This window comes from Hyalella azteca, unplaced genomic scaffold (assembly GCF_000764305.2).
Source record: "Hyalella azteca isolate HAZT.00-mixed unplaced genomic scaffold, Hazt_2.0.2 contig4636, whole genome shotgun sequence".
Classification (NCBI taxonomy): Eukaryota; Metazoa; Arthropoda; class Malacostraca; order Amphipoda; family Hyalellidae; genus Hyalella; species Hyalella azteca.
The window spans coordinates 1-72,089 of NW_025934849.1; the positions used below are offsets into that span (position 1 = coordinate 1).

Sequence of the window (72,089 nt, forward strand, 5' to 3'; positions counted from 1 at the left end):
AAACAAAACAAAGAACCACCTCGTATCAATTAAAACTTCATCAAAAATTTAGTTTAAAAAAAGTGGGGGGCGCGCTGCCCCACGTTACCCTATAGCTAAGGAACTTTGAACATATATTTTATAACCCTTTTACTTTGTCGAGGGAATTGTATGCACGCTCACGGAAAATGGAACTAAAAACTAACTTCAGACTGTTCGTTATTATTGAACGTCGAAAATAACATACAATTGATTGTAATTTTATAATTTATAGCCGTGCCAATAGAGAATAGAGAGTAGCACTCTAGATGTCCATACGCTTGAAAAAATTATTCTTGCATCGGTGCATGCATTGAAGAGGAGGCAAATATATTTCCAAAATACACTCAAGCCATTGTACCCATGGGAATTAGGCACGAAGGAATTTAGATCAAAGAGATTCAGAAACACGGTATAGGATCAATGTGGAAATGAAGGCAAAGAAAAGAGCGGTTTCCATGAAACGCGTATAGTATCATAGTATCAGCCAGAAACCACACGCTCGTCTGCGTTGAGTCAATGTTTTCGTTGCTTATATCAACACAGAAGACAAAGGTGCATCGAGACTTGGATCCGAGAATAATCTAGATCTAGAGTTATATTCCGTGAAATTTTTTTAGACGTCCGCAAATGATGATTTTTAAATTCTTAAATTAATCCTGTGCTTAAATCGCTTTGAAATTGAACTAAACATTTTTACACTTAAAATTTTTAATAAAAATACAAAAATAATTTACCTCACTTCAAATCAATTTTCCCCTGCTGAATTATTCATGAGCATTTAATTCATACAAAACTCAACACAAATAAAAAACCATTAATGGCATTTAAACTTAGTTGTATTTTTTCAGCTAAAAGAATATTTCTCATTAAAAACCGAAACACTTGAATGTTTCAGTGATATTTTTACTTATATTCTTGATAGAATCCTGCAGTGAACATGGAAGGGTTATGAGTAATAACTGTATGCACATATTTGAGTGCAAATTTGCTTCTGACACATGAATTTTGCTTACAATTAAATTTAGATACAACCAAGTAAAGGTTGAAATGACTCGGAATGTAAAGATTTGTCGGAATTGATACATTTCTTTGAGATTGCATTTACAGGCACATTGATACAACAAGCTCAAAAAACGGAAAAGGGGTCGTAAAATGAGCTACAAAAACTATACATATTATAAGCTTCACAATATTTCCGCAGCTGCACGATTTTCGCCTAGGAGAAAATGTAGCGCTTCTTGGAACGTTAGCGTCACGGAATTTTTTCAGCCCTTAGGTGCTCACCTGAAGGGGAAGTGACACGCCGCTCCTTGGAACGTCAGCGTCACGGATTTCAGTCCTGAAAAAAGAAGATTGGGTGTAAAAGCAAGTAATTATGTTTTATGTCACTCAAATCATCAAACGAATTTCAGTTTGCACAAGTCACACAATTAATTAATAATTCACAGTGGATGATATATCACGTAGAAGGGTATGGAAAACCTTAAAATTGCTAATTATAAAAAATTAATCAACTATCGATTAACTTTACTCCATGATGGTTCGTTGAATAGGGACTTAATAGTCATAAATCTGCAGTTATGAAAGCAAAAACAAAGCAGCCGAGTCAGCGGTGAATTTCAAGGCTATTTACTTTTATAGTATCCTGAGGGCACGTAACACCATAACACCAGCATGCAAGAAGATCTAGCACGAACGCTGCAACCAACTCCTCAATCTTCACAAGTTTTGGCATATTTCATATTTTATTGTTCGCCAATCTTAATGCCAAACTTCAGCTTGCCATTTGATTGGAGATTTTTTCGAGGATTCATGATACATTTACAGGAGAGCTCTTTGATAAATAATAATAATAATATCATATGATATTTGAATTCGAATATTTGAATTTAATGAATAATTTATATTACTTTAATAATATACATTTTTGTTGTTGTGGCTCCGTGGTTTTTCGGAATCTACGTTCACGATGGATAACTCTTCGTAACATGGAAGTAACATTTATGCCAGACCACTCACTGTGTCATGGGACTGACGGTGACGACAAACTACTCACCGTAGGAGAGGTCACAAAAGTCCCATCGAGTGGCTGTACCGTCGTCGCTGACTTCGGTTGCACACCAAGCGGCCTGGCGACCAGCATAGTGTCATCTGTGTTTTGCCTTCAGCATATAGTGTCATCTGAGTTTTGCCTTCAGCATATAGTGTCATCTGTGTTTTGCCTTCAGCATATAGTGTCATCTGCGTGTTGCCTTCAGCATATTGCGTCCTAAGCTTATTGTTCCTTCAGCATATCGTTTCTTTATAAAGTTACGTGTATCTGCAGTTCCGTGTGCCTATTATTCGTAGTTATCTGTTCATGTTATAAACTGTTAATTAGTTAGCTGTTCCGTTAGTCATTATTGTTGTAGTTGTCTCTGGTTAATAGATACTTGTTTATCCGGCTTTCATTTCTCCTTTGAGGTTCGGCGGTAGTCGTGGGCGGAAATTGATCGAATCTAATTCGAGTCGTCCTGATTGAAACTTTACACTCGCCCATAGAGGTAATTTCAAAGTAATATACATTATTAGGCCTCGCTGTTCAAGTAAACATTGTTATTTCTAAGGATGCATATCAGATGAATTTAAAATAAACATTTTGCGTAAGCTAGCACGATAACGATTAAAACAGCGGAAATGAATTCAACCTGAATATAAGTACAAAATGTGCCGTGAAACAGATTGGATGCAAGCATAACTGAAAATTCTTTGAAAGTATGTGTTCAATCAGAATATCTACCGGAAGCAAACAAGCGTTAAAGCCCGCCGAATTTCCGGTAGCATTGATTCTCGATGGCGGATTTGTAGCGCGGTAGGAAGGCCATTTGTTATCCGAATCAGCCGGATCATGAAAAACGCGAAGTCATCGTAATGCGGCTCGCCGATAACAGTCTCGTCTAAACCAAAGATGCCGGCGATTGGGCCAGTTAATGGTGCACAAATGTCCCATAAAAAGGACTTAAGCGATCCAGGAGCCTAGGATGCCATACGTATAACTGAAACTGGCAGCTACGGTCAGTAGGTGCGAATGAGAACACGGATGTAGTATCTTGCGGCATTTACAGAAAACAGGAACGCGAGTATAGAATATGAGAAGTATATTCATAAATTTTTTCGTTTTATGAAAATTTTGGTGGGAAAAGGGATCTTGAATAATTAACAATCGAGTACAAAGACCACGCAGATAATTAGGATTTTTGCGAAATAAATAATATGTCTATAATAGCTTGCCGGAAGATTATATACGCAGCTAAATTAATTATCTGTAGTGATATCGAAACAACCTTCCATGATCTCAGCCGGAAACATTCCAACACTTTTTTTGAGATCACAAACTACTCTGAATCAACGAATCATTCCTTGAATGAATAATTCATTCCTTATACAATCATAATATAGAAGCCATTGAATGAATTTAGTCATTGGATGAATTAGTCATTGAATTAATTAGTCAAAGAATGAATTATTAATTGAAATTATTATTGAATAAATTATTCATTGAATGGATTCTTCATTGAATGAATTATTCATTAAATGCATCATTCTTCAGTGACTTTAATTAAAAAAATCACTCATTACATAGTTTCATACTTATTAATAAGCCCGTAATTTCCTGTACAGTCATGCAGGACAAATCAGAATGGCATAAAAAAACATTTCTCCTTTTAACCGCATTTTGTAATTTTTCTGATTTTCTTACTTATGATTTTTTTCACAATCGTTGCGAACGAAATAAGCGTCACAATGTTTTTATTAAATATGTTGAGTTGGCTCTGCCTACACTGTAAATGAATTCCATTCAAAACTGTGGTACTTATCTATCTTGCATACAATAGTTTGTCAAAAGGAAAAATAGAAAAACAAATTCGTTTTAGGAAAATCTATTTTTTGGTGATATTCATATGCATTACGATTTTTGAAAAAATAATTTCATTTTTAATATTATTGTTTTGTGTACGCATACTGGGCAAAAGTCAATGAAGCGAGTTTGAAAGAATTAGTCACAACTAAAATCCATCAGCCAAGTTTAGTAAATGAAGCGATGAAATGATGGGAGTGAAGTCTTTATACTTTGTCGGGATCATGCACGACTTCGACATGTGAAGTCATGTAAAGTATAGAATCATCATGAAAATGTTTTAAATCATCTATTTTTATATCAAAAACGCTCTCCGATACAAAAAGCCAATAATACTACACCAATTTTTCATGTAGATGACAAACTTCTCTAGATGAATGAATAATTGAACAAAACCAGTACATGATTGCTTTCTCCATTACTTCCTTAACAAACGATGACTCACCTACATCCCCAGCACAAGTTGAAGACTCACCTACAACCCCAGCGCAAGTCTCCCACTGCAGGGGCCTCCTGAAGACGTCGACGGTGGTGGCGCACCATGGGCCCGCCCCTCCAGCTGGAGGACGCGACAGTGTCTCATTGTCTGCTGAGAAAACATTGTAGAAGTGTGAAGCCGTCGGAATAATTTAAACTGCACTCTTACATGTTAACTACAACAATGTTAGACATGATATGAGTCATTTTCAACTGCGGATCAAACGAGGTGTGAAATATGCCGGCTTGCTAAAGTAAATAGAGTTCGTCATCTATCAAATGGAATAAAAATATTGTTTAAGTTTTTTACCGCACGAGGCTAAACCACTTTTCAGAATAATTGTGTTGTGAAAGTCGTTTAAAAATAAAATATTTATTTCGGTCTTAATTCGAATTATTTTCACCTGAACAAATCAGAGTAAATCACGTTATTAAAGAAAGCAACCTTCATCTAATGTATGCGATACAGGTTGCGATCGAGTACAAATGACGCAGAGATGACACAGAATGTCATGTTCAAATGACAAAAATTACATGGAATGTCGTTTTCAGATGTTACAGAAATGACATGAAAGGTTGTTTCCAGATGTTACAGAAATTACATGAAATGTTATTTCTAAATGTTACAGAAATGACATGGAATGTCGTTTCCAAATGTTACAGAAATGACATGATATGTCGTTTCCAAATGTTACAGAAATGACATGAAATGTTATTTCTAAATGTTACAGAAATGACATGACATGTCGTTTCCAAATAATACAGAAATGACATGGAATGTCGTGTCCAAATGATACAGAAATGCATGCTGCGTTTCCCTCACCGGTCAACAAACCGTCATCAATGTGCAGGAGTGCTTGACTGTCTTCGGTCTCGGGAGCAGCATCAGGACCGTAGACCAGCTCTCCGATGCAGTTGTGGTGGAGGCGGCCACGGTAGTAGAATGGGAACACGCAGCGGGTGCCTCCGATACTCAGTGAATACCCTTCATGGGGTGAATTGAAAAAAAATGATTTCTAATAGTAAGCAAATAATTATGGAAGAAAACATAAAGCACCAATGATACATAATTATTAGTCTGCTTACATCACATGTTCGCCATAAATTTAAAAGCGAAAAAGAGGCCAAACATATGCACTATTAAATCTAGAATAATATATATAATAATGCACTATAATATAATAACTTAAAAAATAAATAATTAAACAAATATAATAATAATATAATAATGCAATAATATATAATATACTAAATCAAGAAATAGGAATCTAGGCGATCATGGAATGAAATTTTTATTAGAATCAATGTCGTAAATGATACATTACTGCAAGGGTTTGAATTACTGTACTCGAATTTAATAATCATCACTAGCAATATATAAATCTGGGCATCGTTGATATGTTTATTCTTTTTATAGAAGAAGCATTTGTAAGTATCATCTTAATTATTTGCTAGTAGTATCTTGGGCTTGGAGTTGTGAAGCCATACCTCACCCCAAACAAACAGAGTTCTGCATGTGAATTGTAAAAAATATCAAAACCTCTAGTTCTCGAAGTCGTTATTTAACAAACCTAATTGTTCTGCTCATCCTGTCTTACGAAAATTCCTTTGTGCCCAAGCAGAAAAATAAACGAGTATTTTGCCTGTTGAATTAAGATGTTCTTAAGTATAATAAATGCAAGCAAGAAAAGATCTGATTGCCAGCCAAACAATCCGGTCGGCACAGCGCGTGCAATCTAAGCGTTTTCTCAGAGCACAACAAACCCTTTAATCGTCCAGCTTCCGAACACTTTGGCCATTCAAAAACAACAGCCGCAAAACTTGAAAGAAAAAATTCATGGCATTCATATCCAATAAATAAATAGTAATTGCGACATAACCAATTTAAACAAACTTACGACCTATTCACTCTTTCTAGACGGAAGTTAAATTTTCTAAGTGGTATTCCCATTCAAACTCAAGTTTTGTACCGAGGATTTCGCTCAAGCTGGTCAATTCCATGAGAAGCAAAGAAACTGTCCCTAGTTAGTCGAAACAAAGAGCTTTTTAAACTTCGTTTCGGAAGCATAATTTCGAAACCAACAGAGAAAGGTAAAATTTAGAAGCTTGAATCTTTATCATTGCAGTAAAATGGGATGCCGGCGCACACCTCCGTAGAGTTATTGCATCCATTACGGCCGGCGCCTTCTGTTCCACCGATATTAAAAAGGATGGCTGGAACAAACCACGCAAGTGGGGGCCCCTACATTGGATAAATTATCTATCCTAAGTTTAGCAATTTTCTTGGGCACTGTTATTGTGCGTGATCGATGGAAAGATTCTCTGGTCAGTCAAGAGCAAGCACAGTAAATTGCAAGCGAAAAATTATTGACGCGTTGCGACGTGAAAACAATGGCCATTATATTCTCATAAATAAAGAATATCGATCTTCGTGCATGCTCTTGATTTGTCTCCGAAAGTTTCGACATAATACTTGTTGGATAATTACCCCTTCTTAATTACTTGACTTGACTATAATGGAAATAAGTAGTATTTTTTTGGAAAATAGAATTAATACTTTGAAGGATTTTGAATGTATGCCACACATTGTGAGCACTACTACCAACATAGTCACCGTACATGTGCTCTGTGCATCATATTTTAAATGCTCAAAACATTCCGGCCTACATTACATCTATTTAGCCCAGTCCTGGATTGAATTCGAGGCCATCGTAAATTTTCTCAATGAGAAATCGAAGATTTTTCTATGCTGCCCGTGTGTTTTCCGCTACTTGGCTACGTTGAGAAGATTTAATAGGCTTTAATTCAGTCAATGACAGGCCCACTTGTAGCCCACCTACCGCCCACTCTCAGGGTACTTACGCTTGCTGCAGGTGGGTCCGGTGAAGCCCTCTGGACAGACACATGTCCCGGGGCCTGCACACCTACCGCCGTTCAGGCAGGGTGGGTAGCAAACATTTATCATGGGTATACACAATGCACATGTAGTAGTGTCTGATCTTATGGCCGACGGAACTCATATCGTGATTTATTCTTTAATGAACTACAAACTTGTGGCTTGCAACTCAGATAGTCATAATTTAATTATGGATAAAGAATGTGACATCTCCTATATATGGCAGTCGAAATTTATTCATAAAAAGTCATGAAGCTCATGGCTGTAGTTGCCTAGTATCAGTATTGAAATGCCCCAACTGACATACTGCGAGCATGTGAATAGTCCAATAGCGACAAGCAGCTGCCGACTCTGGAAATATCATACCTGGCATAACAACCTATAGTCGGAAGTTGATCCTTTTCAACGTTTATAGCAAATAAAAAAATTCGGAAAACTATGTCAATTCAAATTCTTAGTTTCTGGAATTTTATCCTTATTTATTTTGCTGTGTAAGCATTCTAATTGTTTCAGAGGGAATTTAGCGCGGTGGGCTATCGTTCAAGCCATGACCAGTATATCGAGGTGGTTTGGTGTTGAAACTCTTTACATTTGTTGACACTGATCGAATTATTTCTGAAATAATTCTAGCCCTGTTTTAATTATCAACTAGAATCAAGAAAATCTTTTAAAAAAAGAATGTTTCGGAAACGTTGCAATTTAGGTTAGCGAGAAAAAATTTCGCTTAATAATGAAATCTATAGGCTTCAAAGAAATTTTTGAAGAAATTCAAAACCCTTGTTTCAATTCAAGAATTTTTACTGACTTGCCAACAAATAAATTTGTAGATAAATACTTAAGACGCTAAAAATTTCCTCTCTAAAATGTTCATGACTTTCAACCGAGGAAGTGCAATGCCCGACGACGCCTTGCAAGCAAAGTGTAAGCTTGACTTGTCGGCCTTAAAAAATTATCATTTACGCAACTTTCCCGATTTGTCTAAAGCTATTTAACACTGTTTTTAGTGCCGCTAGTCTTTTTAAAATAATTATTTGGTCTTTCTTTTGTATTTTTCGTTTCCTACATATAATTAACTAAGCACTAATAAGTGATACAGAGATAGTCTGATAATTTCGAATTTTACTACATTTATCATGGGTATACACAATGCACATGTAGTAGAGTCTGATCTTATTGCCGACGGAACGAGAACAAGTTCTTTCGCTTAATAATGAAATCTATAGGCTTCAAAGATTTTTTTGAAGAAATTCAAAACCCTTGTTTCAATTCAAGAATTTTTACTGACTTGCCAACGTGCCGCTGAAAATCTAGTATATTTTTGGACGCAACCAATATAAATAACTTTTAACTGGACAGTAATCGCGTTAGGGAGCGGAGCTGCAATCGAGTACGGTTTTGTAGCTCAATCAATAATCCTATAAAATAAATATTGAACAATGGCTTTTACTAGCCAATAACAATTCTCGCGCGCATGTTCATCCGGATATAAAAAATTGCAGCCACTATAGGTTCTGAAACTTGATGCAAATATTTTTTTTCTGCAACGGCAGCTATGTTTCAGAATAAATGAATACGGGAAAATATTTCAATGCAAGAAAAATACAGGATTGTACATCAAATATATGTAATTTTTTGACAAAAATTAAGATCTATGATTCAACTCTTTGTCAAAATAATTTTTCGTGAAAAACTGTTAGATTTGATAATTTTTCAAAATTCAACCTTGAAAAGTAAATCGGGAGCAACATAAATGAAAATCCCTATGTTGCTGCTTGGTCATTTATACTCACATTGTCTAAATTTCTAAATTGTAGCAAATTTTATTTTGAGATCAGGACTCACTGTATTTTCCCCTGAAGAACTCATCCAGTTGCCATCCTGACAGAGCAGGATAACTGAAATGTTTCCTGATGGCAGTCGATATCCTTCCTTGCACTGAACCTCCAAAACTCCAGATGCAGATCTTAAGATTTGAGATACGATGTGTGTATATTTATTCATATTATTAAAATTCAGCGTAATTTAGCTGACGTAAAATAACGATAAATCTCATCATGACCGAAAGTGCCTTGGTATAGTATTGTTCAATTTATAATCGATCTCCAAAATGTAAGGGATCAAAAGATCAAATAACTCTACTCTCACTATCATTCCCCCTTGCTGCAGGCACCGAATGAATATTAGTGTGGTTGACCACAACTAATATTCATTAGTTGAATATTAGTTCAAACTAACAAACACTGTTAGTTATGGGCATGACTCCTGTAAAATATAATCAATCTTTACTAAAACATGTTTGTTAATCTCCACTCACTCATAATTGAAAATGGAGTTATTTCTCAAAGAATCTGGTGGCACGCAGATCTTGACCGAGCATCGCGGTCCGGCGAAGGCGCCCGTGCATTTGCACTGCCCTGGAGACACGCAGGTTCCTCCGTTCCTACAGCCGCCGCTGCACACTGGGCTGCACTGCAGCTCCTTTGCCGTGAACGTGCGGCCCATGACCGTTGACATCCACTCGCTATCGTTGCAGCTGTTATGAAAGTGAAAATCAAATAAATATTTAATCTATTAAATGAAAACCAGCGATTTTTTAAACAAAGTTTTACATAGTTGGCCCTATGTGGAAAAAAGAGTTCCCTCAAGACACCTATGGAAATAAAATGATTTGAGTTGAATTCGTACAAGATGTCAAGGCATGACAGACAGGCTTGACGCTTCGACTAAACAAAGCGGCAATCGAATGATTACTGATAAAGATTTCACAAATCTCAAAAATTCATGAAATATATTACAGCTATGTACATCCAAACATTAATAGAACTGATAGTAATAATAAAAACAGTACAATGTTTTGTGTTGTTAAGGCCCGCATTTCTCACGTGAGTACAGCGCTGGTGATGCCACCGTGGAGGCTGTAGCCCGCATGACATGAGATGCTCATGATGTCGCTGCCATCTCTGCCAACACGTCACGGGAACAAGGTGTGAGAAATGAAGGTTTACTTATGAACTGCCTTTTTTGCGCATTTTCTCATTTATGAAACAAATGAACTATTGTGCTCGCCATGACCGTCTGTCCGTCCGTCTGTCTGTCTGTCCGTCTGTCTGTCCGTCTGTCTGTCCGTCCGTGACTTCATGTTTTCGTCGATGAGAAAATGCGCTCTCTGTCACTCACTGCAGTGAGTAATGAGTTATATTTTTTATTCTTTTGCAATCTTTGGTATGAGTTTTGGAGGTAACAGTCCCAGGCAGCGCTTGAAGCTCCGTCTCAGTATTTACTCGCCTATCTTACAGCATCACATCAGCACCACAACACATCAGCACCACAACACATCAGCACCACAACACATCAGCAGCACAACACATCAGCACCACAACACATCAGCACCACAACACATCAGCACCACAACACATCAGCACCNGCGGCACGTGTTGGGCGCCACGCACTCGCCGCCGTTCACGCACGCGGGCACGCATGTGGGCACGCACGTTTCCTCTGCTGCATGCGCATGCGATGGAAATTTGTCATTATGTTTCGCTAAAAAAATTGTTGCAGTTTTATTTCTCATGTTACGAGATAAAGAAAAACAAATGAATTGAATAATAGATAGCGATTGAAAGGCACAAATGTGGTATACGTAACCAATTTAAGAATTGATATAATAAATTACACGACTAAGGAAAAATAAATTTCGATTGTAGAAAATATTGCATAAAACTAGGATCTTTGCTTTACATTTTGCAGCGTAAAATCATCTTGTCATTGTCTACTGCTGCGATCAAGCAGTCTCTTTTGTGCGCATGCATAAATTAATGCTAATAACACTGAAATAAATAATTAACATTTGCTGGTATTTTGAACATTTCAAGCTTGGTTAGGAGTAGAAAAATATTTATTTATACATCAAGTGTCACAGCACGTAATCACCTTCAATTTTCAAGAGCGGTTAAACTTTATTTTTCTATTCTTAGTCGCTATTATTGTGTGGCCATTGTGTCTATTGACTCACAAGAGGAATCATTTGCTGTTCATAGTCGCTTTTACTGCGAGGCTGTTATGTCTATTGAGGACTCATTTGCTGCTCATAGTTACTATTACTGTGAAGCTTTACTGTTTATTAACTCACAAGGAGCCGCTGATTCCGAGGTAGGTTGCCAGACTCGTGCCCTGCACGTGAGCTCTACAAGCCGGGCCCCGGATCGCATCTCGTATCCCTCCTCGCACATCAGGCTGCCCTTGTTCGCGCTTACGACGCATTTTTTGGTAGAAATTATTGTCAAGAAATTATTATTCACTCTGTTTATTTCTATAAAAAAATCAATTAAAAATAATGATAACATACTAAAAAAAACATGACAATGATGGAATTACTAACTTGCGCAGAGAATTAACAAACAAATCTAGGGTTTTAGTGTTATTTTGATGACATTTACGAGTTGATGGAATGAGGTACCTTCAGTATATGAAGTAGCGGATGTACCAGTCGGTCTTATATAGACTTAACTTTTTAGAATCGTCGTGATCTTGTTATTCAAGAAATATAGAATATGTTGACTAGATTCAAAGATGTCATGCTGAAGCTTTTATTCATAAAACAAAATTCCTCAATGTAGACTATATATTTTGGTGGAAACTCACCTGAACATAATTGAAGCGTTACCAATGACCGGAGGAGGGGACCAGCACAGTTCAGGATCGAGCGTCTCACAGCGGGGCCCTACAAAAGGCGCGGGACACTCGCACACCTGCGGCCTAACGCAAAGCCCGCGGTTGAGGCACTGAGGCTTGCACACGGGCTTGCAGGGCGAGAACCTCCACGAGGAGAGCTTGCCCACCCCCAAACTGGACAATGCGGGGGAGCCAATTTTGGGTAAATTATTATTGCGTGATGCAGGTGATTATTGAGAAAAAATATCATATATTGCTGTTATAAATTGAATAAATGACAAGAAAATAGGTATGATAATGATATCGCTTTGATTTTTTGCATAGTGATTTAACTGTGGGAAGAAGAATATGATACATTGTTTTGAGTGTAATGAAATACTGCTAGTAGAACGGCGGAAAAGTGACTTCTGCTCGTTACTTTAACATTGGTCAAATATTTTTATACGGAATTAACAGAATGGCCAATATTTTCGAATGTAGAGGCATAGTGTTTGCCCAGTGCACGGAACCTAAAACTTTCGTCAAAGCGGCCACATATAGCATGAGTATACCTAAATCTTATACGCGCTACACGTAGACTGCATAAAAAACACATTTACATAATTTAACAATAATTCTTTAAACGTGTGAAATAGATGGATGCTTGTATAATTAATTTGGGTATTTTTAATCCTCTGTATTAAAAATAATAGAAAAAATCATATAAAACACGAATTTGTTCTGAAAACGCCAGCAGCTTTTAGTGTAACGTAACATAAAGATAGTGAGATGCTTCGAGATCAAAAACCTCTAAGGAATAAAATTTTCAGCAAATTTCTCAGTTGACTTGAAGCGTAGAAGTTATCACTCCAACTGAATCAAATGCATCAGAAACTTTTGAAATGTAGCGGCCATTTCGTGTTTGATTTTGCTAGTGCCAGTGGAGGTTCGGAAGATTCATTCAGTAGTCGGCGACGCTCCAGGCGGCTGGAGAGCTCATATAGAGTCCAGTGCGCATTATTTATTCAAGGCATATCCAGTCCATTACATCTGGAAATCTGAAAGATTTTCAGCTGCTCCTCGATGCGCTCTTGCGTAGAGTACCCGAGGGAAGACCCACTCTCCTCCTTGACACCACATCAGCGCCTCCTGCAGTCCCCCCTCCAACTCGTAGCCCTCCGAGCACCGCAGTCTACGTCCTGATGCCCTGGGGTATTGAGTATAGATAAATTAACTTATATTCGCTTCTCAATAATATATTAGGAAATGAAAACTTTAAGAACAAAAAAGTATCACCATAGGTTAGGAAATAAAATTTTCTGAAGAAAAAGTATCACCTTAAATTTATAATTAAAATTTAACTAGAAAGTATGCCTAGTTGCAATGAAAATTGTTTATATTACCGGTTTTCTAGAAAATAATATTTTAGTATTAATTTCAATTTACTTATTGAGTAGGTATATGGAAAGCATTCATTTACTTCTATTTAATGCCCATTAATACCGAGTCTCCTGAATACATCATAATTTTCTTCAAAACTTTCTACATATGCTCGACAACATATGAATGCTTCGTTGATTACTTAAGCCAATGCTTTTTTACGTGTAAATGGGCAGTAAAAAATAACGCAAAGGGCTGAAAGTAGGGAACTATAGCCTAAATATAGTAAGCTTTCTGGTATTCAGTTTTTATTACACTGTTTCATGAAGTAATGGCCGAGGGAATGGAGCTCTCAGTAAGAAGAAAATTTCTAGATTCATTGAATGCTCAAGTTTGTGTGAAATAAATAGTAAAATTCATGTATCTAAACTTTTACAGCTGATGCTAACGACATCTGATGTCAGGCTCAGCTTAGCACAGAATGATGGCTGAAATTCACATCAGGATAGACTCCCGGTCTCCAGCTATAATTAGCTTGCTTCAAATAAACGCTGCTAAACTAACACAACTAACACGCTCATCAAGCCCGTCCAACTCATTTCAAAGTGACAAGCGTGCTTTGAATATTTTATAGAATCATTTATTCTGACTATGATTGCAAGGTCATCATTACTTTTACCAAAAGATTTAATTCCAATGTACACAAATTTTAGAGAAAGTTCCCACTTACGAGACATGAATATAGCCATTTGGGACAGGATCAGGGTCAGAGGGACACTCCGGCTGCTTTGGGACCTGGCAGTTTAGGCCCCGGAAGTTTTTGGGACATCGGCAGACGTTGGGACCGACACAAGCCCCACCGTTTAAGCACGGAAGTTGACAGACTGGATCGCAGCTGGGCAGCTTCTAGTGCCAGAAGCAACCATAAATATTTCAATATTAAAAAAATTTCACTTCCATAAATGTCCTAATATCACATCCATTATATCCTAATATACCTTGGTTTCCGATAAACGAGCAATTTAAAAATCAGTTTATATAATTACATTCAAAATATAATATAAATAAACAATATATTGTTATTTCTAAAAACAGTAGCCTTTATATAGGCAGAAATTAGACCTCGGTGTAGATGCCTCCATGCAAGTTTGTAGGCGTCCAGACGTCGTTGTGGCAGCGGAGGTGGTAGTGAGAGAGCCCTGTGTGCAGCTCGTAGCCTGCGTGGCATTCCACCACCGCAACCGAACCACTGGTTATCATCAGAATTGTGTAAATCAACAAAACTTTTCCTTTTTAAATGGAGAATAATTATTGTAGGGTTGCTATCTTATGCAAGAATAATAATATTACCTTGCGAGCGGCACAAAAATTATTCAAAATATCTGATGATAAATTTCGTGTAGAATACGTACCTATTCAATATGAGTGCTGATACAGTCAGAATCAGATAATTTTGCGTTTCTATCTATAGTTTTAGTGATTTCAAACATTCATGGACAAAGTGTTGCTTAACGTGTGAGTTGATATAAGAGCCTTTTTCTAACTAAAGTTTTTCATTTATGTTTAAATCTTGAGTACTGTACCTGAAAACAAACACAGATCAATTATAAAGATTGAGTTTACAAATGTTTTCATCCGCCATGAATAGTTTTATTTAAATTTCGTCTAATCACACAATGAAGATATAAACCACAACTCACTTGTAGTAAATATCAGCGTTGACAACAACAGCAGGCGACGTGGAGCACTGGGAGACGGCGGCGTCACAGGCGCTGGCGCAGAGCGGGCCCGTGAAGCTCGGCGGGCAGCGGCACTGGCCTGGCGCGATGCACTCGCCGCCGTTGAGACACGCAGGCTCGCACACAGGCAGGCATGTCGGCAGAGACGCGATCGCGCTAGCCTGCGTCTGTCAAATTCGTGTCAGAAAATCTTAATGTAGCTGGAAAGCGTGCAGCAATTAATAATTTCTAACGTCGAGCAGGCATGACTTGGAAATATTAACTTGGTCTAGGAGGCGAAACAATTTTTGGCTAATGAAACGAAGATAAAAAAAGTAATGATGTTATGTAGAAACGGATTGAAATAACTAGTAAACTTTATAAAAGTCACGTATCCGCATAACATGACCTAGCCCCACACAAAAAAAAAATATTTTGTACAAGACATATAATAAAAGGCCTTGGGACTATCTAGGCGGCAGGGGAAGTCAGGTTGCAAGTTCGAGTTCGCGACTCCTGATGAAGAGGTTGGTGTTGAACTTGAAACCGGTAGGCCAATAGTAACTTGATAAATTCTTGGGAATAACATTGATGAAATGCTGTAAAAAAACACAAATCCCTCCCACTTTTTAAGCAAGGAACGCATCGTCATTTTAAAACAATTTACTTTAATGGCTAATATAAACACTGGACGACTTTTAACACGTTGACTCTGAAGTGGTACATATGCGTACCACGAAATGTATTTCTCCTGGACGTAGTGGTACATAATTCAAGGTTGCCAAATGGCCTTGAATACGGCTAAGTCCACGAACAAAAACTGCCAATAAAGGCCTATAACTCGATGTATACTAGTATATTTGTAGGTTCCGGTGTAAAGATTCCATTTATTTTTTCAATTTAATTGGGAATTAAGTACTTCTATCATAAGTTTTAGCCAGCCAACGCAATTGAAAAAACAAAATAGCGGAATTTGTCCGAAAAAACCGTCTTGCAACCATGTTTCAAAATAGTACTAACAATGAAATAATAGCACAAGATGAAGAAATCGGAGTCAACGTATTAATAAACGATGTACCAAATAAAATACATAGCTAGACGGAAATAAATATGTTTAACGAACGGCACCAGAGTTCATATTACACAAGTACAGAAACGGTATTAATCTGTACAGAAAATGTTCAAGATTTATACAACTGAACCGGCAATAGTATAGATGTTTACTATCATCGATTGCTACTTGAAACTGCATAAAATTTCCTCACCACAGCCACCACAAGTTAATGTTGACATACAATTTATGAATTTATGAGAAATATTAAATAGTATCGGCGACCGGTACACGACAAGTTGACGCAGGCCTTCCGGATAGGTAAGACACTGTGCTTTATAAAAGTTCCCAGAGCGGTATTCGGAGACCAAACATAATATGTATAAAACATCCTACTTTTGAAGTAACAGCAAATCTAAAATTTTCCAATTAAAATAACGGGGCTCGCACCCCAGCAGACACATCAGCAGAGACGCGACCACACGAGCCTTTACATGTAAAATTCATGCCCATAAATTTTAATTTAAAATCCTAACTCGTGCCACCAATTCTATTTTATTTAATTGAGGCACAGAGTCTCGATAACGGCAGACACATTGAAAAAAACGCTACTGCACTTGGTCTAGTAAAGTAGTGTGAGAAAACGTATTGTGATGTTATTGTTTTTGTATATGACTTTATTTGATCTTTTGGGGCCTAATTTATTGATTAATTGATTAAAACCTAATTACAGTAATTGATTCACCCTCTAGTTAATTTAACGGTCAGTCTATTTCGTGCCTGAAAATTGATTTTTTAGTACAGATTCAGTATGCATCCTGTTGTTAATTTTGTGGTCTGCGTTATTCGTGTAAGAAGAAATGTAATATTTTAATTGGTATGTGATATGCATATACCCTGCGAAAAAATTACAACAAAATACCACGCTTGAAAGTTTCTCAAACTGTTATGCCACAAAACTAGTAGGTCGGGGAGAAAATAGGAATTAGGCCTGAAAAAGAAAGAATGAACTCAACGTTTCCTTTTCACACACAAGAAAAGAAAAAAACAGATAAAAATTATAATTGTTGATAAAATATTGCCATACAATCATTTCAGCAGCGCACGTTCAGCAGCCAATCGTTAATTATTTAATTTTCTGTTCAGAGAGCAAAAAAGCGAGGAAAAATATTTTTTTCAGTACTATTCACACAAAACCAAATGAACAACTGTACTATATGCGCGCGCTCAGCCACCAATCGTTTATTTCGAAGTAGCAAGCAATCGTGTTTTAAACTAACCCACCCAATTATGGAAGTGAAGCCCGGGCTTACAACATGCATATAATTTATAAACATTCCTACTGGGGGCTCGGTTTACTCGCTGTATTAATTAAAATGAAGCTCTTCTAATGAATTAGAAGCTGAAGCGCTGCCGCTCTTCCTGATGAGCGGATGTCAAAAGGGGGATGAGAGAGAGTCTCTCTATAATTTATGTCCGAGTGTTCATCCTTCAATGTGCATGCAAATAAATCTGGTTGTTCATTTGTAACAATATTTCAGCTGACACTATGACGGGTATATCTTCATACGGGCAAATGGCGAAATTATATTTTCAGATCTACGAGCGGTATCTAACCAGGGTATTGACTGAAAATGATTGGAAATTCATAGAATATAGCCATCCTTGGTGACACCGGTTTGTTCTGAAGCGGGAATATTCAGAAAAAATATTTGTTTGATTAAATAGTTGATTTGTATAACTAATGTGACTGAGAAACATACGTATATGATCTAAGATTTTAAATACTGCTTTTAATAGATACTGATAAGCAAATCATATTGCTAAATCGCATCATTAAACAATATGGCATTCCAATGAGCATGTATTCTATCCAGTACTAATTTTCAGATAGCAATTGTTTTCAACGATATAAATATTCCTGATTATGGAAATACTTAGGTGTACGCAATTTATACTCCAGAAATGTATATCAGTTCAAAATGGAGTTGTTCATCACTAGTCAATCCCTTTTAAAGCCTATATACAGGTTGCTAGCTATGATTGCGCTGAAATCCAGGCAGTCTTGTCTGTAGTAAGTTCTTCAAACCTGCGTGAAGGAAGAATGTGATTGTTTTATTCACAATTCGCATTTATTTTTATTCCATGTTCGATTTTCCACTAACATTTTACGATAAAGATGTACACCAGGGCCTATACATTCAAAAACAGTTAAGAGATCGTAAGTTCATCAGCCAATCATTGACGGCCTTTCAAGCAAAATCCACCAATCATAGACAAGAAAATAGAGCGTAAGGACTTACGTTCACTTATAGCGAGTTTTGAAGGTATGGCCCCAGAGGTGTTCAATGGACGTTTGCTACCAATTTTCCAAAGAACACGATTGACTGTTCTCACGCTTAATTTCGTTTGATGGAACAAAAAGCATCAATAGTTTGCGTATAACGTACAATATGATTCGTGAGTTTAGTCTATTATTTTATTGACTTCTCAGAAAAGTAGAGAAATATCTAAATGCTGTTACAGATTTAACGCAAATAGAAAACCTTTTATAAAATTAATGCATTGAAAGTCGATGACAGCTTGACTTTTGCTTAAAACAAATTCTTCGCTTGTATGTTTACCCCGCTTACCATCGCCCGCTTTCGTGATTGTGGAGTAAGTTATTGACTGAATTAATTGAAAGAAATTTTATTTAGGACTTCGTCATTGTTTATTTAATATAAATAAATTCAGCGTTTGATCATCATGGCGTGTGAGTAATAGGCGCGAGTCAGTCACGCAGGCGGGATGTTCTGTGGCGCTGACGTTTAGAATGGAATAGTTCCGTTGCCGGCCTTGAAACATCATAAAATAATTATTTTTAAAATCTAATTGATTTTATAAAATACTGTACAAAAAGCCGTGTGACTTGGAATTTAAAGTACGGAGCAATAGTACGACAATATTTGATTTTGCTAAAATTTTTGTGTAATCTTGAAATTATCTGAAGGTTAATGGCCATTGAATTTTTATTGCCAGCACAATGCCAGTCATGAAATGAGTTCGAAAAAATCAAAGGTAAAGTCTCGATTCCTGACCTCTCGCATGGCCTGTGGAGTTTGTCTTCACTCTCGGATCAAATTGAAAAATCTGCTGCTGTATTTTCAAGTGATTTATCTTGGGGCTGGAAAATCTCGGAGCAAAATCCTTGACAAAGGAAAGACATCGTTTGTAAAGCTCGTCAGTTTCAGGGGAATATGGTCGTGCAGTGTTTGATGGAGTGGTTGAATAGCCTACTTACTACCGTGTATAATATCTCGTCAATGATCGAGCGACCGAGCGAACTCATAAAGCTTTCTCATCGAGAGCCTCCAGCCTTTCTGTAGGAGTGCCTCGGCGATACTTTTTCCCATCACATATCATTGGGGACCTTCGCTTGTATTTATTGCCGATGTTCGACTTGGTTGTGGAATGTTTACTTGAAATACGAGGAAGTAAAAGTTAGATGCAACATTCAGATTAAACAACGTTTAAATTATGATCAGTAAATTTGAGTAAATATTTTATTCATTGCCTCAAAAGAATTTAGTCTGACTCAACAGCTTAGTGTGTACAGATGATGTCGAAGATGTACAAATTTTATTCGTTAATACGCATGAATTGTATCTCACACTTAAAATCGAGTTTTCACCTAATAATTTCATCACATAAAATCCATAAACTATTTCTCATAATACATAATTTTATTGAATTGAATGGATAAATCAAGTCCAAGTGAATCATTTAGTGAACGATTCAGCAGCCATGAATGCCAAGACTATTGGACGTGTGAACTACACGCGACAAAAATGCTGGTAAAATTTTAAATTTTTCACACTCGTAATGGGGGATTTGCCTCGTCATAGCAACTCACAATAATTTTCCATTAACAAAAGTCCCTCATTAACAATTAATGAATGATTTCCCTCACAGATTTTTCTCTAATTAAGCCTTAATCAGTAGGTAAGTACTGTAGAATATGTCAATGGATATGTGGGCATGAAAGATTAAAAAGAATTCACACGACTCACTGCAAGCGAGGTGGCGCTTCCATCTGAGGTCTGGGGTAGAGGCAGGTTGCCATACATGACCCAGCGGTAGAGCTTTGACGGGGAGCACGTCACCAGCGTGGACGACGTGTTGCCGTCCAACTGGAAGCCGGGTGTGCACTTGACCATACCCAGTGCCACTCTAGAGCAAAAACAGCATCAATAGTTGCCAGAAGCTGGTGAAAGAACGGCCAAATAAGCTCGCCAAAAATGCTAAGAACCACCTCAATTTAAAATGTTGCGGTAAAGGTGATAATAAAAAAAATTGTAATTCAATTTTTAAGATACAATTCAATTTTTTAGGGGGTTTGCCTTATAAAATCACATTAGGTTCAATGCCTGAATATTTTTTTGCTTGCCAGTCCGATTTTAAAAAGGCCATATCAGCAAATTAGGCCGGAATAATGGCCAATCTGGCCACGCTGTTGCAAAGTATCCGCACAGCGTTCGTGATCAATAGATGGAGGCCTCAAGGCAGCACTCATTAATCAAATAAAAGTACACCACGAGTTGCCATGATATGGTTGACCTCCAGCCACTGATTTGTTGGCTGAGAAATCTTTGAGCGCGGCTTTAGGCTATAAAAACAAGTATTAAGATATCTCAGCGTTGCATTTGAGACTGGAAATGCTTACCTGAAATGCAAAATGTTTAACTTTAGAACTGATAATGAAAATACATGTAGATAGGGCAATTCAATGTTTGTCATAATTGTTCACAAGCAGAATGTCAATAACTGAATGTTATTTTCCATGATAGAAAAATAACTGAACGTTAGACGTGTTTGCAGGTATAATGATCGGTTCTCTACACTTACTTGGGCACTAATTTTTGAAGGTATCATGATCGGTACTTTACACTAATTTGGGTATTATTTTCGCATGTATCATGATCGGTACTTTACACTTACTTGGGCACTATTTGATCGACAGGAGTTTGCACGGCAGTGAAGTTCATGTGCGGAATCAGATTCGGCAATTCAGGACAAGTATCTGAACAACGATGCATTTATGAGAAAAATAATCTTTCTAAATCATTAGCTAATTTCGCATAATAGCGCGCTTTCCCTTGAATATTAATTTTGCTAATCTCTATTATACACTTAGGTTAGATTTTGTAGAATGATACAGGGAAAATGGTGGAAACATTTTCTTAACGATTATAACTTAATCAGCGGTAATTGCTTGAGAAAACTGCAATATTTACAACTATTAATTCGTCCACGTCTCTCTCTTGTCTTAAGTACAAATTTCTCAAGGGTTGCACGAATTATTGTACAAATATCTATGTCTAAGCTAACAAATGAGATGCCACAAAGTAACTTGCATACTGGCACATAATTTTTCTTCAATCTCATAAGAGGAATTGAAATATATTGATGCCTCAGGTAACAAATGAGACGCCACCAAGTAACCTGAGTAATGGCACAGCGTCTTCCAGTCGTCGATGGTCAAAAGTCGTAGCTTCTCATCTTTGTCGGGTGTCACCCACGAGCCCGCTCTGCAGATGCCTTCAATTCTCATGTTGGGATCTTGGTGCTTGCATGTCAACGTAATTCGCTGCGCCGACCTGATACAGAGGTAAATACAGTCAACTATTATTTTAATAAAGCAATAGGGGTAAAGCAGCGCTGTATTATATTATATTTTTATTAATATATACTGATTTGATGCATTTAGAGTTGAAAAAAGCTCATAAAACATTAAAGGCTAACCCGTGATCTGAGGCTAACCAGAGGTAGAAGAAAGTTCGGTAAAATATTAAACTTAACCTGTAAATAGAGGTGCAAGAATATTAGCGGAACTACCTAGAAAGACATGAGATAAAATGCAGCTGCTAAAAAAATATTCATGAAACTACCAAAGATGATAAATTAGCTGATGAATAGGTAAAAAAAATCATTGAAGGCTGACTTGCAATCTGATGCAAAGAAATTATCTACCTATTTAACATACATAAGCTGAAACAACTTTCGGAGATACCACCATAACACAAGATGGTTTCAAAAAATTTCCCTTTATCTATTATTTAACACCGATCAATATGATGGTTTATTAATTATTAAGAGAATTTTCCCCTGAATTTTATTAATTTTTCAAGTCTTCCTATCTTGTATTGTATTGGAATATGAACCTATTCGACTCTCGTATTTATAAATTAGACGAGCAACGGCGGTAGCCTCATTGAAGAAGAACTTTGTAAACGACTTATCAGAAAAAAACGTTCTTTTTCCCATGTCGAAGAAATGAAGAACTAGTTATAATTAATTTTTGGGCTGAATAGCATTCAATTGCGACTTTTTATATTAATTTGGAGTTTTTTTATCGACATGGATGACGACTTTTAAGAATGAAACAATTCTAAATAACATAAAATGTTCATTTTTTGTTTTTTTTGAGTGTCAACATCCTGTTTACCAGTAATTATCCTCCTCAAAGTAACAATAAAACTGATAATAACTTCTTGTCACAGATGAGAAGTTAAAAAATATTTTTTTTTTGTGAAATAAACAATCGGAGAGAGGCCTACGAACATGCTCTGGAATCCAGAAGCAGGATTTTTACTTAATTAAGGGTCTGTATTTTTTCTTTCATAATTGAAAAGCGGTCGCAGTAACTCCCGTTTAAATTGCGACGATTAAAATTCGCTAATTGCTTTGGCCGTACGTGATCAGTGCCGTGCCGAGACGCCGAAAAACCTCACGAGAAAAGTTTGCCTTTCCTTCAGAGTATAATTCATAACTGGTTTGTGAGATGAACATTTTTATTGAAAAAGGTGTTGTGAGACTGATAACTATCTCAATAAGAAAAAGTATTATGAGACTTTGAAAAACTTCTTCTGAAAAATAGTGCTATCATATTTAGAAGACGACACATGACACTCCGCTCCATGATTATGTACGTTTTAGGGAATATAAAACTTCAGTTTTTGCTAAAAAATTTAAACCTACGTCTTTTATAGAGCAATAGAAGGTGAGCTCGGCATTTCCCGGACAAGATAATCCCGGAAATTTTAGAATGCATTTATAATGCATTTCGTCATTCCCGTTGTCCCTCATTCCGCTTATAATAAAACTGATGTGTGTTAATTAAAAAAATACCAGTTCAAACCTACATTTTACAAGAAACATAAAATACCGTGTGACTTGAATTTGACTCCCTCTTCAAAATATGAAATTATTATTTTGCTCTTTTCAAATAGAATTTATAAGTGCCATCTCAAAATATTCGGTCTAATCCCATCGCCGCAAGTTTTGCAATGCTTTATTAGTATCCAACTGAGGATAAATGTTCAGGCCCATAATATCCCGACACGATGAGTTTTGAGGGTACGTGCTCGAATAGCCTCAATATATTTTCGGTGCCAGGAATTAAACACACAAACAAACTTTGACAAATATCCACACGATTATATGAGCAGGAAAAAAATGTGGTGATCAAGCTTAAATAAATAAACTTAATTGGATCAACTTTTTAGTTCCAAGTCTATATATACTGTATATACATGCTTGGCGTTTACTAACCGTGTCAAGATCTGAACAAATTCTGGAGTGTTGAGTTCATCGCAAGGCTCTTGAGTGTCAGGCGCACAGCCCTCTTGAATCTGCGGCGGCAACGACCACTTGGAGTCGTAGCAGAAAATTGTGAGGTCAGTAAGTGCCACTGAAGAGGAAACAGAAAAGACGTCCGAGGGCAAGTGGTAGCCTGCGTCGCACTCCACTCGAGCACTCGACTGGTCCACGCTGAGAGCACCACGCACAAATATGAAAATTAAATAAAATTTCTTATAAATGCAAAAAAATACATGCTAATAAATTTTGGTGCCGCATTTGACGTGGAGGAATAAATATGTGCGGTGATTTATTCACCAACGCAATTTTTAATAGTTTTAAATCAATTTGATGCGCGTGAAAACACATTACAGAGAATTTCTAACTCATACATAATCGTATTAAGGAAAATAGTTTACCCATGAATAAAATAAGTTGAACTTCTGGAATATATGATACCCTACTAATTTGACACCCGTTTTCTCATGCCTATTCACTGTGTTATAGGTATGTGCCTTCAGTTTAATAGTGTATTAAATTAACTGTTTTCTAGAAAATTACCAAAGACCTGAATTTAAATGTGTACAAATATTAGGAATACAAAAAAGTAATCTATAAATAGTTATTCAGAAATAATATCATACCTTGGCATGACTTTAGCGTTGGAGAGCAGCGGTACTTCAAAGCACCGGCGGTTCTCGCACGCAACGCCGTAGAATTCGTCAGTGCAAACACAACGGCCGCTGTCGTCGCAGCGCCCGCCGTTCGTGCATTCTATCGTACACGCAGGCTCGCATATCACTTCAGACTCGAGGACTGAAGAATGTTTTAGTGTCCAGCTCCCACTTGTGCAAGCCAGGGGCGTCGTTCGACCGAGTGATGAGTTCTGAAAACGCGTCGCTGCCGGACACTCGAGGATGACATCTCGAGTCCTGAGACGAATACATTAATAATATTAGCTCTGGATATGAATGACGAGAAGTTTGCAGCTTTGATTCGGCTCTTATATTTAGCTCAACTAGATTTACGAAAAAATATGTTTGCTTAGAATTTCAACAATGGATTGAAATTGTGGTGCTATTTACGCTGTCCCGTATGCTGCAATGATTTTTTGGAATGCATCAATTAAGAAAAATCATACACAAACACTGACCTTTGCATCTAAATACCTGTAGAGATTATTACTTATTAGATTCCTTTATATATCAGATATATATCCCTATAATTTTTACTTAGAATTTGAGACATTAAAATTTACTTTGAGATCACTTTACTACTCAATTTATCAATTACGAATGCTGATAATATTAATACTCATCACACTTTAGTATCAAAAGGCAGTATTCGGCAAGCATGTACATAACATATATAACTTAGCTTATAGCTCTCACAATTTATCGAGCCTCGCTCTGACAGGCAGAGGCCAGCAGTCAGAATATTCCTGCAGTTCATCACCATCGTCCCCGCATGTCTCCCTGAGCTGCTGGTCCCTACACCGGCACACTCCAGGTGCCACGCAGGCGCCGGTGTCGCCGCAGTCGCACCGCGCAGCACAAAACTCCTCGGGACTCCATACGCCATCCCGACACTCCAGTGTCCGAGGACCGTCCACCAGGTCGTGTCCATCCGGGCAACCAATCACCTCGCCCGACGTGCTGCGGCACTTGAAGTGTTTTACACCATGCATTTTGTGCTGCAATATTGCATCACGCGGTCATTATGCAACTGAGAAATTTTTCATAACGCTCGCACTGTGCAACTGTGCGATCGATCATGTAGTAGTAGTGTAAAGGTACTATATTTCGTACAAAATTCATTATTCAACTTTACAATCTTTCATACTATAGTCATTATGCAACAGTACTTTCTTTCATACCTTAGTCATTATTCGACTGTGCGATCGTCCATGTTGTAGTCATTATGACACTGAACAATTTTTAATGACTTAGTCACTACGCTATTGTACATCTTCCATATTGTAGCCAATATGCCACTGTTCAATCACAAGTCATGCAATCGTTACGAAACAGTGATGCGTTTCGTAATAGTATGCCATGCACTCAAAACAACCGTGCACTCACGCACCACATCTGCAAAGGCTATAAACTAAAACAGTCTCTTATTCAGTCGTCATGAGTTAGCGTAATATTTTTTTCGTACAATCACGAAATAATAGTTCAATCTTGCATCATGCATTATTCAATTACTCTACAACAGTGACACTTTTCATCATTCAATTACTATAAGGTCATCATCATCATCCTTATTTGACTATAAGGTTTTGATAAAAACCCGTAATATAATGCTAATTGAATTTTGATCGTTAGAGCGTTGATAGAGAGCAAGTAATTGTGAAAAATATTTATTATTAAATAATTTAGTGTGAATTAATCATGAATACCTATCGAAAAAGGGAAGTCATGTGATCGGGCAAGGAACCGCATTTAAGTTAAACCGGCTTTCGAGTACGAAAATGTTGAATTTACTAGGCTCTCGTAGTCTTTAATTCTGTTTAGCTGTACACTTGCAAACGGTTCTTGTGTCATGATGCGATTTTAGTGAAAGATTCTTCAACGCAACGTTATTTAAAAATATTTTCGTATACTCAATTACATTTTTCTTTCTTGCATATATTGACGTCATTCAAAGCACTCGGACACGATTACTTGCAACCGAAAGATTTAGATTCTGATTTTAAATTTTCCCTTTTTAATATCCAGGATAAAACTATAAGCGTTAATACAAGAAAATAGAATTAAGGCACCAGATATTATTTCGATAAACATTATTTTCCTAAAACTACATGCTATCCGTTGCACGGCTAATCAACAGACAGGATCTGGTTGACTCACATGTTGTAATCAGGACCCAGGATCTGGTTGACTCACATGTTGTAATCAGGACACAGAATCTGGTCGACTCACATGTTGTAATATGGATCCAGGATCTGGTCGACTCACATGTTGTAATACGGACCCAGAATCTGGTTGACTCACATGTTGTAATATGGACCCAGAATCTGGTTGACTCACATGTTGTAATATGGACCCAGGATCTGGTTGACTCACATGTTGTAATCAGGACCCAGGATCTGGTTGACTCACATGTTGTAATATGGACCCAGAATCTGGTTGACTCACATGTTATAATCAGGATACAGGAGCGGGTCACAAAAATCGTCCGGTATTTGGCAGGCGTCCCCGTCCTCACAGAGCGGGGTGCAGGTGAGTTGCTGAGGTGTATGAGACCAGGAGAGATCGGACAGGCAGCTGAGTAACGCTTGCTGCTCACCCGACGGTAACTCGAAGCCTGGTGAGCACCCTNAATTTACGAAAAAATATGTTTGCTTAGAATTTCAACAATGGATTGAAATTATGGTGCTATTTACGCTGTCCCGTATGCTGCAATGATTTTTTGGAATGCATCAATTAAGAAAAATCATACACAAACACTGACCTTTGCACCTAAGTACCTGTAGAGATTATTACTTATTAGATTCCTTTATATATCAGATATATATCCCTATAATTTTTACTTGGAATTTGAGACATTAAAATTTACTTTGAGATCACTTTACTACTCAATTTATCAATCAATCACGAATGCTGTCAATATTAATACTCATAACACTTTAACATCAAAAGGCAGTATTCTTCAAGCATGTACACAACATATATAAAAATTTGCTTATAGCTCTCACAATTTATCGAGCCTCGCTCTGACAGGCAGAGGCCAGCAGTCAGAATATTCCTGCAGTTCATCACCATCGTCCCCGCATGTCTCCCTGAGCTGCTGGTCCCTACACCGGCACACTCCAGGTGCCACGCAGGCGCCGGTGTCGCCGCAGTCGCACCGCGCAGCACAAAACTCCTCGGGACTCCATACGCCATCCCGACACTCCAGAGTCCGAGGACCGTCCACCAGGTCGTGTCCATCCGGGCAACCAATCACCTCGCCCGACGTGCTGCGGCACTTGAAGTGTTTTACACCATGCATTTTGTGCTGCAATATTGCATCACGCGGTCATTATGCAACTGAGAAATTTTTCATAACGCTCGCACTGTGCAACTGTGCGATCGATCATGTAGTAGTAATAGTGTAAAGGTACTATATTTCATACATAATTCATTATTCAACTGTGCTATCTTTCATCCACATCTGCAAAGGCTAAAAACTAAAACGGTCTCATTCAGTCGCCATGCGTTAGCCGAATATTTTTTCGTACAATCACGAAAAAATAGTTCAATCGTGCATCATGCATTATTTAATTACTCTACAACAGTGAAACTTTTCATCATCCAGTAACTATAAAACAGTTCAATAATTTCTTCACCCAGTAATTAAACAGCCGTTAAATATTTGACTATAAAGTTCTGATGAGAGCCCATAATATAATGTTAATTGTATTTTGATCTTTAGAGCGTTGATAGAGAGTAAGTAATTGTGAAAATATTTATTATTGAGTAAATTAGTGTGAATTGATCATGAATACGTGTCTAATAAAGGAAATCTTGTGATCGGTGCACTGAACCGCATTTAAATTATACCGGCTTTCGAGTACGAAAATGTTGAATCGAAAAACGTCGAACGATGAAAATAAAACATTTTATTGAGACGAAGCAAACAGTTGATATTTTACTAAGCTCTCGTAGTCATTAATTCTGTTGAGCTGCACACTTGCAAACGATTCTTGTGCCTTGATGCGATTTAAGTGAGAGATTTCTCTACGCTACATTATTTGCAAATATTTTAGTATACTCAATTGCAATTTTCTTTTTTGCATATGTTGACGCCATTCAAAGCACTCTAACACAATTATTTGCAACCGGAAGATTTAGGATTCTGATAATAAATTTTACCTTTGTACTAGTAATCCAGGATAAAACTATAAACGTTAATACAAGAAAATATAATTAGGACAACAGATATTATTTCGACAAACATTATTTTCCTAGAAACTTCATGCCATCCGTTGCACAGCTAATCAAGCAGCAGACAGGTCGACTCACATGTTGTAATCAGGACACAGGATCTGGTCGACTCACATGTTATAATATGGACCCAGGATCTGGTCGACTCACACGTTATAATCAGGATACAGGATCTGGTTGACTCACATGTTGTAATCAGGACACAGGATCTGGTCGACTCACATGTTGTAATCAGGACACAGGATCTGGTTGACTCACATGTTGTAATCAGGACCCAGGATCTGGTTGACTCACATGTTGTAATCAGGACCCAGGATCTGGTTGACTCACATGTTGTAATCAGGACACAGGATCTGGTTGACTCACATGTTGTAATATGGACCCAGGATCTGGTTGACTCACATGTTGTAATCAGGACCCAGGATCTGGTTGACTCACATGTTGTAATATGGACCCAGGATCTGGTTGACCCACATGTTGTAATATGGACCCAGGATCTGGTTGACTCACATGTTGTAATACGGACCCAGAATCTGGTTGACTCACATGTTGTAATATGGACCCAGAATCTGGTTGACTCACATGTTATAATCAGGATACAGGATCTGGTTGACTCACATGTTGTAATCAGGATACAGGAGCGGGTCACAAAAATCGTCCGGTATTTGACAGGCGTCCTCGTCCTCACAGAGCGGGGTGCAGGTGAGTTGCTGAGGTGTATGAGACCAGGAGAGATCGGACAGGCAGCTGAGTAACGCTTGCTGCTCACCCGACGGTAACTCGAAGCCTGGTGAGCACTCTGCCACCAAGGCTGCACCTCTGAGGAAGGTCAGGGTCTATACTTTCAAAAAATGTCATGAGATCGTAAGTTCATCAGCCAATCATTGACGGCCTTTCAAGGAAAATCCACAAATTAGACAAGAAAATAGAGCGTAAGTACTTACGTTCACTTAGTGAGTTTGAAAGTATGGGCTCAGGAATTTATTCAGCTTGAGGTATCTAAATTTATAAGTGAATTTCGATTACTTAGGCATAATTTATCTATGAATTCACAGTGTGCATAACTAATTAACTGAAATTATACTCACTAACTTTTCAGTTCTAAATCATTATAATATATCATAAACCGAATATAATTACAATATAATTACTAACATCCAGTGCGTGTAGTAAGCGTTGCTAAGAACTGGTAGCGTGTTGTTCCCACAAGTTGTCGGTCCTGTAGAGAAATAACCAAAAATATCAATAAATTCAAAAGTCCGATCAATAAACAAATTTATTTACCTCCCATTATCGCTCGCTGTGACATATTAGATGCCTGCATGTGATCTTCATGTTAATAATATTAAATGGTCTACCTTAACATTAATTTATCATATAATATAAGATAATTAAATAATATTAATTAATTAATTATTCAATATTAACGGTCTACCTACCAACATATTAGATACATGCATGTGACCTTCATATTAATTAATATTAAATGGTCTACTTAACATTTTCGTCGTGAAATATTTTCGTCGGGTACAGACCTGCCTGTTCATCGGCTTCTGCAGCCCTGACCGAGGTTTTCAACTGTGTACCGCACAGCAGACTGAAATACGTACAAATGTCCACAGAGAAAATGTTATAGAACATAATTTATATTCAAAGTATTCAATAAAAAAATTTTAATGAAACTATAGTCTTCGTTTGTTAAATCCACTTTGACTAAATATAAAGTAAAATAAGTATTTTCGGGTATAAATGGAAATTGAAGACTCTGCATAGCAGCTACTATGTAATGGACACTGATGTTCGAGGCCAGCTTGGTATGTGTTTACCATGTGCTTAAAAACAAGGTAGTCGAGCAGCTGAAATATCAATTCCTGTATTCCTAGAGCGACATGAAGTTGCATGTCTTCGGATTTGTCTTTGCTCATCGTTAGAAATTTTCAGTGAGAAGCGAAGGAAATCATAAAAATTCCTCTATTTTTAATAAAAATTTTCCGGACATCAGCTCAATGCTCAGTTTTAAATTCATTAATGTAAATAATGTAAATCAGACGATTTAATTCTCACTGATGGGTTTGAAATCCAGATGATCATATAAGAGACGAAGCATCGTAACACACTATTTATTACCGATCCCAAGGGGATAGGAGTAATTAGCCCAGTATGGACAAGGCTTCCGTTTGAAAGTTTACGAAGTTTTTAAAATCCTGAGCCCCGAAGCACCGGAGGTAGAAGCAAAAATTTAAAAATCGCTTTAGAGCGTCGGCGGATTGCATTGATTGTTGAGTTACTTCATCTCTTATATATACCTCTGGTTTTAAATATCTTTTGCTTAATTTTCTTGTATTTTTTAGTTGCTTTGAAATTTTTGGGAAATTTATAATGTAAGTATTAAGTTACATTAATATTTCTTTTTTATGTATTGCACTCATACCTGAAGCTTGCAAAAAGAACGATGAACGCACGTGATGTCATCGTGACTCAAAAACTTGATGAAAAGAATTTTCGTCCAAGGTTTATTTCATCTTTTCTAGCTGACACAATACAAGGAAAATACTTTTGAATAATTGGAAAATTTCATTCGCTGCCCACTTTGGAACCTGCACAAAATTCAATTGTTTATGAAAGCTGTAAGTGGTTAATATAATAGATGGGTGCATTATCATATTAATTAGGCATCTTTAACTTTGAGTTTAAAACAAAATAAAATCACTGCGCGTGTGCGTTTAGCGCGTGAACATAAAAAGCTGTGTGATGGGTATAAGTCGTTCTACGTTACAGGATTTTGAATGATAATGCGGATTATTTCTTAGAAACTATGAACTATAAGTAACGAAACTATAGACTATAAAGTAACGATGAAAAAAAATTTACATTAACAATTTTCAGATATTAAAATCTAGAAACGGCCTGCCACTCATATGATCAACAGGAACTGCCTGTCACGTATAGGATCAACAGGAACTGCCTGTCACGTAAAGGATCAACAGGAACTACCTGTCACGTATCTAGTTAAGCCCGAATAGACTCGACAACAGAACACGACCAACTTGACCGCGCGACGGTTGCTGTGTAGTGTGGTAACATCCTCGCCGACGTCGGCATCTCTCTCGAGTTTATTAACAAAGGCAACTGCTGCTGTCAACAGCTTATTAACGAGCTGGCATGTCGGCACAACAGCGCTGTTCTCGGACGAGTTGATCAACTCCAGGCACTTGCACAACTCCTTGCCTCCAAGTTTATGCTGAACTAATACCTGAGAAAATCCCACAGTTTGAGCTATTTACGAGCACATTAAATTGATTACGGACTTTTTTCATAGAATCAGTATTATTGCTTAACAGTGAAGACGTACACGGAATAAAAAAATTATCATTAGCAATTGACACGAGCGTTATTGTCTGAGCTCCATGACGGCACGTACATATAAAATTGAGCTCTGTGTGCAAGGACGAAGTCTAGTGTAGACTAACTCGTGGCTATGCTATTCCTACCAGTGTCGTTATGTAATAGGTAAGCTGAAGTGGAAAGCGTCATTTTGTAAGATTAATTTTCGCGTGAAAGAATGACATGGTGTATTGTGCAAACTTTGTTCAATATGTTATTGCAGTTTTGAAAATAATGAAAAATTTTATACCCATGAGTGAAATATTGCTTTGCGTCAGCAACTGCCAACAAATTACATTATAGTTCTATTAATTAAATTACAGTTAAGTTCTATGAATAAAATACGCCCTTTAGATAAAATACCAATGACTACGTTCAAAAACAATAAATAAACCCATATTTCACTTTATTTCAGTAGCATCATTGCGTGATTTTAGCCCTAGGCTTATTGGATATTTTCAAAAATTGAAGACATTCCCTTATTAATTTAGAAAATAATTTTATAGAGAACGCCTTCAAAATCCATCGTGATTGTGAACCTATTAATTAATGCAAAAATTAACAACTCTTTCACTGAATTCTATCAACTCGTGAAAAGAATCCACTGATATCACTAAGTCGTCGGTCAACAAGACCATTTTATAATCGAAGAAAATTGATTTGAAAGCCTTCTAGCCGGGAAGCAATCAATTGCAGTTTTTCGTGCACCACAAGATTGGACAAGCATTTTTCTTGGGCAATCCAACACGGGATTGAAACTTTTTGGTCCCGACGTGCGCATCGATTGGACTGAAGCGAGCAGCGCTTTATCCATGCCACTGCAGGTCCACGCATGCCTATGGGTATTCGAAAGCAGTTCGAAACTACAGATTTTTCGGCCTAAAGTTTTAGATATTACTTAAAAATTTGATCACAGTCATTTCCACAGAATATAGAAAGGTGTTGGGTAATAATTTCTTGACGCATGTGTCCGTAATCTCTAAAGTTTTAGATATAACTTAAAAAATTGGATCACAGTCATTTCCACAGAATATACAAAGGTGTCGGGTGATAATTTCTTGATACTTGTATGATACATTATGCATCACAATTAATATGATCGCTTTTATTGAACTGAATAGCTGATACTCGTAAAAACTTTTGAGTCTATATCTGCTTTCCTGATCGGCGTATATGACATCAAAAACATCAATAGAAGCCAGTCAAAATGATCGAATAACCGTATAACATTTAATAATAAAATTATGAAAAAACGTTTAGTAGATATAAACCATGAAACATCAAAGTATATTTCAAACTAAAAAAATTTCAAGCAATGGATTTTACATGAAATAATGTTTTAGGGCCTTAGAACTAATATGTTGAAAATTATTAGTGATAAAAATGCTATTCTGAATGTCAGATGTGTTATTATAAGGATTGAACCTTCTTCGTTTCATTAGAGCAAAGAATGGTCGAGGTTTGTGCGGAAAATATATATATATGACGTCGAATGGAGAAAAGTTACTCGTTTGTATCTAAAATAACACACAAACTGGAAATAATCACGCAATCATATCACACAAATGAAGATTTACCACAAAATTATTTAACACAAATAGAAATTTATATCTCAACTATGACAAAAAAATGCAGATTTATCACTCGCATGAAGATTTACTACACGCAAATTCCATGCAATGATTAATTTAAGCATTGCAGCTGAGGCTAAAGTGAGACATTTGAAGACAGATCATCTAATAGATAGAAAAAAGGCTCACTAAAAATGGTGGCATTGAAGAAAGAATCTACTACAAAAAAAAAAAGAAAAAAAAAAACAGAGCTCTCGAAGACATGAAATTATATATCTTAAAAGAAACTATCGCTAAACAAAAATTTCATTCAAATTTTGGCTAATAAAACTGTAGATTCTCAGCACCGCATTGACTGTACCGTAGAGAAGCAGCGGTCATGCTTAACTGCAGGCTCTCATGCTCTATAAATCACGGCCATTTGCTCATAATAAGCGCAGTAAATTCATTTGGTTCACGAGTCTACTTCTGGCGGCTAAGTATGGAAATAGGATAGTGTTTTGGCACCACCTAAACCAAAATTCTTCATAATTTTTTATTGTTTTGACTATGAATGTGACTTTTACTGACATTTATGGAAATTGTTTATCAAATGTGCTATGACTTGAGAGCGGTGACGTTATCACATTATGTATATAGAATAGGGCTTGTCGTTTGTGAATGTTTTTCGGAATGGAGACTCGCTTTTTAGCGCATTTTCTCATTTATGGAAAAAATGCACTATTGTGCTCGCCATGTCCGTCTGTCTGTCTGTCCGTCCGTCCGTCCGTCCGTCTGTCCGTGACCTCAAGTTTTCGTCGATGAGAAAATACGCTCTCTGTCACTCACTGCAGTGAGTACTGAATTATATTTCTTTATAGTTTCAGAATTCAGACAACAAATGAATGGACAATTGGGAAGAAATTCGGAATTTTATTCTAAATTATAAACAATATCGCTCAATTTAATAACCAAGCTTATAGAGATAAACAAATGATCACGTTTAAATTACTGTGCAATCTAGGGCGCGTTCTGGTTACTGTCTTCTTCTATCTGCTTTCTCTGGTTACTGTGTATATATGGCCTAGGCTCTGCAGTTCCAGTCCTACCCAGAGGGTCTAAATCGTATGTACACGAGAGAAGCATTCTTTAAATAAAATTGTTTTTACCTTTTAAAGAAATTAAAAATATATTTCCTTTCTAAATTAAGTCGAATTGCCAGCAGTTCTATTTCCAGAAAGTAACTTGCGAACATGGTGGCCTAAGCGATTACTATAACAGTTATTGAGATATTGACCAACATGATACCCAACACTGATATCCACTGGTAGATAAAATTAACAATATTCTTCATTTCCTCTTGAATGAACAATTCAAAATTTCCGTGCGACATTCGGTACTCTGCATGATCCGAAATAAAACAAAAACGTACAAATCTGAACACTTTAAATATACGGACGTTTTAATATACGGACGTACATATCATTGAACTTATAATCAATAGAATGAAATTAAAACAATTAAAAGCTAATGATTGGGTGTTTTCTTAAACTCATGTTTATTTGAGATAGCCCTGCAGAGCAGCGAAAAACCTTTTATGCTCGGAAATGCATGCATGCTTGCAAATATTTACGGAATTATCTCGTGGCAACATCACGAATTTATTTGGTGCCATGCCAGGCAGCATTTGCACTGCGGAATAATATGCAGATGCCTTACATGTGGCATTGACCGAAATCCTTAATCTGTGTGGCAATGACTGCATCTGTTAATGTGTCCACATGACGATAATAAGTAAAATGCCATGGAAAATACGTTCAGATATGAAAATAGATAATGCTGCTTATATCATCTTTATGCTTACTTTTCCAGATATTTTCATTTGATTTTTTAAACATTATGTCCACATTTTATTCGTCGTTTGAGGTCAAGAGGTTCAACGGAATAAAAAGTTATAAACCACAACATGAATTAAAAATTTTACCATTACTTCTAATGTAATGTCAGAATAAAAACATTTTTATAATGCTTTTTCCATAAAAAATTAGTTTAAGTTTGTTTTAATGTGTAGAGTAGCACTCTAAATACTAATTGAATGAGTAAGATGAATTAAATCGAATGTTGTAGTTCAACGCTAGCACGTTTTCCGAATTAAATTTTAAGGAATATAAACTGAAATTTCGAGAAAAATAAACTTTCATCGAATAAACACTTTTCTTCAAATGCCCCAGAAAATCAGCTCACTGAAAAGCCTGCTAATGCTTGCAAGGCAAAAACTTAACGCACTTGTTCTGGTTCCGCTACTTTAAATTCAGATCCTCACAAAATTATTTTACTTTCTCTGAAGAAAATCTTTTGAACTTCTTAAGTCAACTCGTAGAAGTTGACTAAAGAATCAGGCTTGGCAGATCGCAAAGCTATTCTAAAAAAGTCTATCTCAGTTCATAATCTTCAGTGCTGATGGAAATGGAGCTTTTATGATGGAAAACTCGTTCTGCTCGACGATTATTCGGGATGGAAAAGCCGTTTGAATCTTTTTGTTCTCAGCCTCAAAAAACGAGAACACCGACTAAGTTTTTGCATAAATTAGGTCGAGTGTCTTGAATCGACGACAGTCGCGTTTTTCTTATATTCCCTCAGTTACTCATATGGTTCTTTGGACTTCTCTGAAGCTATTAACATCGTAAACTAATCAGAAAAAATCTGGAAGTGAATGGAAAAATTTTGGTGACAAATCACAATTAATTGAGATTTAACGTGAAAATTTGAAACACATTAGTGCTGAAAAAATATCCTTTTAAACTCAATGTATTCCCAATGTTTCTATCTAAATTAATGCGGGTTATTACGCTTGAAAATGAATTTAAAGCAGGATTTTTAAGTTTATGTCAAGGATCTCTCTTTGAATTTTTGTGTTTCAGAGGCGCAGAAATTTGCCTCTCGTCGATATTTCACGACTTAGGCTTGTAAGATTCAATGATATTCCATAGCATGTACGCTGGTACTTATGAAACTTTATTGTCTTCAATTGAGAACAAAAGCGATGAAATACTGTAGCTTTTGTCCGTATGTTAGCGAAGTGACAAAGGCCACTCAAGGGATACATCTCGGCCGTCAACGCCACACGCGCGTCGTAAAAAGGAATTGGCATCTTTATAATCCAGTTTATAAGCCCCGAAGCGGACTCTTTAAAAGAGTTATGGCCTCAAAAAATTGACCATTGCATCCCTCTGGTACTCGAAGGATCGTCCATTGGTTGTCTGCTTTAATCAGAATTATGAATGTGAAATTAATTTAATGCTAAGCCATTTCATGGTGATTTGCATCTGGTGATAAGTTTCTATTTATCGAGTTTTCAACAAAAATTTGTAGCCTATATGATCAATGTCCCTAAATCGTTAAAAAAAATATTCGAACCGTTTAAAAAAGTAAAAAGTTTTCAGGCTTTCTTCTTTCTTTCCGTAATTGATCCACAAGGAGAGTTCCAGCCTTTTTCGATATACGCAACTGAGTTAAAAAAACTGCCAGGAAGAGTTCTTTTCAGTTCGGCAGAGTTACCTCGAAGTGGTGACTTATTAATGCATCATCATGAAATCCTTATAATAGCATTCTTCCTATTTCAGTTTCTCTATACCATATATCCTGAGCCCATTTCCCCAGATCATCTTTACCCTTGTCCTTCTGCTTTCGCCCGTTTACCATAATGCTGTTAACAATTTCCAATCAAAAGTCTACATCAGCGATCAGTTCCGACCAATATATATAGCAAGCACCTATTTTTTGCTCTTGTTCTGAAATTTCACTCAGACTTTAATTTTCTAATCATGAATAAAAAAGAACAAAATAAAATTGACCTTTAAACTTTCTATTTCTACTTGTGTATCGATACGATAGGTATTGTATGAGTGGTCCAATTTTCTCCAGTGTATTGTAAATTGTATGAGTGGTCCAATTATTTACAATAGCAGCTTATGAACAAACATGTATACAAAAATAAACAGTCATAAATAACAAATCATTCACAAATAAACAATAGATAGTCCACAAATTTTGTGCCACTTGAATTGCACATCGAGCATTGCGTACGTAGTTTCAAATCCGTTTAAGATACCAAACTACATTCATTTCTATTTAATATAGAACAGCCTAATAGTAGAGAATTAATCACGTTACGGTTTACCTATAATTATAATAGTAAATATCACGTAGAAAAACTCGCACGGAAAATTTTTCCTGAAATGAAGTAATATTTTTTCAAATAATACTTCATTTGTAACTTAACCAGCAGCGGAAGACTTTTCAACACATTCTAACTTGTTGCTGTCGTCGCAATTTTATGACGAAGTGATCACGTAATTCATTTGATCTCATCCTTCATGGGATGAACAAGACAAATCCCGCGCAAGCTCAACTTTAAAAATACAAAAGAATTGAAGATCAAAAGACATTGTTTATTGTTCGAGTCATGCTCAGCGTAGCTTCATCCAACCTTATCTATCAAACGAACAGGAGACGAGCCAGGAAAACAGTTTCATGAACTTTTCAGTCATACAAATGTGGACGTAGAATTTCAAAGCATTAGAATAAAGGATACTTATTTAACAAAGCCTACAGAAGTGTTGACGTGCGTAGTGAACGAGAGGTCTCGTGTGTACGTCTTTTGTTGAGATGAAGGGGAGTGAAGCGGCACTTGGCATGAAAGCTACGCTCTCAGTACTGACTATTTTATACACAAACAATTCTATATGTATAATTTCTCTATAATTTATCTGTAGAACTATTCTATCTCTTTCAAAATGTCTGATGATATAAGCTCCTTATGCAATGCATAAAATTGAGTGAAGATATTGAGTGAAGATTATGCCTACAACAAAGCACCTCAAGAAAAAACGATTATCATTTGAATTCATTGATTGAGACCATTCTTTGAAATTATTGGTTACTCGTGGAAATCTTTATCAAGGTTTTGTTCATTCAGAGTTGCCTCGTAATGAGCAACTGAATTAAAGCTTGCAAGTAACTTAGGGTCCATATGTCTCTGTCTATGGACCCTACGATACGATAAAAGGATTTTTAAAAAAATTAGATGAACATTCAGAGACCGGAGAGTATACTTATATACTGGAAAGAGTTTTGAGCCACAACACATGTCAATGAAATGAAGGCATTTATTTTGACAAAATATCAAGGATTGATCGGGCCGCATTAAATTCACAGCCATTGCTGTGAATTTGGAAAAAGTTGATAAGGCAATGGTTGAGCTACCTACTCGCGATCATGCAGCTGCTTCCAACAAAGCAGACTTGTTCTCTTCAGTCATGGTCGGCAAGGCGCGGCGGCTGACACCAATTAAACGCCCGGCGTTTAAATCTCGGTCAAACGCTGGCCCGCTACAACAAACATCAATAATAATTAATGCACCTAGTGATGGTTTGTTTAACCTTTATATTGCGTTCGAGTTATACAAATGTCGAATATTAATTAATACACCAATTTGAAGGGAGACTTCTGTGACGTGCTCACTGAAACTTGAGAAAATTTAACAATCCTCATTTCACATGTTCGATAATTGCGCAAGTTATAAACTTTAGGAGGATAGTAAAGTTAACCGTTCTATCGCTATACCGTAATATCTGGCAATAATAATTGCCAAAAAAATATTCAGCCAGAAAAATAATAATAATGGCAAAAAAATATGAAAATAGAGGAAAGCAATTTATTGTCTAAAATTTTTAATAAATTTCTTCACAAACGAAGATTAATCAAATTATAACTGATGCGCAGTTTGGCGCCATATTCATTAAAGACGCTAACGAATTTTCTTTCGGAGAAACAAGGAGCGAAAAATTATTTCGGCCAAAGTAATATTCCGACTCCGTAAATATTCAGAATATCCGCGCAAAATATGATAAATCCATCCCGGGATTTTCAAAGAGGATGTCGAGTTTTCTCTCACAAATTAATAAAATCTAGGCAACTTTACATCGTGCCATTGGAAAGTTTATAGTGATTTTGAATTAAAACTAAACCGATCTAGAACTTAGCAATATTTTTTTTAACACGCAGGCTGCTCAAAAACATGGAAATTCATCAAATTTAATTACAAAGTGACGGTCCGCATTCCAATTTTGAGCAAGAAAAAATAATTTTTCAGTTTTTAAAAAAAGCGAGCGCAGTCTTCAAATTATTTCGGTATGGGGCTAGCTTGAATTTTTGACTTTTGTGAGATTCGACGCGGTTTCTAGGTAGAGCCGTGGCTTGTGCCTCATACACGATATTATGATGGTAGCTGAGCCTTTTTTTATAACTTCTAGACTTTTTACAGGATAAATTTAATTAGCAACCCCGAGTGCGGCGAACCTTTTGAAAATTTTACGTAACTTTCGTAACTTGGCTTCCAAGAAAAAATAAATTTGCGTTGTACAGAATAATTTCTTGAGAAATATCCTTGCCAGCTTTAGCATGTGTTCAGTGCAGGAACCATTTAGGGTTGATTTATTATTAATATCCGAACTATCAACCTATAAAAATTGTATAAATGATCTCACGTTATTCACTCATTTTATGGGCACTTTAATCTCAAGACATTTTATTCTACCTGTAGTTAAGTGTTGCCGGGGTTTAATAAATTAGCGCAGCATAAATTCGATACATTTAGCGTAGCATAAATTCGATACATTTAGCGCAGCATGAATTCGATACATTTAGCGCGGCATAAATTCGATAAATGTTAATAACGAAACGTCATTTCATGATTTCTTTCAACGTAGGCGCCTCGCGAGCGCCGATGTAACGACGTCTTCAGAGGAACGTCGAGGCGAACTGTGAGAGAAATGTCGACAGTCAGTCAGCCTTGCTCTGACATGCAATATATAAATAATTAGCTTCATGCCAATCATGAAGTTTGAAGCCTGATTTGAATGATTTATGCGTCTCATATAGTTTCTTTGAAAGAAGATGGATATTTCACGACTTGTTGCTGTCGAAAAGGAAAAAGTTGGACTGGCAAACAGACTTGTAAAATAAAACGGTCTAATCCTCATAGTTTCCGATTGTATGAGCTCGAGTCATTAATATCACAATATCATTGTGATATTAATGGATAATTTTTTTTTAATTTTTATGAAAGTATACTTACCTTCAAACAGTCAAGTCCAAGCTGCCAAGATAAAATTCGTCCGCATATCAGTTGGAGCTTAATGACGCTTAACAGTTGGAGTTCGCCTGAAACGTATAAGTTGGAGTTCGCCTGAAACGTATAAGTTGGAGTACGCCTGAAACGTTTTAGTTGGAATACGCAGGAAACGTATAAGTTGGAGTACGCCTGAAACGAATAAGTAATAAGTTGGAGTACGCCTGAAACGTATAAGTTGGAGTACGCCTGAAACGTATAAGTTGGAGTACGCCTGAAACGAATAAGTTAGAATACGCCTGAAACGTAATTTGGAGTACGTATCAGTTAGAGTACGTCCGACACGTATCAGTTCTAGTACGCGTGAAACGTATACTTTTATAAAGCCTGCTGCCACTAAAGACCCTCTAAACAAATTCCGGGCAGAGCTCTTTTTTTTACCGGCAAAGATATATTTTTTTCACTATGTGGACTGATGATGCGCAATTATCGCCAGAAATTTCTACAGCGACAGCTACCATTTAGGCTTGAAACATTTTCCTGAAATATCGACAAGCAGTTCTTTTAGGCCTCAGAAACACTTTGTCTTAATCAACGCTGATGCCCTGAGTTTTTTAAAAGCTTTTTCAGCTTAGAGCTGAATTGAACACTGGAAAATTATTTCAGTTGTAATTTTTGAGTTTGTTATTTAGTCTTTGCCATGCTATGTCACGCTAGAGGAAATAATTTAATGGAACGTACAATCAAAAATGATGAAATTGCAATAAAGATATACAGACATTGACATTAAATTGATAGAAATATATATAATTTAATACCCAATTGTTATATCGTCACAGAAGTCACGCTTAACAAAATTATTTAAGCTGATTATTTGAATGTTGCCATCGTTGAAAATGACCCATTTAAAGTAACAATTTTTGTGACTTATACTGTCAGACTTATAGAAAGTTTTTTTTTTTTTGAAAAACGCGTAAATTTTGAAGTCATATTTTTGTATTAAACTTTTAAACATAAGAATTGACTCTACTTTCCAAATTTTTTTCTTTCACTGCGATCACACAAGATTAATTTTGCTATATTTGAGCACATTTCCCAACAGATATATTGTACAATAATATTGTTCCCACCATCACTGCATCACAAAACATTTCCTAGCATCACCGCTGCTGCTCGCGTTATAGGAACACTTGCCGAGACTTTACAGCGGCTGTCCAGCTTTGAAGACTCATTTAGCCAGCGCTGCTAACGTCAGGACGTTCCCGTCAAACATCGCCCATTATCATTCGAGCTGCAGACGTTAGCTATACATTTATAAGATCATATTATCGTACTTCGACTGTAACCATTCCGCCTGTTGAGCTCCTGTAATAAATTTCCAGAAAACTTCGGTACGTTATCATCTCATATCACCTATTATCATTTCGCTTGCAGAATTCCTGCAATACATTTACATCGATGTCTAAATTTTATCATCGCTCATCATCGCCTACAGACGACTCGTTATTTATTCCTAAGTTGTTTAAAGGTGTTAGAACATTCTGAAAGCGAAAAGGAAAGCGGTGCACGTACTGGCTAGTGAATAATTCCAATCAAAGTTCATCCGCGACCATAATGCAAGCGTTTAAGAAAATGACAGACGAGCGTTAAATTTATCAATACCTTAGATATGAAATTCGTTCGATTATATTGTCTGTACAAAAATCCTAGCAATTATCTATTTGAATAAATGTTTATTCATTGACAACCGGTTCAAACCCTCGTTTAGGAAGAGAAAATTCGAAAAAATACTACCTCAACAAAAATTATATTATAAACTATATTTCGATTTGCGTTGCTTCATGATCCAATTGCAAATAATAAATTTCAAGGGCAAGGTTATACTCCGACATGATATTTATTGTGGAAACGTACTCAAAAAGTCCCCTATATACATTTACGGTCAGGCGCTGTTGCCCAAACCATATTTGTTTTTCAGTATCTGGCATCAAGGCATCTAACACATCTTGCTTCAAAATAAAAAAAAAAACATCCAAAAACTGCGTTATCTGGAATGTGTAATGCATTTGTACTGTGTACCAAAGTCTATTACTAGGTTATGCAGGGTGATTCACGGAAACTTCCTGTTTTATATTTAATTCGAAGCAGCCAGATGTTGTAGGAAAATAGCATAAAGTATTTCATATGACAGGCAAGATATTGAAGTCTTGTGTCTTTTCTGGTCTATTGACACTTTGCATTGGACAAGTGAGTAGCGTGCGTTTGCTGTCGAGGCGTATTTTTCTAATAACCGTTCCATTGGTGCTAATCAACGAGCATTCCGTACTTAGTTCCGTATTCGTCTTTCAGGTCGGGAAATCTATTGTTACATGGGTGAACACATTTAGGACAAGTGAAAGTGTGAATACAAAAGGATCCGGAGGTCTACGGACTGCCACAGCGTCCGAAAACGTAGAGAAAGTTAGAAAGGCGTTTCTGGGTTCTTCACACAATCTGAGACAAAAATTTGCAGTGCGCATCATTTCCTTGAGTGGTGACCTTCTTTTGCCGGCCCGATCCCCCGGTTAAGCTCCGTGTGATTTTTTAAGCGGTTATCTTAAATCGATTGTTTAAATGACTATCTATAGACCTCAAGTCATTTGAAAACAACATACGCCAAGCCATCGCCAACATACCCGATAATATGCTTCAGCGAGTTGGACGGAACTTCAAAAATCGACTAATTGAATACACTGACATTGGGGCCGTCATTTTGCGATGTCATCTTTAAATCTAAATGCTAAAAAAATTCAGGTAATGTCTTTTCAATAAAATTTGTATTATCATGATATCTTTATTAGTTTTTTTGTACTTAGCTTTCAAATCAGGAAGTTTCCGTGAATCACCCTGTATTTCCAGCTCATGTTATTTACAGCATTAAATAACATTCAATTCTTTCAACTTTTTGCCTTATTTCGCGCCATTATTTTAATGCTGCTGTATTTATGCAAGTCATGAATGAAATAGAAGAACTAAAACAAATAAAGACATTTAATATAAAAAATACTACATACAAAGGCAGATCCTTGCATTTCATTAATTCCAATATTGAAAACCGAATTCTATATACTTTAATTTTATAAATCATCGGTTCAGGTCCTTGAGCAGAGCCCTGGGCTGCGACCAGTGACCCAAAAAGTAGTATCGAATTTTTTGGAACTTTTGCATTAGGCACGGAGCGCGACAGATTTCATGATACGCCATGGAATTAATAATTAGGATATAAAATATACGTGAAGCTTTATTATTCTCATTATATTTGAGATTATCTTTTAGGATAAATGCTACGGCTCATCGTCTCTCTAGAAAATTTTCTCTCAATCCGACGTGTCGAATTGAATTATGAGACACTTTTGTGGCCGTCAAAGAGCAAAGATTGCTGGATGGAGCTCTGAATGCATTTGAAACTCGATGAGGTCGGCTTTATTCAATTGCCTTTGATTTCTAAAAACGAGTTTGAGTCAGTCAGACTTGGTTTTCGATTCCGAAGATGTCGCCTTGCTGATACCGGCATTTTCAATCACACATGTGTGAGCGAACTCGGTCTGCCTCGCAAGTCGATTTTATAGAGGCACGATACAAAACTTTCAATAAAACTTTTTTGAGGTCCACGGAGGGAAGATAAAGCGATTCAATTTCAAACTAATTTTTTTACATTAACACTAGGTACTTACAGGTACTTACATTCAGAATGTAAATAGAAGGTTTACAGCACCGATGTCAGACTAGTCAATATTGAGCATTTTGGAAACAAGCGAGATGCGCCTGTCTTCATTTTTTTAGTAATCTTGAAGAATCTTCGGCGTGGTGAGTGGGCTGGCTAAACTTTTTACATTTTCCGAAAAGCTCCGATAATTTTAGCCCCTATAGAGAGTAAGGTAATGAGATTGTTTTCGGCCGCTCACTTTGGCCGTTACCAATTGGAACTGAATTTAGAACATTCCTGCAACGTTACGGCACGGAGAGGAGAAACTTTCAAGGTCTAAACCGTTAATCACGTCAACGAACAAAGCAGCTTATATGTAACTGTGGAACGTTTCATCTCAAAAATATAATGCAAAAAAATTTGTAAATTTGACCTTCAGTGACAGTTTAATTCAGTGACAGTTTAAATTAATTTTTGAGCTTCCACACACTAAATTTTTCAGCAGAACTTGTACTGACAAAAATATATTCAAACGCAAAATTCAATACGCGGTGGCTGTCGATAAATTGAAAACTTGAATTATACCTAAAATTCCTTAAATTAATGAATATCTGGGGCCACCTAATGACTTCATATATTAGCAACTAACGATACAGATTTGAATTCTGAACGACACAGGCATGCCTGACCTGTCTGACTTCATTAGGCGGGCTTACGACAAACTTAATTTATTTATCAGTCGATTTGTTGCCCTAACCGACGGTTGAAATCCCAGTGGTTATTAAATTTGCCATTACCATCGGCGAACTGAAATACTAAGGCCTTGAAAAATTCTAGCTCATATGCAAAATTTTAATCAGATATTGAAAGGAAAGGTAAGACGTGGGCGGAAAGCTACTTGGAGATGTCAGCAAAAGGGCGATTCATGTCGATTGAAATTCCAAAGAGAGTGAATTTGACCGGTAACTTAATTTCTGAGCGATTCGCCCTTTCAGTTAGTAAAGAATTTATGAGTGGGAGTAAAAACTGAAAATTCATGCCGGCATAATGTTTTATTTCAAATTCAACAGCCGTGATTTTGTTGCCTCGAATTTCTACAATAATTCTCAACTTTTTGGAACGATGTTTATATCAAACAAATTTTGATCTATTCAAACCAAACATCACTCCAGCATTCAGTAAAAAATTTAAATCTGCAAGGAATCATCTGCACAGATGATTTTCGGACAAAAATCATGAACAGTTATTAAAAAAATTAATTTGTCTAAAAATGGCTGAACAACAAATTTCCCATCATAAGAATTGTCTAAATAAGTAACAGTAATCAAAAGTAGCCTCACCAGACACTGGCTGCCTTGCCTCTACAAGTGGCTTCTCAATATTGGCCTTCAATTACACATGCTACCAGCCAGCAGCTCCTTGCCGGTTCCGAATACAAACTTTAACGGACAGAAGTTGTCCGACTTTAATGGAAATGATTGACTTTTAGATGACGATGCTTTAAAATGCATGCATAGGAAAAGTTTCCTTTTAGGTGAAGTTTTCAAATGATCGTATGGCTGCCAGACGTCCATGTAAACTTTGCCCTTTTAGTTCAGCTTATTGGGATATGGAACCTGCACCGTTATTATCGTTATCAAAACGAATAATATATCCATAATTTTTTAACTATCAAATAAGTCGCAAGCCAATCAAAAAGCTTTACAGTTGACTCTTTCTTTATGCGTCACTTTAGTCGTGTCGGTCACTGTTTGAGCTAAGACATTAAATTGCTTCTGTTAGATTCGTATAACTTGTGATGTTTTCTTCTGTAATGTACTTCTTTTAATTTATCCTCCATATTTATTAATTAGGCTGTTATTTCTACAGGTGTAATTTCCATACTCGCACAAAAATTCTCAACACTTTAACGTTCTGTTTAATTCTTGTCTGAAGCCGTTCGCGGTGTGGCGGTACTTTTTTGTTTATAGGGTAACATAACTTTCACTGCTATGGGTTCATTTTTTATGTGTGAACATACCGTGAAATTCTCAAAGATTTTTTAATGCAGGTATTAGAGTCTTTGGTGTGCTCTATTGCAACCATTTAATTCGTGCAACTCGAGACCCAATCAAAAAATTGTCTAAAATATATATTAAATAGCAGAACCCATTTCCTATTATTAGCTTCAACTGGATGAGACATTATAGATCTTGGGATAGCTAATTCCAAATCCAGGACCTAATTATTATTCTAATCCAGGACCTAATAAAAATTCCAAATTATTTTCACTCGTCCAGGTTAAAAGTCGATAGAAGTTATTCAAACAACTGAACAGGCAGTAATCATTTTTATTTGGTTCACTTAATCACTAGTTCACTTAAATCGTGGCTTAATTTATGTTGAACTAACCAGAATTTCTTGCTTCGTCTCAAATGACACGTCTGTGTCGATAAAAAATTCAGCGACGAGCGCAAGAAATGTTCCTGACTTTCGTGTTCCGATCCTGGTTTAAGCAACACTGGATTGTGAACATCAGAAACTAATTTGAATTAACTTCTAAATTGATGACACAGAAACTTGTTTATTTATTGCTTTGACTCAGAAGTCGGATGCGAGATTGTATTATTTCTGTGCCACTTTGTGCGACTGGGGAAATTAAGCTGCACCAAATATTCAGCGAGAAATTATTCAAACACTCGGAGGAGGATGGCGAATATGGCGTAGGCGAGATCACATCAAATATGGCATCTCTAATTCTATTGCATTAATTACCTTGTGGAATTTTAACACGAATGTTTTCTAGTGAGCCAAGCCAGAAAATGAGAACCATTTACATGAAGGCAGAAAAAAAGTGAGGCTATTTACACTTACAGATTCAATAAAAGTTTCAAAAGCTCTCTCATTTTGGTAATGATTTTGTCTAGCCTAGGCGACAGTTCTATGTCGAGAAATAAACTAAGCATTTACCTTAAAGCCAAAGATCTCACTGTGGTATTTACGATCAACACAACTTGTTACCGACAAAATTATAATTTTAACGCTTGACGATGAAGGAGAAAGTGATGGTCACGCTCTAGCGTTTACATTATAAACCTAAGTAAGTCTCTCAGGTATGGGAATATATTATTTTTCAACGTAAGAATTATGAAACTCTGAAATATGGTGCTGATAGGACGTTTTTGTAGTTGTAATTCTGTATTCCGTTGCAACACTTTGCTGTCACAGCAATTTGCCGGTGCTTATGAGAGTGAGATCTTTGGCCGACATTATATTCTGTTTGGAATGTCGGGATTAGATAGATCGGGCTGAAAAGTAAAAAATTATAAAAGGCGACAAAAGCTGCAAAGGACGATAATAAAACAGTCGTAAAGGCCCGCCATCATTCTGCAAATGTGTTTTATATCTCATAGTGCATTGCTGTTGTTTCTTCATTACATGACGAAATGGCAATTCTTAGAGCAAATGTTATTTATTACGACTATTCATGATGTTTTTTCCGGGTGAAAGGCTTGCCATAAAATTCGACAATTCACTTCACTATTTTGATGTTGAGCATTCACTTCTTTTGACCTGTTGAGAAAAGCTTTTGTAGAACCCGTTTATTATTTAATACTCTTTCTGTAACGCCTAAGTTTAATCGTGATGCTTCATTGATATCTGGTTGAATGTTTGATGTTTATTTCAGTATTGAAGATTGTTTAATGTTTGAAAATAGCAACCAGACGGTCAACACTTGCAAAAGTCTCTCTATGTCTTACTTGCAATGACCTCGTCAGACTTGCAGTGTCCTATTACGATCGCCTTAAAATGATAAGCGGTTGCCAGTGGTTTATATATAGTGAAACTTCTGATGATTTTACTGTAAACCCATTTCGCAATCCCTCTTGGCATCAGCAATATTGCTGAAATAGACATTTCGCGTGCGAGTTGCAATATTGTGAAATTAAAATGGGGAACCAAGAAGCGTTTGCAAGGCATGTGCTATTGTTTACTGGCAGTGCAGCACTTTCGCCAATGTTTTCTGGCATGCATAAAAATCAACGGAATGCCATAAATAAGCGTGCATGTAGAAGTAGATTTGATCTTAGTTACCTTCTAGGAAATCTAGAAGATTGCTGCTGGCGAAATTACTTAGCAGGTACGATGGCGAATTTCTGGTCGTTACGATGAGTCAGCAGAGCTCGCAATTACTTAACGTTGGTCAATTTAGTAAGAGCCGCGAAATTGCATATTCAAATGGTAATACAGACATTCTCTCTTGAAAAACGTTCGGAGTCAAATAAAAGATGTTAGCATCGAGAAATTCTGTCCTCTCCATGAATGGGTAAATTTCCATTTTCATCTAAAAATCGCTATAGCAGTCGTATGTCCATTTTTAGCGCATTTTATCATTATGGAAAAAATGCACTATTGTGCTCGCCATGTCCGTCCGTCCATCTGTCTGTCCGTCCGTCTGTCCGTGGCCTCAAGTTTTAGTCGACGAGAAAATGCGCTCACTGTCACACACTGCAGTGAGTACTGAGTTATATTTTTTTACCTATGCTAATGATGAACAAAATAAATATTGATGAAAAGCATCGACTAAACCCGTTCTAATGAGGTCAAGTTTATGAGTTCATCATCGAAACATATTAACTTAATGAGCAAATCATCGCTCTATTCATCCTGCTTTTCATCATCCAAAGAGTACGCGCGCTTTCGAGATGCTTAAAGCTGTTAACAACCTCAGCAGCAAAACTCTTAGCAGAAAAGGTGTTAAATTTATGAGGCAATTACTTCAGAAGTGTATGCCGAGACGCTCTAAATTTAAAGCCGGCAATAATTCCGAAGTCCTTGGAGGCTCCCACCAGCTGTGAGCGAGACGAGGAGAGCACTTTGCTTTAAATCAATAACTCGATAGGAAGAATTAAGCTGTGGTCAAAGTTCGCGTCAACTTCAGGTTGTTGGAGTGTGATGTCATCAGCATTTGGAGTGTGATTTGAAATCAGTTTGAAAGTAATGACATCAGTTGGAGGTTTATGCCGTCAAATAGATTTTGATATCATCTGTAGATGTGTGATGTTAACACTTGGACTCTGGAGTCATCAGTTGGAGTGTGATAACATAAGGAGTGACCAGCCAACAATGTAACTGTGTCCTGATTGGTTTCGATCGGACACTGATTCTCATAAACCTTAAACTTTTACATCTAATCTAAAAATTTCCTTAATCGACTAAATGCTAAGAAGAACCATCAAATTAATTCTGAACAAATTTGTTATTTCAATATTCAAATTCAATATTCAAAATTCATCAATTAATATAATCCGATTCAAACAGATTATAAAATACAATTCAGAATGCTAATTCTTCTAAATCCGAGTATTGCAAACAAGTATTGAGTGGTCTTCTCCGACCCTTTGCAGTATAATAACACTTCCATGACTGATTTCATAATGAATCAATTCCCTTGAACCCAGACCTGAAGAGCACGCAAAGAAGACAGATGGACAAATGAGCCTATTTTCGAGCGAATACTGAGCTCTCTGATTGGATAACTCAACGAACGACCGAAGTCTTGGTGCTGAAGATATTTTGGCGAGCAAAGGAAATTATGTATTATCATGAATGTGTGAGCTCAACGTCTTTGTGCTGAAGATCTTTGACCGCTCGTACAAGCTGATGTATGATCATGATTTAATTATGTGCGATCAGTGGAGAATTTCATCAACTTGAATTGAGAGATTGGAAAAAAACTTCATTCAGAAATTATTTATCTTCGTTTTCACCAGTAAATTTGGATCAATGAATAATGAGAGAATGAAATTAGAATTAGACTGAAAATTGATAGAGGAAAAGTTTCTGGAATTTTTTTGATTTTGTAGAATGATTCGATTAATCTGAGTAAGTAAGGTTTACATAGTTTATTGCAACTCTTCATTTTTTGCAGCAAAATTTCTCAGTAACGGATGAATATCTGAAAATGCATTCAATTTTTTAAATTAGCTCTATTTAAGTTTATATCACAATGGAATAATCTATACAGGTGATGAGCCATAAAATTTTACGTCAGTATTGATGGTGAACATAACGTTTGCTATAAAATGAAATATTCCCACGGATCGTATAAATCGTTCAAAAATATCCCTCGGTCTCTCCAAGCTCTTCGATGCCTCACCACAATGTGGCCATTCCGTCCATCTCCTCAAAAAATTTCAAAAGCTCCCGGGAATATATCGTAATTAATGAATGTTCAGAAAAGTTTGCTCAGATAAAAGGAAGTTGTAGTAAGACTTTCTCCGCTGAGTATAGAGATAATTGAAGATTTCTTGGGTTTTTAAATGCCATTTGAGGAATTTATTGTTGCCTTTCAATTTTAATTGGAGACTATCAAGCCCTATCGGCCACTATTCGGGTCTTTTTGCTCTACTGAGCGCCCTGCAGTGGTTAGAGTTCTGCAAGTTATTTACTTGTGATCATATTGTTATTAATATGATAACAAACTTAAATTATTCATCGCATTATTTGATTGAATGTAGATAATAATCTTGAAATTTTTGTGTTTTTTTTTTCAATTAAATGGCTGTAAAGAATATCTTAGCAAGAACAACAACAAGCAATATTCGAGCAGCCAGCCTGAGGCTTAATTTAATAAGACTTGAATATTAATCGATATGACTGACGTTTCTCTTTCTGGTACTTTCAATTGAACTGAATTTTACCCTTAGCAGACCTGAAGTGAGGAGCTTTTCCGCCTCATCGAAATAATTGAGGGTATATACGGTGCTAGCTGCGAAGGGTAGTTCATTTACTGAGTTACTTAAATACTGGTTGCAATATCCGTAGATTAAGCCATGAAATTGATTAAATATTGCTGGCTTCCTGCTGTGAGACAAACCAGCAAGTAAGAATTTTTTAAAATTTGATTCATAAGTTATTTAAATTGCCTTATAATATCACGGAAATTATTGCTTGCTTTCGATAGTTTTTCGATTCATTATTTCATAATGAATCAATTCCCTTGAACCCAGACCTGAAGAGCACGCAAAGAAGACAGATGGACAAATGAGCCTATTTTCGAGCGAATACTGAGCAGTAAGGTTTACATAGTTTATTGCAACTCTTCATTTTTTGCAGCAAAATTTCTCAGTAACGGATGTATATCTGAAAATGCATTCAATTTTTTAAATTAGCTCTATTTAAGTTTATATCACCATGGAATAATCTATACAGGTGAAGAGCCATAAAATTTTACGTCAGTATTGATGGTCAACATAACGTTTGCTATAAAATGAAATATTCCCACGGATCGTATAAATCGTTCAAAAATATCCCTCGGTCTCTTCAAGCTCTTCGATGCCTCACCGCAATGTGGCCATTCCGTCCATCTTCTCTAAAAATTTCAAAAGTTCCCGGGAATAGGTATATCGCAATTAATGAATGTTTAGAAAAGTTTGCTCAGATAAAAGGAAGTTGTAGTAAGTCTTTCTCCGCTGAGTATAGAGATAATTGAAGATTTATTGGGATTTTAAATGCCATTTGAGGAATTTATTGTCGACTTTCAATTTTAATTGGAGACTATCAAGCCCTAGCGGCCCCTATTCGGGTCTTTTTGCTCTACTGATCGCCCTGCAGTGGTTAGAGTTCTGCAAGTTATTTACTTGTGATCATATTGTTATTAATATGATAACAAACTTAAATTATTCATCGTATTATTTGATTGAATGTAGATAATAATCTTGAAATATTTGTGTATTTTTTTCCAATTAAATGGCTGTAAAGAATATCTTAGCAAGAACAACAACAAGCAATATTCGAGCAGCCAGCCTGAGGCCTTAATTTAATAAGACTTGAATATTAATCGATATGACTGACGTTGCTCTTTCTGGTACTTTCAATTGAAGTGAATCTTACCCTTAGCAGACCTGAAGTGAGGTGTTTTGCCACCTCATCGAAATAATATAGGGTATATACGGTGCTACATGCGAAGGGTAGTTCATTTACTGAGTTACTTAAATACTGGTTGCAATATCCGTAGATTAAGATATAAAATTGATTAAATATTGCTGGCTTCCAGCTGTGAGACAAGCCAGCAAGTAAGAATTTTTTTTTAATTTGATTCATAAGTTATTTAAATTGCATTATAATATCACGGAAATTATTGCTTGCTTTCGATAGTTTGATCTTCATTGATATGAGTACCCAGCGTGTCAAGATTCGTTGGGGGCTCTAAGTGGGATTTAAAATTTATTCACAAATTAAACCTGTGAACAGATTATTTCATGCATAGTCATAAATTTTATCCATATTAATCCCGAAATAATATAATAATATCCCGAAATAATATGAAGACAAATTATTAGTGATTAGAGGGACATGAACTAGTTGGGCGTAATTTCCTGCCTTGCAAAAATAAATAATTAAAATGTACGAATACCGTTGTCAGAATTTCACTCTGCTTTTTAAAGTTAAGCCAGGCAAAGGTAATGCACTGAAGCTTTCGGAGCTCACATTACACACACACGTGCTACTTTCTATTAACAGTTAGTTGGAGAGTTCCGTCGGTTCATATCAGCGTGATAACAGGAGAACTTTTCTCGAAAGAAGTTTATGCAATGGTTTACCTGTGTTTTGAACGATTTCAAATATGCGCACAAACGTTGTTGTTGTCTGTCACACATTAAAAATGTCCATACAATAAAAATATTCCTACTACTCTCATTAGAATATTTTACTTGCCAATGTCACCAAACTAATGCTTGGGCCACTCCCAAGGCCACTTGGCCGAATTTTATGGCTACACAATAAATTTTTTAACAGCACACGAGCTAATCCATAATCTATAATCTTATTTTCATTTGAATAATTCGTGCAGAAGTAAATTCCTGAAACGGATCTTAACTGAAAAATATTTTAGCTCAGAATTATTTTTATCCAGTCAGGTCTGATTTAATATATATACAAAGCATTAATTTGAATGTTATTTTTCTCATACTCATGTCAGATAACTTCGATAAAATTCTTTATTGTTTGCCAAGCTTAGCATGGTGGATGCTAGCGCAGAAGGAACAAGGCAAGTTCTCAAGTTTGCTTGCAGGGTACCTGAGTTCTTCTTTTCAGGAACTTTGATTGTTCAAGATCTCTCGGCATGCAGACCGAGCCTAATTAGAGCTCCGGTGCCTACATGACTCGTGACCTGGAAGCCTGCTGAATACCGAAGAGATGTTCTTGCATACTTACGTCGTCACTCAACAGACTAAGAGTCGCTGTTCATCTGTAGAGGAATTTGACTACGATTCACTATAACAAGGTTAATATTTTTCGGCGTGTAACCTTCGACCCTTCAATACCATCCTTCATTTAAGTATCTGACTTTTATCGCAAGTTTACTCGATAACAAAATTGAATGAACTTCACATTTTTTCATTATAGGAGGCTCGGATGTACCCAGGGACACATCTGGTTCAATTGGTAATTAACGCTGTAAATGCGAGTTTGAGGCGAATTATGAAAAATAGACACAATATATTAAGTCTCGTAGCTGAGGTAGACTTTTTTCGCACTGTGTTACACCGCGTGAGCTCATTTTCTGAGATGACAATTCTTCCCAGAATAGAGTAAGGAATAATAGAGTCAGGATGTTTTTGTTTAATTTGAAATAGCAATAGATTTAAATGAAAGATAAATTTTACATAAATGTGAAACATTATAAAATATAATGAAAAAACATTAGATATAAAAAATGTAGACATGTAATCTTATCCAAAAATTTATCGGCGTATTTCCATTTTTGTCAGAGAAAAAAATTTCGTTCTATGAATTTGTCTATCAGATATTCAGTATTGCGGTGAATTAATGTTATCGAAGGGATATCTTTTTTTTTAAGCTGGTCGTGACTGCTCGTCGAATATTAAGCCATTTTTGGCCTGCAAGAGAAGCGCATTGCACAAATGGCTTTGTTCCCTTCAACATCAAATGCTAGCTAACAGCTTTGGGATGACAAAAACTTATGCTACGATTGCGCAATATACGTACCTCCGCGGTTCCATACTTTAATCTCATCAGAGTGCAGGAAAAAATGGTCCGGAAGAGCGCGAATAAAACATGCCGGCCTCCAAACTTTGGCGGAGGCGAGCCTATCTGCTGGCTCTCAACAGATGAACTTTGGGACGCTGTTGAAGAAATGCAGCAGCTGTTTGATTTGATCACAGACGAGCAGGAGTTTTTAATTACCAAGTCGTTGATAGGGTGAAGAGAACTCGCTGATTCTAACATGTTAGGCTGAAAATAATTCAACACTTTTTATTATTTTTGAAATATTTTTTATATGTAACAGAGTTTTGATTTATATGATGTTCAAATTAAAATTAGTGCCATATATTAGTATCATTTAAACAGATACGCGCCTTTTAATCGAGCTCTAAGAAATAGTTATAAAAAAGCTGTAAGTGCCATAGTAAATGCTCCCCGAAAAATCAAGCTTCGTTGTGTATATTTTCTAGCAAATATATCTTTTCTATGGACTAATTTATGATGCATTATGTTCACTAACTTAAAAGCTTAAATCCAAATATTGTTTCAAGGAGAACGTAATTGCAAGCATTGAACGTAACTTTTTCTGTTGTAGGTTAGTCATCGTTTCCAATATTATTAGTCATCGTTTCCGTTTTAGCGCATTTTCTCATTTATGAAAAAAATGCACTATTGTGCTCGCCTTGTCCGGATGTCCGTCCGTCTGTCCGTCCGTCTGTCCATCCGTCTCTCTGTCCGTCTGTCTGTCCGTCCGTGACATCATGTTTTCGTCGACGAGAAAATGCGCTCTCTGTCACTCACTGCTGTGAGTACTGAGTTATATTTTTTCATCCATTTGCTGCCTGGTGAAACTTGTGTGAGACAAAAAATCAACTGAGACGCTTTCGTGAAATTAATATGAAATAACTTTCCCCAAACGCTCAAAGATTATTCTTTATTTGAACATTATTCATCATTTGAGTATCCTTCGCACTTTGAAGCTTGTTCAGAATTTGAACTTAATTCAATACTTGAGCATTTACCTTATTGTAACTTCCTTCTAATCAATTACAAGTTTGATATTGTCTCAGAATATTGAATAGCGACATAAGTCACGAAATTATATGTGAACTGAGACGTAATTTATACGAAGGGAACTTGGGACACTTCGGTTGTAAGGCTCATATGAGTTATAACGTCCCACGACGATTCCTGCATCACGAGGATTACTCCGGCTGACGAAGATTACCCGGATTAATGAAGATTACTCCTGGTGACGATTACTGATTACTCCTGGTGACGACGACTACCATAGCTGACAATGATTACTCTGGCTGGCGGAGATTACCCTGAGTGATGATGATAGCTACTGAAGTTAATTATAATAAAGTCATGGCGGTTTTATTAAAATTTATTATTTATTTGATTTATCTGAGCGTATTACCTCAATTTGTGCTGTTTGCAAATATGAATTTTGGACGTTATTAAATTATAGTTAATTTTTTCCCAGACAAGTCTTAGCAATAATCAAGGTTCAAGCAGAGCAGCATAGCAGCATATGAGGCAGGGATGAAGCACCTAATTTTCTGCCACGAAATTAGCAATCTCCTCGACGAAGTTAACCGTACACGATAAATCGCACGATTACGACCGAGCACTACAGAGGCCGTGCGCAGATTGAAGCTTCAAAGGAAAAATTTCTTCTTTATATTTCGCTGTTTTTGAAGATAAATTGAAAGAGAACTGTTGGAATTTAATCGCACTAGAAACTAAATTGAACTTTTATGCGCTTTGAATTTGCCAAAGAGTTCTGGGACAATAGTGAACAGATCATCTTCAAAATAAAGTTTATTTTTTCACTGTCATGCATGGGTTTAGACACCGTTAATTTTTCCGTTTCTTTCATCAAAACTTTTTTCTGGGGTTAAGTTTGTGAAGCTTTGGTAGCCGAGCTTGATAAGCTCTTCTTAACGCGGTGAAGTTTAGCTTTGAAGTTCCGCTATCTTGGCGGCCAAGACGCGAACTTTGAGCTGAAAGAAAAATGTAAGTTATGTTTCATCAAATTAAGACCATCGCTGGAAACAAATTTTGGAAACTCGTCTGAAGCCAAACTTAATGACAACTTGAGCACATGATTAAATTTCTTCAATTTCAGTAAAAAATGGCTGAATACGTGGAAATTTCGATTGATGATGAATTGATAACGGTAAATTAATCGTACCAGAAATACTGAATGAATCATAGATAATAAAATTTAGATTCCGAATGTCCTTCATTTTCTGTGAATTTAATTCGTAATGAACGCTAACACTGTGTAAAAAGTGCTGGAAATAATTTCTGTTCGTTAATATAAAAATATTTCTAACTCGTTACATTTTATTAAATTTTGCATTATCCACAGAAAATATAGAAACTTCAGACGTTTGCGATGCTGTTTATATAAGCTTCATTATTCTTTTATTTGATATAAGAATATTGTAAGCAAATGTCGTTTGTTTTAATTTTGTAGATCGTGTACCGCCCAATGGAAGTCTGAACACAACAGACACGGCGACGCTTGATAGACAGACGCTCGGCAGGGTCAGACATNCTGAAAATATTGATTAGCAGATGAAACTGCACCTCCGATAAAACAGAGCTGAAAATATTGATTAGCAGATGAAACTGCACCTCCGATAAAACAGAGCTGAAAATATTGATTAGCAGGTGAAACTGCACCTCCGAAAAATTAACAGAGCTGAAAATATCGAAACTGCAACTTCGACAAACTTGTACAGCCTAAAAATGTTGAGTGACATCAGAAATTGCTGCCTCGATTTTAATTAACCCAGAAGAAAAAGGTTGATTAGCAGCAGAAACTGCAGCTTCGATAAATTAGCCAAGATAAAAAACTGATTAGCTTCGTAAACTGCAGCTTTGATTAATTACACAGATGAAAATATTGATTAGCAGCTTAAACTGCATTTCAGCTGCTAGTCGAGTCAGAAGCTCTCGGGTCTGAAGCGTTTGATTCTGAAACGCTCGAGTCTGAAGCGTTCAAGCCAGAAGCGTTCGATTCTGAAGCGTTTGAGTCTGAAGCGTTCGAGTCTGAAGCGTTCGAGTCTGAAGCACTCGGGTCTGAAGCGTTGATTCTGAAACGTTCGAGTCTGAGGCGTTCAAGTCTGAAGCGTTCGATTCTGAAGCTTTCGAGTCTGACGCGTTCAGGTCTGAAGCTTTCGTGTCTGAAGTGTTTGAGTCTGAAACTTTCATGTCTGAAGCGTTCGAGTCTAAAGCTTTCGAGTCTGAAGCGGTCGAGTCTAAAGCTTTCGTGTCTGAAGTGTTCGAGTCTGAAACTATCGTTTCTGAAGCGTTCGAGTCTGAAGCTTTCGTGCCTGAAGCGTTCAAGTCTAACGCTTTCGTGTCTGAAGCGTTCGAGTCTAAAGCTATCGTATATGAAACGTTCGAGTCTAAAGCTTTCGTGTCTGAAGCGTTCGACTATAAAGCTTTCGTGCCTGAAGCGTTCATAATGACGTTAATGGAGTTATGGAGTATTGGAGATCAGTTCACGACATGCGCACAAGAACTCGCTTTTGGACAAATGAGAGGCCTAATAATCAGGGCATAATAATCAGGTTTCAGGCCTATGCTTTCAAAAAAAGTTAAGAGATCGTAAGTTCATCAACCAACCATTGACGGCCTTTCAAGCAAAATCCACCAATCATAGACAAGACAATAGAGCGTAAGTATTTATGTTCACTTAGCGAGTTTTGAAAGTTTTGCCCCTGTAGTACACAGGGTAAATAAATAATTGCCGGTACATCACAATTTTGTAAGACTCGAGAGGCGATTACGATGAATGACCTTTCTAATTCATCGATGACCTTTCATGCTTGCAAAGTATTGCAGAACCCATGGAATTAACTGACAAATAAAATATTATTTTCTCGTCGTTACTCTCTAACCATGCGTGACCTACAGTCCTACACGAAAGGACTATACTAGGGATGGGGTCAGGTCGCTCGTTCTGGTGTTCAGTAAAATCGTAGCACAGGGAACAGTGAAAATTCTTTATTGCGATTCAGAACAGAGTTAGAAGTACAATATAGCCATTACCATGTGACATGAGCAGCATGACAGAGCACTGCTTGCTGCCAGGCACCGCACTCTCGTTACTCCAACTAAACGTCTCCCGGAGTACAGATTACACCGCTGACAGAATACACATGTCTTCAACCAGTTCGAAATCCACTAAACCAAACAAAACGGCTATCTAAAATTACCAAAAGAAAATGTGACAAAAATGTTTTATTTGCATGAAAATCCAAGATGAATAAGTAATATATATTCTAAAACAAGTTAATGAATCCTACTTATTAGAATGCTTACGCGTGGGACATGCGATACAGTAAAAAAAATGTTAATTCGAGTTCTACTCAACTACAGCTAGGGAGACTGGCGAGTGCTGCCAGTTAATGTATAGCTTCCATTACCGACCGGAAGCTGTGCTGTGTGACGTCAATATTTAAGCGACATCGAATAATATAAAACCTCTATTTTGAATGTTCTCAACACAAAGAACTTACAGCAGGTGATAAGTTTTCAATTATTCGGCAATAATTCATAATTACCCAGATATTTTGTTCCTCTTATTCCTTTTTTCACAACTCCCTGCTGAAGTGCAACATTCCACTCATCTACAGAAAAAATGATAATAAAATAAAATAAAATAAAATTACGAAGAAATACTTTCTTATTCCTTTCAAATCTATTAGTAATTTTTTAATTTTTCTCATATTCCCGTTATATTTTTTCTTGTTACTGTTATAAATCGCGTTTTTTCCCATGAGACTTCAACTATTCTTAACTATTGACAGAAATTTCACTTGTGTGGAAGCAGTTGGACCGCACTGGCGTTTGCAGAGAACGAAAGTTTGTGGCACATTTGTACGAGATTTACGACAATTGCAACGGCGGCCCCACAGTTCCATGCCGCAGCTGGCCGGGGCTATGTAAGAAGTCCAGGAGATCGCAGCTTCCAAACTTCCCAGTGAACGTTCCCTCACGAAGTTATTTCCACGACTGGTCAAACTTGTCTCTTTTACAAAATTTATTTACAGGAGGTCATCCTTAAAATCATAGTCATAGTTTGTCAAATAAAATATAAATGTTAAATATAAATTTAACTCTTGTGCATGCCAAGTAAAATGCAAAATGTTGCAATAGAACGCACATGCAAATGTTCCTGGCTTTTACCTTTCGATTCATTATTTTAATTACCTTTGTTTGTGAAACAAAATATAGATTTTTTAAAATCAGGCCTAGAAATGTTCAGGCAATTTGATTTTTGTTTCGATCGACATATAAGCCATTGTTTGTCAGATAAATAACAGAACGCCGTATAGTAAAGCTTATGAGAATATTTACATTTGTTTTTTATTCAATTAGCATAAGCGCTCATATTTGTTAGAGGCAAGTCTCGAGAGACACGCAGACAAGCAGTACAAAATAACCTTCTAGAAGGATTAGATACATTAGATTCATAATTAATGAATTCAAATTATATTCTGAATTGTTTATAAACGCGAGAAATTATGAAAAAAACACTGAACAGCTTCTTAAATCAAACTGTACGTTCATGGTTAGAATATTTATTTGTGATATAAAACATAATGCAGAATTATATTGATATTTATCTGATGTATTCAACGGCTAATTATTGTTGGATCAATATACTAAAAATTGAAATATTATTTTTTTTCACAATGGCGAATGTCTTGCTCTAGTCCAAGCACCAAATAATATTCCTACACAACTTAATTTATTTTACACATCACGCTGCAGCAAAAGTCCGTGAAATAATCCAGTATTACAGTCCTTTAGAGTTCTTCTGCATATATATAACTTTTATTCAATAAAATAGTATAGTTTTGAAAATGGTATTAGCAAGTAAGGTTTGTTGAAATTTAGGCTAACGTTGAACTTCGTGCGCACTACAACCGTTACGATCAGGTCGTGTCAGAAAAATTAATCATCCCGTGCAAGACTATATGGCGTGAAAAAACTTCAGGTACTAAAAATTCAAGCACAACATGACATGCTTGAACATATGATCAATCTAGACTAAAAATCGGGCGAATAAGGAAAGAAGGAAAAAATGTAGAATTGAAAATGGAAACGTGAAGGTTGAATTTTTGTTGTTCAAACAGTTATATAGACAAGTAAACTAGCAGAAAAATAATGAAACGCAAAATGCATAGAAACCGGTTGCCTTGCTAAACAATTTGAACAGAAGTGAACGAGTAATCTAAGCAGGCTTAGAGTCTCATCAGTCAGCGCGTTTAATGAGGCTTTCAATCATCGCGCAGCAGTTCTAACTACTTAAAATTAATCCTCTCATTAAATATTTATCGCTTTTTAATTAGGTTCTACCCGCTGTAATTTTCCGTTCCGCTTCTTTAGCAAACTCTGGATTTTTCACCATTAATATATTATTTTCCCCGTAGGGAATATAGGTGGGGACGTAAATTGCGTTCAGTGGCACTCAAAAGGTTCTTAAAATATTCATGAAATACTGTGTTAAATCATAAGCAATTTGCTCCCACAGTATTTTCATATGACCTCGCTTTGTAAGGAGGAGACAGACGGCTTCTATATGCCTGATGTGGCAAATAAGAAGCGTACTGTAAAATCTTAATGAGTAAAAAGTAGTCATAGTTATTGTTGCTTGAACAAAATGTTATCTACAAATGTGAGATGAGTTTGTGAAGCAAATAGGTGATTAAAATCGAGTGAAATCGGAATACACTTAATTTTAGCATACTCGGATCGTAGCTACATCGTTTTTATGTGTATGATTAATGTTTATTGCTGTTTTTATACTGAATGTATAGTAATGTGAATGTAGAATCACCAATGTACAAAGGTTTACAAAAGTTTTCGTAGTCAAAAAAATTCTCGAATAAAATTTATATAAAATTAGTTAAAAGGTTCTCATGATACACCATTTAATCTGAATACCTCGTTCATGTAATATTTCAGCATAGTTAACATAGTGAACACCAAATATTAAATTTGCTGTTCACATACAATAAAATCGCTAAAATATCATCTTATTGATATATTTCTATTTAACCACCCAGGTATTAAAATTACTAGTTCAAATTATGTCAGAAACCCGCTTTTTCCAATTACTTATCAGTGATTACAAATTATAGTTTAAAATGTAACTTCATTTACGAAATTCGTGTTTCAAAACTCCTATTAAAATAAATTAGTGATAATTGGATCAGTTCAATTAAGGATTTAGAGAAAAAGTCACTAAATTTCAATAAACTCTAGGGATCATAATCATCATCTTTGCGTCTTGTCTGAAGGATCTTCGAGGACTGATGAGGACTATATTATCCAGTCCTTACGATATGATAGCAAGGAGTGATTAGCATTACAAAGAAGCTCTGGTTTATTTGCATGTCAATGCACACCTAAAAAAGAACATTTACTTCTCAAGCATGAATGATGGATTTGCATGGTAGCGACACTTGTTGTTTATAAAGCATCACATGACAGAATTGCGTGCGCGTCAGAAACTTAAAATATACGTTGTAACTTGTGAGTTTGAGTGATACATAAAATTTTGATTATGTTTTGATGTTTTGGATAGAAAAAAAGTAAATTTTCATATAAATTTTATTTCAAATGGTATATTCCATATAATTCTTTATGAGTAGAGGAGAATGATTCATGAATATGTAAGGTGCCTTACGTAATGTCTATTACGAAGTAACTAAAAAGTGAAGATCATCGGTTAAAACTAAAGTTACCCATGTAATGAATTGATATATATGACTGGATAATCTCAAAAATATTAACTATCAATATCCGGTCTTTTAAAAAAAACGTAAATGGCAGAAACTGAGTCATGATCCGTGTTTCAAAGCAGTTCATATGATGTGACCGTGATATCATTCCACCGAACATTTGGAAAAGGTTTATGATTTTCAAGCAGCCGTAATATCATTCTCTTCGTAGAATTGATATGAAGGGAAACATTTTATTAAATGTTTCGAAACCCAAATTCCTAGCTCTGTGTAATAATCAGTCCAATCTGCGGCTTCCAGTTTAAAAGATCAATCGTGATCACTGTGATTCCACACATGTATTGGTGTTCCTTAGTCTTTGGAAAGACTCAAATTTGCAGAGAATTTGCCAGTTACGTTTATTATTCGCGCATTTAATGTAACGATGAAAGTGATTGAATTTAATATATTTTAAAATTAATGGCCGAATCTTTTAGAGTCACAACTGGTTTAGAAACTCTGAATTTCCCCTGCTTGAATAATTGTGGTAGGGAAATTTCTCCCTACGCTGCTCTTCTATATAGATCTAAAGCCAATATTTCAAAAGGATCAAAACAAATCGAGGCCAATTGAAGTAATTTAATCAGATGTAAATCGTCGCTTGGAGTTCAGTTTTAATCCCAGACTATATCGTAGGTCACTCGAAATGTAGAACAATTTAGTGGTCCAGGCGGTCACGCTAGACAGAAGCCGACCAGTATTGTATACTGTACGAGGAATGGACTTAATTACTAAAGCGCTTGAGGACAAATACTGCCAAAATATTCAATTGCGGAAATTCAAGGATTTTATTTCAAGGTAGAGCTCACCTTATTAAATAAAAAATAAGTGCTCTTTTAGTGCTTTTAGAAGTGAAGTTCAACAGAAGTATGCTGTTGGAAATTTTAAGTTAGAATGCGGCTGCATCAATGGTCGCAAACCGCACCACTTGAACAAATTTAATGGTCGCCACTGTTCCACAAAGTTAATATGCACCACGAGAAGTGAACACTTCGGCATTTCAGTTAAAGAGAAGTTAAGGTCAAGTTAAAGATTTAATGGAACCCGCCAAACAAAGATTAATGGTTAAGAATTTAAGGTATTGGTCGATTAAGTTTAGTTTCACATTAAGCATTTAATTCTTTAAGAGTATAATTTTCACAGAGCCCGACGGGCCTGCCAAAGTGTTCAAAAGAGGTTACAAAAGCATGCACCCAAAATAAATCAGTAACTCGGCAAAGGTTGTGCACAACAAAATAAAATCATTAGTTATACACGAGAAAATTGTGGCGCAAAATCAAGAACAATGGGAACAGTTAAGACGGCGGAAAACTTCATGAGATGCGTAAACATTTAGAGTAGCTAATTTTTTATAGCTGCGCCACTGTCTTATATAGACAGAGTAAGCTCTGCTTCTTCGTTGGAATTTTCAAGTAGCAAGGTTGGGAAATTTTCCCAACACCAAATCGATGATCGATCAAACGAAGGAAAGACGATAATTCCTTTCGGTTTAACTTTGACACTTTATGAATAACTTAAGAATATGCAAGTCTGCACACGCAGCGAGATCTCCACATCAAAGCCAAGTCCCGTCCCGGATCTTCATAAGCTTCAGCTTCTGATCTTCTTAGTCTAATGCAAGGCATGACTGCTTTACAGATTGCACCTGGTGCAAAACGTCTCCAATGCTAATGCACTTGAATAAATCTTGCATCGTCGACTACACTGTTGCTGTTACAGAGCAGCTATAAGATATATCGTAGTATTGTTCAGAATAATTTCTTTGGAGATTTAACTTGATTAGGAATAGAGCTTTAGTGTTTGACTTTATATTAGTTATTATTTATTTTATAATATTATATAAAATTATTATTTTATTACTTTTGTTATTATTATTTTATTTATATTTCGTGTTTGACTTTATAGTAAAAGCTTCATCAGCTATTGCTCGGAAATAATTAGCTACGGCAAAACAAACTTGGTAGACCACAACGAATATATTTTGGCTTTTATGCTCCGTATTATTATTATTATTGATGTTTAATGGGCATTTTTCTCACGTTCCCTGGTACTTCTCGCAACATGCCTCCAAAATAGCAAAAAAAAACTAAAATTTTTTATCTAGCATGCGGTTTTTTGCAGTATTTTCAAAATTTTTTTTTCGTTAAAACTCTTACCGAGATTGAAGATAAGGTTTAAAGTAATTTTTTTGAGCGCCTGCTATATTATAATGCATAACCCGCGAATTAAATCATTATCAAGCCAAGTCAAGGCCACTAATGAATACATGACGAACCTAAAGGACTTCTCTACGGTAGCAATTAATTAAGGTTTGCACGCGTCACGGCCGCAACGAGGCGCCATACAGACACACTTTATCCTGGTGAAAACCTGGAACATTTCTCTTGTCATACATGATGTTTTAACTTTACACTAACTTTAGAACTTTAGAAGTAAGACTCACAGATGCGTTCATTGTTAGAACTTAACCATTTTTTCTAAGCTACACAACTCAGCAAAATGTTTCAAATCTGTAGCTGTAGTATTAACCTGGAAGTTTTTCCGGCTCCAAACAAACTCATTCATAAATATTAAGTTAGAATTAAAAAAAAATATAACTCAGTACTCACTGCAGTGAGTGACAGAGAGCGCATTTTCTCGTCGACGAAAACTTGAGATCACGGACAGACGGACGGACAGACGGACAGACAGACAGACAGACGGACGGACGGACATGGCGAGCACAATAGTGCATATTTTCCATAAATGAGAAAATGCGCTAAAAAGGGCTTATAGGTCTACTTTTCTTTTAGTCATTTTGGGGCCCGCAATTTTCTGGTAACGCTTTCTTAATACAATTCTTTATCAGTTTAGGTTTCCTATTTTTTATACGTCCGGTCTCAAATTTATTCTTGCGGAATATTTTTGATCCTCGTTACTAATTTTCGAGTTCTTTTATAGCTCATTTCATCGCTAGGTTGAGTGCTCATTCACTACAAGTAATTATTATTTCTGGTGATTTGTAGATTTACGGCACTGTGTCGTAGACGCAAAACGTTCTTCGGTTCGTACGAACTCAACAAGGAACATTGTTCCGTTCTGTTTCCGGTGAGTCCGGACGCGATTTGTACGGTTACTTTTTATTCGCGTTTCGCGAATTTTTGGTCAAGTTGTTCACGAGTGATAATTAATTCAAGTTAGCTATGTAAGTTAATTTTGGTTACCACAATCTCGATTAAATTATTGGTCAAGTTATTTGCATAATTTATTTCTGTTTGATTTATTGTAGAGCGTTACGTATGTAAAACTCTAAGGTTGGCTTGTATAAAGCCTGGTCTCAAATCTGGTGCGTTCAAAAATATAGGAATCCCATTTACGTTTTTCATGGAATCTCCTGAGTCGTTCTATCGGATATTCATAAACATTATATGAATAAATTCTTAGTGATGACTTCAACTGTAATTCGTAGGCAAAGAAACGTGCTGCGAATTACAATATATTTACAAAAAATTCCCAGGCTATGGTGGTACTACCAACGTTTTTCCTGAAGACTAGGTCAATGTTTTTAGTGTTACTCTTTTATATTAGATAATTCCTAACTGAACTGATAGATAACTGAAGCTAACTTTACAACGAATTTTGAAAGGTAAATTATTAGTGAGACGACCAAAATTGCATAATTTTGTCCTTTATACTTAAAAAAATGGTGCGTGTGCATAGCAATGTTTTTCGTGTTACTTTTATTATATTAGATAATTCCTAATGAAGACTGAAGCTAACTTTACAACGAATTTTGAAAGCTAATTTATTAGTAAAACTACCAAAATTACATAATTTTGTCCATTATACCTAAAAAATGGTGCTTGTGCATAGCTATAAAATTCAGCAGGTATTTACAGAGTGAACCTTAAGATCGTGTCTAGCGTCTGTTACGCTTCATTGCCGGCAACGATGAGATTATTGACGATCGCCTGCCCCACACTTTGCAATCTGGCCACTAAACACGTTATTGAAGTGGCTTTACAGGCCCTAAGTGATGACGTTTGTTTCCTAAAGTGAGGGTAGAGCACGAATAGCTGTCGTCACGAACATTCATTAGCTTTAAATTCGGTGAGTAGCCTGTCAATTTAATGCCATTAAAAAGAAGGCCTCAAATGCGGACCTCGGTATATCCTTCAGTGCGGTGCAGTTACTTGGACTCATTAGTTCAGTTATTGCCCCTGATTGCAGGCCTACCTTGGAGAATGTAGATACTGTCACTGATCGCGCTAAAAGGTTCAATATTAAGCTCTTGATATTATTGTAAGCGGTGCCTTACATCAGCCGCACAATGACAAGCTTCATCGATGCGATTCAGATAAAACTCGATTATGAACCGGAATTTCCCAATATTAGTTCAATGCATGCAATCTATTTGGGCCTAATATTCCATAATATGCGTAACATACGATAATAATATGCGATGATTATATAAATAAAATTTTTATTACGTTTAAAAAATTAAACTGCTAGATATCCCATTGTGAGAGCATGACGAGCGAGTTATTGTATCAATACCACTCCTTCCTGTGAGAGTTCTATGTAGATTTCACTTCAGGTTTAGTCCGCGCAATTAACAGGCAATTGACATATTGGAATATGAGTCATTTGTGTGCAGTGACATGCAGCTATAGTTGCATAATTCTGTGCGTGGGGTTATGACGTGCATTGCATCTTTTATGCAGAAATTTACTAAAAATTTAAAAGCAAAGAATAGTCCACAAAAATTCATATCTTTATAGAAACGTTTTCTATGAAGATATGAATTTTTGTGGACTATTCTTTGCTTTTAAATTTTTGTTCAACTTGCGATTTAAGCAAATAAGTGACATTAATACTTATGCATAAATGTTATGCTTAAATGGTCACTTGTATTTGAAACGCTCTGCTTTGGAGGCAAAATAAATGTCTATAAACAACCGTATTTTTCTATCGTAGTGAAATAACAAATTTTCCTCACATTTACCAATACGTACCGATGACAGGGTGTACTTCTTATTGCTCAACAAGCGCGGCTTTCCGCTAACAAATGATCACTTGTAATTTGTATGCTGACACCTCGTCGTACATGAAGACGGCTCCATTGCAACAAAATTTTTAAAAAGGATGATGAACTTTCTTTTCAATGACTAAATTTATATTTTTTGAATGGTAAATTTTCATGATACCATGTTTTTTTTTATCATTGTTCAATTGCAGAAGGTTGCTAACTGAACTATATTTTCATTTTATGAATCTTATTGGTCATTTTTATGAATCTTATTGGTATTGGAATCTGAACATTGCTCCACAACATCACGAACAACCTCACAACATCACCAGCTGTGTGACTACCAGCGTCACATCACCAGCTGTGTGACAACCAGCGTCACATCACCAACTGTGTGACTACCAGCCTCACATCACCAGCTGTGTGACGACCAGCGTCACATCACCAGCTGCGTTACACTAACTTAAGCAAAGCGCTGACAATATGAAGATAAACTTGAAGCACGCAGCTCTCGTTAGCTGCACATAGACCTGCTCCCCGCCCCTTCCTATGAGGGCTTCAACGAGGAATAAATGACCCCGGGCCATAAATTAACCGTAGAAGCTTCAACGGTAACCGTATTGCCGTAACTGCCGTCGCCGTCTTCGTTTCTCATTTGCGCCGTAGGGAAGGCTCAAGTTTATTGTGAGGCAATTTAGAGCGCCATTTGTCATCAGTAAGCCATCTTGTAAGTCTAAGAGATTCACCATCATCATCACCGCAGCCTCAGGAATGATAATAATGCCCTTATAAAATAAGCATTTTAGTTTAAGCGTAACAATAAATATTGAGCGCAAATTCTAACGTATAATTCAGTCCTATATATCTCGTGGAAGAAACTAAACAACTATTCTATTGAATAAAAAAACGCAATATTTTCTTCTGAAGTGTGCGATCAAGTCTCATTTTCGAATCTATTAGTGCTAGAAGTGTAATTCCTTTTGTAGAATAATTATAACTTTTCTCGTCAGTTTATAGCATCGATCAGAATTCATTATTTTCTTATTATAAAAAATTTCCGCGTAATGCTTTATCTCTTTAGTGTATGTAAATACGACAGGCTCGAGAAAAGCTCTTGCATGTAACTAAAGCTGAAGCATCTCAAGTGACACGGACTTGAAGGAAAAATTTTTTGAATCCTGTCTGCGGATTCTCTTTTAATCTCCGAGAAAAGAATTCCGTCTCGGATATGATTGATTCGAGATGGACAAGCCTCTTGCTCGCATGCACCGAAGTCCCTCAGACATCTTATCTGATGACCGAGGGCCCTTACACTCCAGCCTCAGGACACTGCCCTCTCAATATGCGCTGGGAGGCAAGAAAATATCGCGTTTATTTATACATTTTGGTCAAAATATTGCACATTATGAAATAGGTGAACAGATCAACTGTTATTATTAGGAAGAATATAGAAAAGTGAGAAGAGTTTGTAGAAATTTTTTCATCCAAAAAAATTTTGAACTTGCTCGCCCCAAAACTAAATTTCAGTTTTATCAGAAGTTCTGTTAACTTAATAATGAAATTTTGAAACTGAATAGCAGTTTTCGTTAATAAAGCTGCACTAATAGTGCACGCAGCGGCTCCCAATTCTTTTATCATTTAATTCCTTGAATAACATATTTTCCTTTAGTAGGTAAGTGTTCAAAATAATGTAAGGAACCAATCATTTGTAGAACCGGAAACGTGCCATTTTATATTGGAAGTTTACGCCTGAAAGGAAGATGTTTTCATTGCAATCCTTGTTAAAATTTCACCGAACAATAAGCCAATCACCGGCCGCACATCAGCCGTCTGTGATGCTTAGCTTCCGAGAGCCGCAGGCCTACGCCTCATCACATGCGTTGTCTGTTCTCAGCCTACGGCACGCACTCTCGATGAAAAAATCTGCCCAAAAACTCGAGGCAAGATTTTATTCGACGTTCCGTGAAGTTTTTCATCGATTTTCTTTAGAGCAATACCGCCCCAGAACATTATTCTAATGTGGTGTTTTAAATTGTTTGCTGAAGACCAAATTTAGGCCTTACAGTTCAAACAAGTCTTGCGTTTCTTAGGCAGTTTTGTGAACTCGCGCTCTGGATTTGCGTCCTCAAGCTCATTTCCGCGCAGGGTCGAGAGAATTGAGCAAGAGCTCCTGTCTTGAAAACCTGCAGTGCTTGATGGCAAGATGTGCTGAGAGTTGAATCTATTCAAATGCCTTTATGCTGCGCTGTTTAGTAAATGAGCGCTGGTTGTAATTCGACCAAAGCTTACTCAATTATGTTGCTGACAGGTATGAATTAAATGCATCTATGTAAAAATAATATTATGATGCTCTTTAAAATATGTAATTGGGCGGTGATCAAAATTTTGGTGAAAATAAAGACCTAAATCATTTATTATTATTGCAAGTATTCTTCCTGTATAAAAGAAAAACAAGTCAACTAATTACTTTTTATTCTCGGAGAATCTTGCCATTAGAAGATTTTTTAATATACAGTGCAATTAATCCAGCTTGTATTTGGAAAGCCATAAAAATACTAATAACCTCGCCGTAATACTTCATGATATTTTTTATATATATGCCTTCTCAGCGGTTAATCATAATTGCAGTGAACCGAAGAATTGTGTTTCCATCAACTGATATACTAACTTTCTAGAAAACCAATAAAACATGAATAAATTTCGAAGTATTATTTTGCTATATATGTTCAATTTAATTTATATTAAAATATTTTTCCATATAATCCCTAATGTTGTTCAGTCAACATTTATGATGCGTTCAGTTTTCTCACCGTCGCTGGAATTTCCAGCAACAACATTTGCTTGTTATATCTGCTTGTTATATTAATCATGGCCGTGTGAATGGAGACCAATGAATGCTTGGTTCTCGACGTCCCGTATTCCAATTTCCGATTTGTTTGACGTTGAAAAACAGATAATTCTCCCACACAACGAATCTGGAAATAAGCTTTCAACATTGAAAGAGTATTCCAGTCCTGTAAATCGTTTGTATGATGTTGTTTTCGTTTGTATAGATTATTTATTTTAATACTATTTAGACTATGATTTCTATTGTTGATCCTGTTCTTCTAGTTTTTCATATCATATCCGCCTGTCATGATATACTCAAAGACTTGATATCATGTTTTATGAGAGCTGAAATTGTCCAATAATTTAAAAATAAATGAAATGCCAAGTAAATTTATTGTGATTTAATTAGAAAAGTTTGTTTACTAATTTCATAGTCAGTTCAATAACCTAAAAATACTATAACAAATCAATGGAGTTAAAGACAAAGGTTACAAAGAAGTGACCACAACTTATCAATATTGTCATTTAACAGGCTAGGTAAGTCAAAAATCAATCGATAAACAATTTCAAGCGGATTTGAAATATATTAGCGTTCTTCAGACCGACAAATTTTCTGCGCAGCTATAAGATATGTCAAGCCTAGTTTTGCTATTCATCATTTATTCTGACAGAGCTCCGTTATTAATACTTACACACACCTCTTAAAGCTATGCTTTTCAGCCACAAGCCTGCAAATGAGCCTCATACAGAAAAAATCTTCATATTTGGAAATGTTGTGTTCATTATAATATCATAAAATTACTGCCAAACTTTGCTGCAACGTCACAAAGGATGTTTCAATTTCAATAAATGCTTTCCTGTGCCTGTGACATCGTCGTCGCTGCGACTAGGAAACTGTTCCGAGGCCACTTGTAAGTTAGAGCAATAATCTACTTCAGGTTTGATGACTGTTCCAATTAAAGCAAACGAGATAACTTCGTGCCATGAACGTTTACATCTACTCGAGTGAGTGGCCATAATTTCTTACCATGAACGCAAACAAGTCCAGAACGAACGTTATCTTCTAAGGAGGCTACTGCTGGATTGCAGTTTTGATAGGAAGTGACATCGTGGAAGGATCTGGAGGGACACCGTCAACAAAATAATGTTCGTCGTAAGTGCTACGATGGCGGTGGGGTTTAATTTGAAGTTGGCACGCTTGTTTTAAAATTAAGGAGTGGTGAATTCCCAATAGCAGAACCAGTACGACATTAACGAGGAATGGCATGCTATTCATTTGTAATGGCATGTTATTAATTTTATATATATATTTTTTCTGTTTAAAATTTCATTAATACGAAAATTTGGAGCTTGAAACCAACTAGAGGTAAATGAAATCTCCGTAAGTTTTGTAAAAATCAAGGCTCTGAAAATTCAGTTTCCGGTTGTATATTTTTCCCATTAAAAACAATAGAAGAATATTGTTCTGTTTGATCAGTTGCGTATGGATTCATCTCAATATCTTGGGCTGTACTAGCCGCACCATTTCTTCTCTGACGATACATTTCCTAGCTATGAGTAGAGAACTCTGCGATAATATTGTCATAGCCTCATGAATTCGTATGACAACCTTGACTTACTATAGATTGACTGCTTAAGTTACGATGGTAGAGAATAAGTTAGCATTTGCTTTTGACGCCTTGAGAAAACAACAGATTATGCAATGCTTCGGAGTAACGGTATTAATATTTGAGCTGCTTCTTGACGTCCCTAGACCATCGCAGCATGAATAAATAACGGGTGTCAATACTAAAAACCATTCATAATGCATCATACGCAAGGCTTAAAACGACCGATACTCCCGTTGAAATGTATTGCTCTTCAAGTGCTAGTCGACCGTCAGCCAGACATGGGCCACGCATCGCCCACTCGTCGGACAGACATCGATGAAGCATTGGCCAGGCATTGGCCACGAATCTGCCAGGCATCGGTCAAGCATTGACCAGGCATTGGCCAAACATTGGCCACGCATTGGCCAGACACTAGTCAGGCATCGGACAAGCAACGGCCACG

The 72,089-nt window shown here is 36.5% G+C and overlaps 1 protein-coding gene and 1 long non-coding RNA gene across 2 annotated transcripts; both read right to left on the reverse strand.

Moving 5' to 3' along the window:
• Window positions 1–4,399: 4,399 nt before the first annotated feature.
• Window positions 4,400–7,343, reverse strand: LOC108665116. Its single transcript, XR_001930416.1, has 3 exons — window positions 7,259–7,343; window positions 5,220–5,381; window positions 4,400–4,508 (listed from the first exon to the last, which is right to left on the reverse strand). It is a non-coding gene; the product is annotated as an uncharacterized LOC108665116 (long non-coding RNA).
• Window positions 7,344–9,095: 1,752 nt separating this feature from the next.
• Window positions 9,096–31,241, reverse strand: LOC108665115 (neurogenic locus notch homolog protein 1). The gene is made up of 23 exons (XM_018151838.1): window positions 31,074–31,241; window positions 30,178–30,239; window positions 29,798–29,861; window positions 29,261–29,461; window positions 27,435–27,675; window positions 27,168–27,183; window positions 26,852–27,020; window positions 25,103–25,366; window positions 24,356–24,643; window positions 23,685–23,903; window positions 21,576–21,730; window positions 21,072–21,153; window positions 20,144–20,303; window positions 15,023–15,228; window positions 14,445–14,571; window positions 14,053–14,228; window positions 12,991–13,149; window positions 11,934–12,137; window positions 11,422–11,540; window positions 10,715–10,793; window positions 10,175–10,252; window positions 9,607–9,825; window positions 9,096–9,255 (listed from the first exon to the last, which is right to left on the reverse strand). The coding sequence occupies exons 1-23, from the start codon at window positions 31,112–31,114 to the stop codon at window positions 9,096–9,098; spliced, it is 3,489 nt and encodes a 1,162-aa protein (XP_018007327.1). The 5' UTR covers window positions 31,115–31,241.
• Window positions 31,242–72,089: the final 40,848 nt, after the last annotated feature.